This window comes from Triticum aestivum, chromosome 3D (genome assembly GCF_018294505.1).
Source record: "Triticum aestivum cultivar Chinese Spring chromosome 3D, IWGSC CS RefSeq v2.1, whole genome shotgun sequence".
In the NCBI taxonomy this organism is placed as follows: Eukaryota; Viridiplantae; Streptophyta; class Magnoliopsida; order Poales; family Poaceae; genus Triticum; species Triticum aestivum.
Genome location: NC_057802.1, coordinates 523,937,233 through 524,008,816, shown reverse-complemented (window position 1 = coordinate 524,008,816; position 71,584 = coordinate 523,937,233). Strand labels below are relative to the sequence as shown.

At 46.3% G+C, this 71,584-nt stretch overlaps 4 protein-coding genes and 1 pseudogene across 7 annotated transcripts; 2 read left to right on the top strand and 3 right to left on the bottom strand.

The window, feature by feature from the left end:
* Positions 1 to 30,149: 30,149 nt before the first annotated feature.
* On the bottom strand, positions 30,150 to 37,632 carry LOC123080193 (pentatricopeptide repeat-containing protein At2g36240). 2 transcript variants are annotated; one of them, XM_044503091.1, is made up of 3 exons: positions 36,085 to 37,632; positions 35,404 to 35,669; positions 30,150 to 30,536 (listed from the first exon to the last, which is right to left on the bottom strand). In XM_044503091.1, the coding sequence occupies exon 1, from the start codon at positions 37,587 to 37,589 to the stop codon at positions 36,684 to 36,686; it is 906 nt and encodes a 301-aa protein (XP_044359026.1). In that variant the 5' UTR covers positions 37,590 to 37,632; the 3' UTR covers positions 30,150 to 30,536; positions 35,404 to 35,669; positions 36,085 to 36,683. The 2 variants fall into 2 exon arrangements, with proteins under 2 accessions (XP_044359026.1, XP_044359027.1); XM_044503092.1 differs by lacking the exon at positions 35,404 to 35,669.
* Positions 30,792 to 31,675, bottom strand: LOC123080195 (receptor-like protein 46). Its single transcript, XM_044503094.1, has one exon. The coding sequence runs from the start codon at positions 31,600 to 31,602 to the stop codon at positions 30,997 to 30,999; it is 606 nt and encodes a 201-aa protein (XP_044359029.1). The 5' UTR covers positions 31,603 to 31,675; the 3' UTR covers positions 30,792 to 30,996.
* A 2,791-nt stretch (positions 37,633 to 40,423) lies between the features above and the next one.
* Positions 40,424 to 45,817, bottom strand: LOC123080191 (integrator complex subunit 9 homolog). Of its 3 annotated transcripts, none has more exons than XM_044503088.1 (11): positions 45,296 to 45,817; positions 44,395 to 44,609; positions 43,575 to 43,723; positions 43,397 to 43,478; positions 43,084 to 43,294; positions 42,562 to 42,654; positions 42,388 to 42,485; positions 41,831 to 41,948; positions 41,658 to 41,743; positions 41,505 to 41,556; positions 40,424 to 41,412 (listed from the first exon to the last, which is right to left on the bottom strand). In XM_044503088.1, exons 1-11 carry the CDS (start codon positions 45,614 to 45,616, stop codon positions 40,900 to 40,902), a joined length of 1,938 nt encoding a protein of 645 aa, XP_044359023.1. In that variant the 5' UTR covers positions 45,617 to 45,817; the 3' UTR covers positions 40,424 to 40,899. The 3 variants fall into 3 exon arrangements, with proteins under 3 accessions (XP_044359023.1, XP_044359024.1, XP_044359022.1); XM_044503089.1 differs by having other exon boundaries at positions 43,397 to 43,723; positions 45,296 to 45,584; positions 45,701 to 45,803; XM_044503087.1 differs by having other exon boundaries at positions 43,397 to 43,723; positions 45,296 to 45,816.
* A 3,012-nt stretch (positions 45,818 to 48,829) lies between these two features.
* Positions 48,830 to 51,010, top strand: LOC123080194 (uncharacterized). The gene is made up of 2 exons (XM_044503093.1): positions 48,830 to 49,477; positions 50,734 to 51,010. The coding sequence occupies exons 1-2, from the start codon at positions 48,934 to 48,936 to the stop codon at positions 50,808 to 50,810; spliced, it is 621 nt and encodes a 206-aa protein (XP_044359028.1). The 5' UTR covers positions 48,830 to 48,933; the 3' UTR covers positions 50,811 to 51,010.
* A 7,427-nt stretch (positions 51,011 to 58,437) lies between these two features.
* The window catches only part of LOC123080187 (uncharacterized), a 43,220-nt pseudogene continuing 30,073 nt past the window's right edge, over positions 58,438 to 71,584 (top strand).

Sequence of the window (71,584 nt, the reverse complement as noted above, 5' to 3'; positions counted from 1 at the left end):
CGATAGACAAAGGGAATTGAATACGGGATTGATTGAATCCCCGGCATCGTGGTTCATCCGATGAGATCATCGTGGAACATGTGGGAGCCAACATGGGTATCCAGATCCCGCTGTTGGTTATTGACCGGAGAGTCGTCTCGGTCATGTCTGCCTGTCTCCCGAACCCGTAGGGTCTACACACTTAAGGTTCGGTGATGCTAGGGTTATAGAGATATTAGTATGCGGTAACCCGAAAGTTGTTCGGAGTCCCGGATGAGATCCCGGACGTCACGAGGAGTTCCGGAATGGTCCGGAGGTAAAGATTTATATATGGGAAGTCTTATTTTGGTCGCCGGAAAAGTTTCGCACTTTATCGGTATTGTACCGGGAGTGCCGAAAGGGGTCCGGGGATCCACCAAGGGGGTCCACCAGCCCCGGGGGGCCACATGGTTTGTAGGGGGTGCGCCTTGGCCTATATGGGCCAAGGGAACCAGCCCCAAGAGGCCCATGTGCCAAGAGATAAAGAAAAGGGAGAGTCCTAAAGGGGGAAGGCACCTCCGAGGTGCCTTGGGGGGAAGGACTCCTCCCTGGCCGCACCCTTCCTTGGAGGAAGGGCCAAGGCTGCGCCCCCCCCCCTCTCCCTTGGCCCTATATATAGTGGGGGGAAGGGAGGGCAGCAATACACAAGCCCTGGCGCCTCCCTCTCCCTCCCGTGACACCTCTTCCTCCCCGCTTGCGCTTGACGAAGCCCTGCCGGGATCCCGCTACTTCCACCACCACGCCGTCGTGCTGCTGGATCTCCATCAACCTCTCCTCCCCCCTTGCTGGATCAAGAAGGAGGAGACGTCGCTGCTCCGTACGTGTGTTGAACGTGGAGGTGCCGTTCGTTCGGCGCTAGGATCATCGGTGATTTGGATCACGACGAATACGACTCCATCAACCCCGTTCTCTTGAACGCTTCCGCTTGCGATCTACAAGGGTATGTAGATGCACTCCTTCCATCTCGTTGCTAGTAAACTCCATAGATTGATCTTGGTGATGCGTAGAAAATTTTGAATTTCTGCTACGTTCCCCATCACCTGGTGATGTCGAGGGCGAGCGCCCCAGGAAGAAGATTCCTGCCAAGGTGATGTGGTATGCTCCTGTAATACCACGGTTGAAACGTTTGTTCCAAAACAAAGAGCCTGCCAAGGCGATGCAATGGCACAGAGAAGACCGTAAGAAAGACAGAAAGTTGAGAGTACCCGCTGACGGGTCGCAGTGGAGAAAAATCGAGAGAAAGTACAGGGAGGAGTTTGCAGGTGACGCAAGGAACGTATGGTTTGGTCTAAGCGCAGATGGCATTAATCCTTTTGGGGAGCAGAGCAGCAACCATAGCACCTGACCTGTGACTCTATGTTTGTATAACCTTCCTCCTTGGTTATGCATGAAGCGGAAGTTCATTATGATGCCAGTGCTCATCCAAGGCCCTAAGCAACCCGGCAACGACATTGATGTGTACCTAAGGCCATTAGTTGAAGAACTCTTATAGTTGTGGAATGGAACAGGTGTACGTGCGTGGGATGAGCACGCACAGGAAGAATTTGACCTAAAGGCGTTGCTGTTCGTGACCATCAATGATTGGCCTGCTCTCAGTAACCTTTCAGGACAGACAAACAAGGGATACCGCGCATGCACGCACTGTTTGGATGATACCGATAGTATATATATTTGGATAATTGTAGGAAGAATGTGTACCTACGACATCGTCGATTTCTTCCGAGAAGGCATCCCGTAAGAAAGAAAGGCAAGCATTTCAAAGGTGAGGCGGATCATCGGATGAAGCCTCGCCACCGTACTGGTGCTGATGTACATGATATGGTCAAGGATTTGAAGGTAGTCTTTGGAAAGGGTCCTGGCGGACAACCTGTTCCGAATGACGCCGACGGACGCGCACCCATGTGGAAGAACAAATCTATATTTTGGGACCTGCCCTATTGGAAAGACCTAGAGGTCCGCTCCGCAATCGACGTGATGCACGTGACGAAGAATCTTTGTGTGACCCTGCTTGGCTTCTTGGGCGTGTATGGGAAGACAAAAGATACACTTGAGGCACGGGAGGACCAGCAACGTATGCACGGAAAAGACGGTATACATCAGGGTCATGCCAGCTATGCTCTTACCAAAGAAGAGAAGGAAATCTTCTTTGAATGCCTGCTCAGTATTAAGGTACCGTCTGGCTTCTCATCGAATATAAAGGGAATAATAAATATGGCAGAGAAAAAGTTCCAGAACCTAAAGTCTCATGACTGCCACGTGATTATGATGCAACTGCTTCCGGTTGCATTGAGGGGGCTACTACCGGATGACGTTCGATTAGCCATTGTGAAGCTATGTGCATTCCTCAATGCAATCTCTCAGAAGGTAATCAATCCAGAAATCATACCAAGGTTAGAGAATGATTTGGTGCAATGTCTTGTCAGTTTCGAGTTGGTGTTCCCACCATCTTTCTTCAACATCATGACGCACGTCCTAGTTCACCTATGCGAAGAGATTAACATTTTGGGTCCTGTATTTCTACACAATATGTTCCCCTTTGAGAGGTTCATGGGAGTCTTAAAGAAATATGTTCATAACCGTGCTAGGCCAGAAGGAAGCATCTCCAAGGGCCATGAAAATGAGGAGGTCATTGAGTTTTGTATTGACTTTATTCCTGACCTTAAGCCGATTGGTGTTCCTGAATCACAGCATAAAGGCAGACTGGATGGAAAAGGCACGCTAGGAGGGAATCAAATAATATGTATGGATGGACATTCTCTCACTGAAGCACACTACACAGTTCTGCAGAATTCCGCCTTGGTGGCTCTGTATATGGACGAACACAAGAATTTTCTACGCTCCAAACACCCGGAGCGGTCTGACGACTGGATTACACGTGAACAAACGAGGACTTTCGCCGGCTAGTTGCAGACACGTGCCATGCAAGACGCCGCTATTGAAGATGACCTGTACTTGCTGTCCCAGTTACCATCTTCGAATATAATTACTTTCAAAGCGTACAAGATAAATGAGAATACATTTTACACGACCACCCAAGATAAGAAGAACACCAACCAAAACAGTGGTGTCCGCTTTGATGCAGCAACCAAGACAGGGAAAGAAACATATTATGGTTACATAGAGAACATATGGGAACTTGACTATGGACATGGTTTGAAGGTCCCTTTGTTTCGGTGCAAATGGGTGAATATGACACGAGGCGGGGTAATGGAAGACCCGCAGTACGGAATGACAACAGTGGATCTCAACAATCTTGCGTATGCAGATGAACCTTTCGTCCTAGCCAATGATGTGGCACATGTTTTCTATGTGAAGGACATGTCTACCAAGCCGAGAAAAAGAAAAGATAAGGAAGGGAATACATCATACGATGAGCCAAAGCGCCACATAGTTCTTTCTGGGAAAAGAAACATCATGGGAGTGGATGACAAGACAGACATGTCAGAAGATTATGAAAAGTTTGATGAAATTGCTCCATTCACAGTGAATATTGACCCGAGCATCTAGTTAAATTATGAAGATTTTCCATGGCTACGGCGCAAAGGGACACACGCGAAGAAAAAGTTTCACACCCAAAGATCTGGGATGTGATCGGCTTCACTATCATCACTTTCTTCTGTGTTTCACACCCAGGAGGGAATCTCTGTAGTAGTTAGGGTAGTTATGTGTTTTGGCATTTGAAACGCGAAGAAATTTTATGTGCAAACAAATTCTATCATGCATTACTGATTTTTTCAGCTAAATGACCCTGAAATTGAAAAGCACTTCAAATGAACTCCGAAAAAGTTGAAAGTTGGCATGGTGTCATAATTTCACCCACATAGCATGTGCAAAAAAGTAGAGAGGGTTACGACAAAAACTGGATGCACTTCGTGTACAAAATAAACAATCTCTTTCGAAGTATCAGGGTTTCGGACGAAAACTCATCTGTTACAAAGGCATTTCATTTTTTAAATAACCTAAGCATTACCAAATTGAATATAATGATAAAACACACTAATATTAAACATAAGAAAAAAGAATCACTGAAAAATGTATTTTTAAAGTTAAGTTATTCACAAACTAGTGATTCACACAAATTTCAAATAATTCAAAATTTAAACTATTCAAATTTGAAAAGTTTAAGCACTAACATAAAGTTTGTAATTTTTTGTACCTAAAAAAAATATTCACAAAGAAACTCTAAATACAGCAAAAAACAACTCAGAAATAAATGAAAGAAAATAAATAGAGCAAAAAAATAAAAAATAAAAAGCCCGCCTACTGGGCCACAGCAGCGTGCATACGACTAGAAACCCAAGCTGTTGTTGGACCAGGATGCAGGCCCGCAAGAACCAGTAGGCCCACAGGGTAGCACAGAACAGGTAGGCCCAGAAGGCATGCTTTGGAGAGGAGCTCGAAGTGTTGGGGAACGTAGTAATTTCAAAAATTTCCTACGCACACGCAAGATCATGGTGATGCATAGCAACGAGAGGGGAGAGTGTTGTCCACGTACCCTCGTAGACCGAAAGTGGAAGCGTTAGCACAACGCGGTTGATGTAGTCATACGTCTTCACGATCCGACCGATCAAGTACCGAACGCACGGCACCTCCGAGTTCAGCACACGTTCAGCCCGATGACGTCCCTCAAACTCTGATCCAGCCGAGTGTTGAGGGAGAGTTTCGTCAGAACGACGGCGTGGTGACGATGATGATGTTCTACCGATGCAGGGCTTCACCTAAGCACCGCCACGATATTATCGAGGTGGACTATGGTGGAGGGGGGCACCGCACACGGCTAAAAGATCAATGATCAATTGTTGTGTCTTTGGGGTGCCCCCTGCCCCCGTATATAAAGGAGCAAGGGGGGAGAGGCGGCCGGCCAGGAGGAGACGCGCCAGGAGGAGTCCTACTCCCACCGGGAGTAGGACTCCCTCCCTTCCATGTTGGATTAGGAGAAGGGGGGAAGGAGGAGGAGGAGAAGAAGGAAGGGGGCGCCGCCCCCCCTCCTTGTCCAATTCGGACTAGAGGGGGAGGGGGGCCGCGGCCTGCCCTGGCCGCCCCTCCTCTTCTCCACTAAGGCCCATGTAGGCCCATTAAACCCCCGGGGGGTTCCGGTAACCCCGGGTACTCCGGTATATATCCGATAACCCCCAGAACCATTCCGGTGTCCGAATATAGTCGTCCAATATATCAATCTTCATGTCTCGACCATTTCGAGACTCCTCGTCATGTCCGAGATCACATCCGGGACTCCGAACTACCTTTGGTACATCAAAACATATAAACTCATAACATAACTGTCATCGAAAGTTTAAGCGTGTGGACCCTACGGGTTCGAGAACTATGTAGACATGACTGAGACACGTCTCCGGTCAATAACCAATAGCGGAACCTGGAAGCTCATATTGGCTCCCACATATTCTACGAAGATCTTTATCGGTCAAACCGCATAACAACATACATTGGTCCCTTTGTCATCGGTATGTTACTTGCCCGAGATTCGATCGTCGGTACAATACCTAGTTCAATCTCGTTACTGGCAAGTCTCTTTACTCGTTCCGTAATACATCATCTCGCAACTAACTCATTAGTTGCAATGCTTGCAAGGCTTAAGTGATGTGTATTACCGAGTGGGCCCCGAGATACCTCTCTGACAATCGGAGTGACAAATCCTAATCTCGAAATACGCCAACCCAACAAGTACCTTTGGAGACACCTGTAGAGCACCTTTATAATCACCCAGTTACGTTGTGATGTTTGGTAGCACACAAAGTGTTCCTCCGGTAAACGGGAGTTGCATAATCTCATAGTCATAGGAACATGTATAAGTCATGAAGAAAGCAATAGCAGAATACTAAACGATCGTGTGCTAAGCTAACGGAATGGGTCAAGTCAATCACATCATTCCCCTAATGATGTGATCCCATTAATCCAATGACAACTCATGTCTATGGCTAGGAAACATAACCATCTTTGATCAAAAAGCTAGTCAAGTAGAGGCATACTAGTGACACTTTGTTTGTCTATGTATTCACACATGTATCATGTTTCCGGTTAATACAATTCTAGCATGGATAATAAACATTTATCATGATATAAGGAAATAAATAATAACTTTATTATTGCCTCTAGGGCATATTTCCTTCAGTCTCCCACTTGCACTAGAGTCAATAATCTAGATTACACAGTAATGATTCTAACACCCATGGAGCCTTGGTGCTGATCATGTTTTGCTCGTGGAAGAGGCTTAGTCAACGGGTCTCCAACATTCAGATCCGTATGTATCTTGCAAATTTCTATGTCTCCCACCTGGACTAGATCCCAGATGGAATTGAAGCGTCTCTTGATGTGCTTGGTTCTCTTGTGAAATCTGGATTCCTTCGCCAAGGCAATTGCACCAGTATTGTCACCAAAGATTTTCATTGGACCCGATGCACTAGGTATGACACCTAGATCGGATATGAACTCCTTCATCCAGACTCCTTCATTTGCTGCTTCCGGAGCAGCTATGTACTCCGCTTCACATGTAGATCCCGCCACAACGCTTTGTTTAGAACTGCACCAACTGACAGCTCCACCGTTCAATGTAAACACGTATCCGGTTTGCGATTTAGAATCGTCCGGATGAGTGTCAAAGCTTGCATCGACGTAACCATTTACGACTAGCTCTTTGTCACCTCCATATACGAGAAACATATCCTAAGTCCTTTTCAGGTATTTCAGGATGTTCTTGACCGTTGTCCAGTGATCCACTCGTGGATTACTTTGGTACCTCCCTGCTAAACTTATAGCAAGGCACGCATCAGGTCTGGTACACAGCATTTCATACATGATAGAGCCTATGGCTGAAGCATAGGGAACATCTTTCATCTTCTCTCTATCTTCTGCAGTGGTCGGGCATTGAGTCTTACTCAACTTCACACCTTGTAACACAAGCAAGAACCCTTTCTTTGCTTGATCCATTTTGAACTTCTTCAAAACTTTGTCAAGGTATGTGCTTTGTGAAAGTCCAATTAAGCGTCTTGATCTATCTCTATAGATCTCGATGCCCAATATATAAGTAGCTTCACCGAGATCCTTCATCGAAAAACTCTTATTCAAGTATCCTTTTATGCTATCCAGAAATTCTATATCATTTCCAATCAGTAATATGTCATCCACATATAATATCAGAAATGCTACAGAGCTCCCACTCACTTTCTTGTAAATACAGGCTTCTCCAAAAGTCTGTATAAAACCAAATGCTTTGATCACACTATCAAAGCGTTTATTCCAACTCCGAGAGGCTTGCACCAGTCCATAAATGGATCGCTGGAGCTTGCATACTTTGTTAGCTCCTTTTGGATCGACAAAACCTTCCGGTTGCATCATATACAACTCTTCTTCCAGAAATCAATTCAGGAATGCAGTTTTGACATCCATTCGCCAAATTTCATAATCATGAAATGCGGCAATTGCTAACATGATTCGGACAGACTTAAGCATCGCTACTGGTGAGAAAGTCTCATCGTAGTCAATCCCTTGAACTTGTCGAAAACCTTTTGCAACAAGTCGAGCTTTATAGACAGTAACATTACCGTCAGCGTCAGTCTTCTTCTTGAAGATCCATTTATTCTCAATGGCTTGCCGATCATCGGGCAAGTCAACCAAAGTCCACACTTTGTTCTCATACATGGATCCCATCTCAGATTTCATGGCCTCAAGCCATTTTGCGGAATCTGGGCTCAACATCGCTTCTTCATAGTTCGTAGGTTCATCATGGTCTAGTAACATGACTTCCAGAACATGATTACCATACCACTCTGGTGCGGATCTTACTCTGGTTGATCTACGAGGTTCAGTAACAACTTGATCTGAAGTTTCATGATCATCATCATTAACTTCCTCACTAATTGGTGTAGGTGTCACAGAAACCGGTTTCTGTGATGAACTACTTTCCAATAAGGGAGCAGGTACAGTTACCTCATCAAGTTCTACTTTCCTCCCACTCACTTCTTTCTAGAGAAACTCCTTCTCTAGAAATATTCCAAATTTAGCAACAAAAGTAATCTGTGATAGAAGGTGTACCCAACAGTCTCTTTTGGGTATCCTATGAAGACACATTTTTCCGATTTGGATTCGAGCTTATCAGGTTGAAGATTTTTCACATAAGCATCGCAGCCCCAAACTTTAAGAAACGACAACTTTGGTTTCTTGCCAAACCATAGTTCATAAGGCGTCGTCTCAACGGATTTCGATGGTGTCCTATTTAACGTGAATGCAGCCGTCTCTAAAGCATAACCCCAAAACGATAGCGGTAAATCAGTAAGAGACATCATAGATCGCACCATATCTAGTAAAGTACGATTACGATGTTCGGACACACCATTTCGCTGTGGTGTTCCGGGTGGCGTGAGTTGCGAAACTATTCCGCATTGTTTCAAATTTAGACCAAACTCGTAACTCAAATACTCTCCTCCACGATCAGATCGTAGAAACTTTATTTTCTTGTTACGATGATTTTCAACTTCACTCTGAAATTCTTTGAACTTTCCAAATGTTTCAGACTTATGTTTCATTAAGTAGATATACCCATATCTGCTTAAATCATCTGTGAAGGTGAGAAAATAACGATACCCGCCGCGAGCCTCAACGTTCATCGGACCACATACATCTGTATGTATGATTTCCAACAAATCTGTTGCTCGCTCCATAGTTCCGGAGAACGGCGTTTTAGTCATTTTGCCCATGAGGCACGGTTCGCAAGTACCAAGTGATTCATAATCAAGTGGTTCCAAAAGTCCATCAGTATGGAGTTTCTTCATGCGCTTTACACCGATATGACCTAAACGGCAGTGCCACAAATAAGTTGCACTATCATTATCAACTCTGCATCTTTTGGCTTCAATATTATGAATATGTGTATCACTACTATCGAGATTCAACAAAAATAGACCACTCTTCAAGGGTGCATGACCATAAAAGATATTACTCATATAAATAGAACAACCATTATTCTCTGATTTAAATGAATAACCGTCTCGCATCAAACAAGATCCAGATATAATGTTCATGCTCAACGCTGGCACCAAATAACAATTATTTAGGTCTAAAACTAATCCCGAAGGTAGATGTAGAGGTAGCGTGCCGACCGCGATCACATCGACTTTGGAACCATTTCCCACGCGCATCGTCACCTCGTCCTTAGCCAATCTTCGCTTAATCCGTAGTCCCTGTTTCGAGTTGCAAATATTAGCAACAGAACCAGTATCAAATACCCAGGTGCTACTGCGAGCATTAGTAAGGTACACATCAATAACATGTATATCACATATACCTTTGTTCACCTTGCCATCCTTCTTATCCGCCAAATACTTGGGGCAGTTCCGCTTCCAGTGACCAGTCTGTTTGCAGTAGAAGCACTCAGTCTCAGGCTTAGGTCCAGACTTGGGTTTCTTCTCCTGAGCAGCAACTTGTTTGCTGTTCTTCTTGAAGTTCCCCTTCTTCTTCCCTTTGCCCTTTTTCTTGAAACTGGTGGTCTTGTTGACCATCAACACTTGATGCTCCTTCTTGATTTCTACCTCCGCAGCCTTTAGCATTGCGAAGAGCTCGGGAATTGTCTTATCCATCCCTTGCATGTTATAGTTCATCACGAAGCTCTTGTAGCTTGGTGGCAGTGATTGAAGAATTCTGTCAATGACGCTATCATCCGGAAGATTAACTCCCAGTTGAATCAAGTGATTGTTATACCCAGACATTTTGAGTATATGCTCACTGACAGAACTATTCTCCTCCATCTTACAGCTGTAGAACTTATTGGAGACTTCATATCTCTCAATCCGGGCATTTGCTTGAAATATTAACTTCAACTCCTGGAACATCTCATATGCTCCATGACGTTCAAAACGTCGTTGAAGTCCCGGTTCTAGCCGTAAAGCATGGCACACTGAACTATCGAGTAGTCATCAGCTTTGCTCTGCCAGACGTTCATAACATCTGGTGTTGCTCCTGCAGCAGGTTTGGCACCTAGCGGTGCTTCCAGGACGTAATTCTTCTGTGCAGCAATGAGGATAATCCTCAAGTTACGGACCCAGTCCGTGTAATTGCTACCATCATCTTTCAACTTTGCTTTCTCAAGGAACGCATTAAAATTCAACGGAACAACAGCACGGGCCATCTATTTACAATCAACATAGACAAGCAAAATACTATCAAATACTAAGTTCATGATAAATTGAAGTTCAATTAATCATATTACTTAAGAACTCCCACTTAGATAGACATCCCTCTAATCCTCTAAGTGATCACGTGATCCATATCAACTAAACCATGTCCGATCATCACGTGAGATGGAGTAGTTTCAATGGTGAACATCACTATGTTGATCATATCTACTATATGATTCACGCTCGACCTTTCGGTCTCCGTGTTCCGAGGCCATATCTGTTATATGCTAGGCTCGTCAAGTTTAACCTGAGTATTCCGCGTGTGCAACTGTTTTGCACCCGTTGTATTTGAACGTAGAGCCTATCACACCCGATCATCATGTGGTGTCTCAGCACGAAGAACTTTCGCAACGGTGCATACTCAGGGAGAACACTTATACTTTGATAATTTAGTGAGAGATCATCTTATAATGCTACCGTCAATCAAAGCAAGATAAGATGCATAAAAGATAAACATCACATGCAATCAATATAAGTGATATGATATGGCCATCATCATCTTGTGCTTGTGATCTCCATCTCCGAAGCACCGTCATAATCACCATTGTCACCGGCGCGACACCTTGATCTCCATCGTAGCATCGTTGTCGTCTCGCCAATCTTATGCTTCTACGACTACCGCGGCCGCTTAGTGATAAAGTAAAGCATTACAGGGCGATTGCATTGCATACAATAAAGCGACAACCATATGGCTCCTGCCAGTTGCCGATAACTCGGTTACAAAACATGTTCATCTCATACAATAAAATTTAGCATCATGCCTTGACCATATCACATCACAACATGCCCTGCAAAAACAAGTTAGACGTCCTCTACTTTGTTGTTGCAAATTTTATGTGGCTGCTATGGGCTGAGCAAGAACCGTTCTTACCTACGCATCAAAACCACAACGATAGTTTGTCAAATTGGTGCTGTTTTAACCTTCGCAAGGACCGGCGTAGCCACACTCGGTTCAACTAAAGTTAGAGAAACTGACACCCGCCAGCCACCTGTGTGCTAAGCACGTCGGTAGAACCAGTCTCCTGTAAGCGTACGCGTAATGTCGGTCTGGGCCGCTTCATCCAACAATACCGCCGAACCAAAGTATGACATGCTGGTAAGCAGTATGACTTATATCGCCCACAACTCACTTGTGTTCTACTCGTGCATATGACATCTACGCATAAAACCAGGCTCGGATGCCACTGTTGGGGAACATAGTAATTTCAAAAAAATTCCTACGCACACGCAAGATCATGGTGATGCAAGCAACGAGAGGGGAGAGTGTTTTCCACGTACCCTCGTAGACCGAAAGCGGAAGCGTTAGCACAACGCGGTTGATGTAGTCGTACATCTTCACGATCCGACCGATCAAGTACTAAACGCATGGCACCTCCGAGTTCAGCACACGTTCAGCCCGATGACGTCCCTCGAACTCCGATCCAGCCGAGTGTTGAGGGAGAGTTTCGTCAGCATGACGGCGTGGTGACGATGATGATGTTCTACCGACGCAGGGCTTCACCTAAGCACCGCTACGATATTATCGAGGTGGACTATGGTGGAGGGGGGCACCGCACACGGCTAAAAGATCAATGATCAATTGTTGTGTCTTTGGTGTGCCCCCCTACCCCTGTATATAAAGGAGCAAGGGGGGAGAGGCGGCCGGCCAGGAGGAGACGCGCCGGGAGGAGTCCTACTCCCACCGGGAGTAGGACTCCCTCCCTTCCTTGTTGGATTAGGAGAAGGGGGGAAGGAGGAGGAGGAGAAGAAGGAAAGGGGGGCGCCGCCCCCCCTCCTTGTCCAATTCGGACTAGAGGGGGAGGGGGCGCGGCCTGCCCTGGCCGCCCCTCCTCTTCTCCACTAAGGCCCTTGTAGGCCCATTAAACCCCCGGGGGGTTCCGGTAATCCCCGGTACTCCGGTATATATCTGATAACCCCCGGAACCATTCCGGTGTCCGAATATAGTCGTCCAATATATCAATCTTCATGTCTCGACCATTTCGAGACTCCTCGTCATGTACGAGATCACATCCGGGACTCTGAACTACCTTCGGTACATCAAAACATATAAACTCATAACATAACTGTCATCGAAACTTTAAGCGTGTGGACCCTACGGGTTCGAGAACTACGTAGACATGACCGAGATACGTCTCCAGTCAATAACCAATAGCGGAACCTGGATGCTCATATTGGCTCCCACATATTCTACGAAGATCTTTATCGGTCGAACCACATAACAACATACGTTGTTCCCTTTGTCATCGGTATGTTACTTGCCCAAGATTCGATCGTTAGTATCTCAATACCTAGTTCAATCTTGTTACCGGCAAGTCTCTTTACTTGTTCCGTAATACATCATCTCGCAACTAACTCATTAGTTGCAATGCTTGCAAGGCTTAAGTGATGTGTATTACCGAGTGGGCCCCGAGATACCTCTCCGACAATCGGAGTGACAAATCCTAATCTCGAAATACGCCAACCCAACAAGTACCTTTGGAGACACCTGTAGAGCACCTTTATAATCACCCAGTTACGTTGTGACGTTTGGTAGCACACAAAGTGTTCCTCCGGTAAACGGGAGTTGCATAATCTCATAGTCATAGGAACATGTATAAGTCATGAAGAAAGCAATAGCAGAATACTAAACGATCGTGTGCTAAGCTAACGGAATGGGTCAAGTCAATCACATCATACTCCTAATGATGTGATCCTGTTAATCAAATGACAACTCATGTCTATGGCTAGGAAACATAACCATGTTTGATCAACAAGCTAGTCAAGTAGAGGCATACTAGTGACACTCTGTTTGTCTATGTATTCACACATGTATCATGTTTCCGGTTAATACAATTCTAGCATGAATAATAAACATTTATCATGATATAAGGAAATAAATAATAACTTTATTATTGCCTCTAGGGCATATTTCCTTCACGAAGGAGCAGCCGCGCCTGGGTTTATTACCAGTGCGGCTGCCCTTCGCTAGGCGAGGTGGGACTAAACTTTGCGCCCCTCGCCTGGCAACGCACCCCCGTTTAGTACCAGGTGGTGGCTCCAACCGGTACTAAAGGGGGGGGGTCTTTAGTACCGGTTGGAGCCACCACCCGGTACTAAAGGGGGTCACTTCCCGCCGCTTGGCCTGGCCAAATTTGACCTTTAGTACCGGTTGGTGGCTCCAACCGGTACTAAAGGCCCATCCTATATAAGCAGCACTTACAAATTTCATCAGCTTTCATCTGCTTCTTCTCCTCTGCCCCACCCGCCGCCCCCCGTCGACGCCCCGTCGCCACCCCTCGTCGACGCCCCCGTCGCCGCCCCGTCCCCGTCGTCGCCGCCCCGGCCATCCGGCCCCGTCCCCGTCGTTGTCGCCCGTCGCCGTCCCCGTCGCCCCCCCCCCCCCCGTCGCCTCGCCTCGCCGGTGAGCTCCTGCCCCGGCCGCCAAGTCCACACACACACACACACATTGTTAATTAGTTGTAAAATTGTTAGTATTTTTATGTTTTTTAGTTATAGAAATATTTATAGAAATGTTAGAAAATTTTCTGTTTTTTAGTTATAGAAATATTTATAGAAATGTTAGAAATTTTTCTGGTTTTTAGTTATAGATAGAAATGTTAGAAATTTTTCTGTTTTTTAGTTATATAAATATTAGAAATGTTAGTTATATAGAAATGTTAGAAATTTTAGAAATGTTAGTTTTAGCTAGATGAATTAGATTAATGTCAAATTGTTAGATGATGATCGATGTTTTTTTAGTTTCTTATAATTTTAGTTATAGAAAAATTTAGAATTTTCATATAGAATTTTAGTTATCACAATCCAATAATTTAAAATATGTTACTTTTTGCGGGCATATATCATTTGTTTTCGACGATGCCCGGCCCGCATCCTCGCCGTCGACCCGTTCGCGACGACATCCTGCTTCAGAGGACCCATGTCCGGGACTGGGCTCCGCCGGGCTGGCACTGGGAGGTGCTACCTTCAGGGGCGCGCCGCTTGGTGAGGAACCCGGCCCCGAGTCCCGTCGTCGTCCTTGATCTCCTTTGGTGGCGTTCGCGTGGGCCACATTCGGTGTAGAGGGAGCCGGCCCCGCCGGAGGTGGTGCGTCGCCGTGTCAGGGAGGAGGACGAGCACGTCCGTCGCTACATGGCTGCTATGGACGTCAGGTTCTCCAATACCTGGCAGGTTCTTTGGGCAGATGACCGGAGATATGATCTTGTGATGGTTCCTTCTCTTTGGGTGTCCACCGCCCGCGCCTCAGGAACCGCGAGTGGCCTAGATTCTTCTGTAGTATTCGATCTTTATTAGCTAGCTAGCTAGTGATGTATTTGATATATAATATTCGAGACGATGCATATTATGTACTATGATTCAGTTTTTCTTATTGATTGCATCCATGCATTGTAATTTGAATACTAAATTGTTTTATATTTCTTCTAGATTAGTTAAATAAAAGTTATGGCGGACAATACCGGCAGAGAGGGAGAAGAGACCCTGTTCGAGATCATACGCAGCCCTCGCGGGCCAGATGATCAGAATGAATACTATGACGGCTCCGAATATCTGAACAATACCGGGGAGGGTGATGATATGATATTCGATCGCGACGACCGAACTGATGAAGTCATGAACTATGATTATGATTATGATGACGCTGACAATGTTGATCTTGAAATAACAGAGACCGGCGAGGTATATTTATATAAGCAGGCATCTGGTGATCATCACATTTTTTTTATTTGAAGATATATTAAAGAATCAATCTTTCTTCTTTCAGCCCTCTGGATCGAGCAAATCTGCTTCTACAGACAACAGGACAAAGCGAGGCCCGGGCAAAAAGTTGATGGAGGATGTAAAGTACAACATCGATGCCATCAAAGCTAATGGCGATCCAAGCATGCCTAAGAACATTGCGAACAAGTTCATTCGTCAGTGCGGAGTTCTTGTGAGGGACCAACTCCCGATCTCCATTCAAGAATGGAAAGAGCCAAAAAAATAAACGTCCAGATGTTACTTGGGTCGACGACAGAGCAAAAAAAACGCTTTGGGAATCTCTCATGGAACATTTCACCCTACCAGATCATTTCACTGATGCAGACGTGCAGAAAGTCAAGGACGCTGCTCTTAGGAAGATGACAATTGCATTCAACACCCACAAGAAAACTGTATGGGCCAACTACGTCGAAGGAGGAAAGAAGACTCCAGAATTCAAGGGAACACTGGAGAAGCAAAGAGAACACTGGCCAGCTTTCGTGAAATTCAAGGAATCAGAATTATCTAAGGAACGGTCGAGAAAAAACAAGGCCAATGCCGCAAAAAAGACGTAGTTCCATAGGCTGGGGCTAGGTGGCTACTCGGTGGCAATGCCTAAGTGGGATAAGTCTGAGCAAGAGATGGTGGATGCAAGGGTCACTCCAGTTACTAGGAGCTGGCCCCCAGGTGCAGAACTTGGCTCTATGCGCATGGGGGGGCGTTGGACCCAAAGACAGTCCTAGTTTCGAAGAAGGCAAGTCTAAAAGGAGCCGAAGAAAAGTTACTTGAAGCAATAGAAGATGCTCGAAAGGGGGTGTTCACGCCCAACAGAGAGAACGACGAGCTTACGCGCGCCCTTGGAAATCCTGAACACCCAGGAAGAACACGAGGCAAGGGCGTTGTTCCGTGGTATGAGGGCTTTTCGGACTGGAACGCCGACTACATAAGCCGTGCAAGAAGGAAGATGGAGGAGGAGAAGAAGAGGAAGATGGAGGAGGAGCAGAGGAAGCAGGAAGCAGAACACCTTCTAGGCCTAGAATCAGCGCACGCGGACTTGGCACTCAAATTCCAGCGGCAGCAACGGCAGATCAACTCACTTAGCCAGGAAAGGGGGTCTCAGCAGCGGCAGTAGCTAGCGGATGATCCAGCATTGGATAGCACAGTCCCATCCATGCCGAGAAGTAGCGTTGGTTCCGCCCCGAGCGGCGCACTGCTGGATAGATACCCTGTGGATGACATCATGGAGAGCACTAACTGTGAGCTACACTTCAAAATGAAGAACATATCCATGAAGGTGGTGGACGCCATTGCTTATACAAATCCCCCCGATGCAACCTTCCATTGCAACCCGATTCCAGCGGGCTATGCTCGTGTCGTGGTTGATGAGGTGGTGGACCAATATTTGGGGCTAGAGCTTGACATTCCTGGAGGTGACGAGGAGCACACACTGGGAGAGGCCATACATCGCATCATCCTATGGAGAAAGGATTGCATCATCTTTCGAAGGCCACCGACACCGCGTCATCATCCGACTCCTCCTTGATGTAAGGCCACTCCTCCTCCTCCAAGTCTGGCCCAACAACAGGCCACTCCTCCTGCTTCAAGTCCGGCACAGCGTGAGGCCACTCCTCCCGCTTCAAGTCTGACACCACGTCAGGCCAGTCCTCCTGCTTCAAGTCCGGCACAACATGAGGCCACTCCTCCTGCTTCAAGTCCGACACCGCGTGAGGCCACTCCTCCTGCTTCAAGTCCGGCATAGCGTCAGACCACTCCTCCTGCTCCAACTAAGCCACGTCAGCCGTCTCCGCCGCCTCAGCAATCGCGGAAGAGAGCCGACGCAGCTATGGTGTGTAGCGGTACGAGTCAAGGTAGTATAGAAGGTACAGGCGGAGGCAAGCGATATAAATATGGTCCAAGCCTCGAGATCGACCCCATGTCTCCCCTCATGAAGGCACATCGAGCACGAGTATAGAAGGAGTCGAGCTCGAGCCAAGCAGCTGGCAAAAAATGTAGGAAAACCGTTCCCCAGTTGGGAGAACAGGCGGCGCAATCGATCCCCCCTTGCTTGTTGTGCCAACAACACATAAGAGTATTGGCGCCCTATATATATGTGGGCAAACCGTTAACGTTCCCCAGCTGGGCAATCTGGTAATAACCGAGGAGCATATAATGCAGGCTGAAATGCTCAAGATCACTATTGGACAACTCCTCGAGATCGAGCACATGTGTCCCCTTAGAGAGGAGGAAATAAAACAGAAATATGTCTGCGGCAAACCTTGTTGGGAATCGTAGCATAATTTTAAAATTTTCCTACGTTCACCAAGATGCATCTATGGAGTATACTAGCAACGAGGGGAAGGGAGTGCATCTACATACCCTTGTAGATCGCGAGCGGAAGCGTTCCAATGAACGTGGATGACGGAGTCGTACTCGCCGTGATCCAAATCACCGATGACCGAGTGCCGAACGGACGGCACCTCCGCGTTCAACACACGTATGGTGCAGCGACGTCTCCTCCTTCTTGATCCAGCAAGGGGGAAGGAGAGGTTGATGGAGATCCAGCAGCACGACGGCGTGGTGGTGGGTGTAGCGGGTCTCCGGCAGGGCTTCGCCGAGCTTCTGCGAGAGAGAGAGAGGTGTTGCAGGGGAGGAGGGAGGCGCCCAAGGCTGAGATGTTGCTGCCCTCCCTCCCCCCCACTATTTATAGGACCCCTGGGGGGGCGCCAGCCCTTGGGAGATCAGATCTCCAAGGGGGGCGGCGGCCAAGGGGGGGGAAGGGGTGCCTTGCCCCCCAAGGCAAGGGGGAAGCTCCCCCCCTAGGGTTCCCAACCCTAGGCGCATGGGGAAGGCCCAAGGGGGGCGCCCCAGCCCACTATGGGCTGGTTCCCTTCCACTTTCAGCCCACGGGGCCCTCCGGGATAGGTGGCCCCACCCGGTGGACCCCCGGGACCCTTCCGGTGGTCCCGGTACAATACCGGTAACCCCCGAAACTTTCCCGGTAGCCGAAACTTGACTTCCTATATATAATTCTTCACCTCCGGACCATTCCGGAACCTCTCGTGACGTCCGGGATCTCATCCGGGACTCCGAACAACTTTCGGGTTTCCGCATACATATATCTCTACAACCCTAGCGTCACCGAACCTTAAGTGTGTAGACCCTACGGGTTCGGGAGGCATGCAGACATGACCGAGACGCCTCTCCGGTCAATAACCAACAGCGGGATCTGGATACCCATGTTGGCTCCCACATGTTCCACGATGATCTCATCGGATGAACCACAGTGTCGAGGATTCAATCAATCCCGTATACAATTCCCTTTGTCAATCGGTATGTTACTTGCCCGAGATTCGATCGTCGGTATCCCAATACCTTGTTCAATCTCGTTACCGGCAAGTCTCTTTACTCGTACCGCAATGCATGATCCCGTGACTAACGCCTTAGTCACATTGAGCTCATTATGATGATGCATTACCGAGTGGGCCCAGAGATACCTCTCCGTCACACGGAGTGACAAATCCCAGTCTCGATTCGTGCCAACCCAACAGACACTTTCGGAGATACCCGTAGTGCACCTTTATAGTCACCCAGTTACGTTGTGACGTTTGGCACACCCAAAGCACTCCTACGGTATCCGGTAGTTGCACGATCTCATGGTCTAAGGAAAAGATACTTGACATTGGAAAAGCTCTAGCAAACGAAACTACACGATCTTTTATGCTATGCTTAGGATTGGGTCTTGTCCATCACATCATTCTCCTAATGATGTGATCCCGTTATCAATGACATCCAATGTCCATAGTCAGGAAACCATGACTATCTGTTGATCAACGAGCTAGTCAACTAGAGGCTTACTAGGGACACGTTGTGGTCTATGTATTCACACATGTATTACGATTTCCGGACAATACAATTATAGCATGAATAATAGACAATTACCATGAACAAAGAAATATAATAATAACAATTTATTATTGCCTCTAGGGCATATTTCCAACAGTCTCCCACTTGCACTAGAGTCAATAATCTAGTTACATTGTGATGAATCGAACACCCATTGCGTCCTGGTGTTGATCATGTTTTGCCCTAGGGAGAGGTTTAGTCAACGGATCTGCTACATTCAGGTCCGTATGTACTTTACAAATATCTATGTCTCCATTTTGAACACTTTCACGAATGGAGTTGAAGCGACGCTTGATATGCCTGGTCTTCCTGTGAAACCTAGGCTCCTTCGCAAGGGCAATAGCTCCAGTGTTGTCACAGAAGAGAGTCATCGGGCCCGACGCATTGGGAATCACCCCTAGGTCGGTAATGAACTCCTTCATCCAGACTGCTTCCTGTGCTGCCTCCGAGGCTGCCATGTACTCCGCTTCACATGTAGATCCCGCCACGACGCTTTGCTTGCAACTGCACCAGCTTACTGCTCCTCCATTCAATATATACACGTATCCGGTTTGTGACTTCGAGTCATCCAGATCTGTGTCGAAGCTAGCGTCGACGTAACCCTTTACGACGAGCTCTTCGTCACCTCCATAAACGAGAAACATATCCTTAGTCCTCTTCAGGTACTTCAAGATATTCTTGACCGTTGTCCAGTGTTCCATGCCGGGATTACTTTGGTATCTTCCTACCAAACTTACGGCAAGGTTTACATCAGGTCTGGTACACAGCATGGCATACATAATAGACCCTATGGCCGAGGCATAGGGGATGACACTCATCTTTTCTATATCTTCTGCCGTGGTCGGGCATTGAGCCGTGCTCAATTGCACACCTTGCAATACAGGCAAGAACCCCTTCTTGGACTGATCCATATTGAACTTCTTCAATATCTTGTCAAGGTATGTACTTTGTGAAAGACCAATGAGGCGTCTTGATATATCTCTATAGATCTTGATGCCTAATATATAAGCAGCTTCTCCAAGGTCCTTCATTGAAAAACACTTATTCAAATAGGCCTTTATACTTTCCAAGAATTCTATATCATTTCCCATCAATAGTATGTCATCCACATATAATATGAGAAATGCTACAGAGCTCCCACTCACTTTCTTGTAAACACAAGCTTCTCCATAAGTCTGTGTAAACCCAAACGCTTTGATCATCTCATCAAAGCGAATGTTCCAACTCCGAGATGCTTGCACCAGCCCATAAATTGAGCGCTGGAGCTTGCATACTTTGTTAGCATTCTTAGGATCGACAAAACCTTCCGGCTGCATCATATACAACTCTTCCTTAAGGAATGCCGTTTTGACGTCCATCTGCCATATCTCATAATCATAGTATGCGGCAATTGCTAACATGATTCGGACGGACTTCAGCTTCGCTACGGGTGAGAAAGTCTCATCGTAGTCAACCCCTTGAACTTGTCGATAACCCTTAGCGACAAGTCGAGCTTTGTAGATGGTCACATTACCATCTGCGTCCGTCTTCTTCTTAAAGATCCATTTGTTTTCTATGGCTCGCCGATCATCGGGCAAGTCAGTCAAAGTCCATACTTTGTTTTCATACATGGATTCTATCTCGGATTTCATGGCTTCTAGCCATTTGTCGAAATCCGTGCCCGCCATCGCTTCTTCATAGTTCGAAGGTTCACCGTTGTCTAACAACATGATTTCCAGGACAGGGTTGTTGTACCACTCTGGTGCGGAACGTGTCCTTGTGGACCTACGAAGTTCAGTAACTTGATCCGAAGCTTCATGATCATCATCATTAACTTCCTCCCAGTCGGTGTAGGCACCACAGGAACATTTTCCCGCGCTGTGCTACTTTCCGGTTCGGAAGGGGTGACTATCACCTCATCAAGTTCCACTTTCCTCCCACTCAATTCTTTCGAGAGAAACTCCTTCTCTAGAAAGGACCCGTTCTTGGCAACGAAGATCTTGCCTTCGGATCTGAGGTAGAAGGTATACCCAATAGTTTCCTTAGGGTATCCTATGAAGACGCATTTTTCCGACTTGGGTTCGAGCTTTTCAGGTTGAAGTTTCTTGACATAAGCATCGCATCCCCAAACTTTTAGAAACGACAGCTTAGGTTTCTTCCCAAACCATAATTCATACGGTGTCGTCTCAACGGATTTCGACGGAGCCCTATTTAAAGTGAATGCGGCAGTCTCTAAAGCATAGCCCCAAAATGAGAGCGGTAAATCGGTAAGAGACGTCATAGATCGCACCATATCCAATAGAGTGCGATTACGACGTTCAGACACACCATTTCTCTGAGGTGTTCCAGGCGGCGTGAGTTGTGAAACTATTCCATATTTCCTTAAGTGTGTACCAAATTCGTGACTTAAATATTCTCCACCACGATCTGATCGTAAGAATTTTATTTTCCTGTCACGTTGATTCTCAACTTCACTCTGAAATTCCTTGAACTTTTCAAAGGTTTCAAACTTGTGTTTCATTAGGTAGACATACCCATATCTACTTAAATCATCAGTGAGAGTGAGAACATAACGATATCCTCCGCGAGCCTCAACACTCATTGGACCGCACACATCGGTATGTATGATTTCCAATAAGTTGGTTGCTCGCTCCATTGTTCCGGAGAACGGAGTCTTGGTCATCTTACCCATGAGGCATGGTTCGCACGTGTCAAATGATTCGTAATCAAGAGACTCCAAAAGTCCATCTGCATGGAGCTTCTTCATGCGCTTGACACCAATGTGACCAAGGCGGCAGTGCCACAAGTATGTGGGACTATCGTTATCAACTTTACATCTTTTGGTATTCACACTATGAACATGTGTAATATCACGTTCGAGATTCATCAAAAATAAACCATTGACCAGCGGGGCATGACCATAAAACATATCTCTCAAATAAACAGAACAACCATTATTCTCGGATTTAAATGAGTAGCCATCTCGAATTAAACGAGATCCAGATACAATGTTCATGCTTAAAGCTGGCACTAAATAACAATTATTGAGGTTTAAAACTAATCCCGTGGGTAGATGCAGAGGTAGCGTGCCGACGGCGATCACATCGACCTTGGAACCATTCCCGACACGCATCGTCACCTCGTCCTTCGCCAGTCTCCGTTTATTCCGTAGTTCCTGCTTTGAGTTACAAATATGAGCAACCGCACCGGTATCAAATACCCAGGAGCTACTACGAGTACTGGTAAGGTACACATCAATTACATGTATATCACATATACCTTTGGTGTTGCCGGCCTTCTTCTTGTCCGCTAAGTATTTGGGGCAGTTCCGCTTCCAGACACGCAGGTCATGCAAAATAATAAAGACAACTCCTATGGCTCCTGCCGGTTGTCATACTCATCGACATGCAAGTCGTGATTCCTATTACAAGAATATGATCAATCTCATACATCACATATATCATTCATCACATCTTCTGGCCATATCACATCACATAGCACTTGTTGCAAAAACAAGTTAGACGTCCTCTAATTGTTGTTGCAAGTTTTTACGTGGTTTGTAGGTTTCTAGCAAGAACGTTTTCTTACCTACGTATGACCACAACGTGATTTGCCAATTTCTATTTACCCTTCATAAGGACCCTTTTCATCGAATCCGTTCCGACTAAAGTAGGAGAGACAGACACCCGCTAGCCACCTTATGCAACTAGTGCATGTCAGTCGGTGGAACCAGTCTCACGTAAGCGTACGTGTAAGGTCGGTCCGGGCCGCTTCATCCTACAATGCCGCCGAAACAAGGAACGACTAGTAGCGGCAAGAAGAATTGGCAAACTCAACGCCCACAACTGCTTTGTGTTCTACTCGTGCATAGTAACTACGCATAGGCCTGGCTCATGATGCCACTGTTGGGAATCGTAGCATAATTTTAAAATTTTCCTACGTTCACCAAGATGCATCTATGGAGTATACTAGCAACGAGGGGAAGGGAGTGCATCTACATACCCTTGTAGATCGCGAGCGGAAGCGTTCCAATGAACGTGGATGACGGAGTCGTACTCGCCGTGATCCAAATCACCGATGACCGAGTGCCGAACGGACGGCACCTCCGCGTTCAACACACGTACGATGCAGCGACGTCTCCTCCTTCTTGATCCAGCAAGGGGGAAGGAGAGGTTGATGGAGATCCAGCAGCATGACGGCGTGGTGGTGGATGTAGCGGGTCTCCGGCAGGGCTTCGCCGAGCTTCTGCGAGAGAGAGAGAGGTGTTGCAGGGGAGGAGGGAGGCGCCCAAGGCTGAGATGTTGCTGCCCTCCCTCCCCCCACTATTTATAGGACCCCTGGGGGGGCCAGCCCTTGGGAGATCAGATCTCCAAGGGGGGCGGCGGCCAAGGGGGGGGGAAGGGGTGCCTTGCCCCCCAAGGCAAGGGGGAAGCTCCCCCCCAGGGTTCCCAACCCTAGGCGCATGGGGAAGGCCCAAGGGGGCCGCCCCAGCCCACTATGGGCTGGTTCCCTTCCACTTTCAGCCCACGGGGCCCTCCGGGATAGGTGGCCCCAACCGGTGGACCCCCGGGACCCTTCCATTGGTCCCGGTACAATACCGGTAACCCCCGAAACTTTCCCGGTAGCCGAAACTTGACTTCCTATATATAATTCTTCACCTCTGGACCATTCCAGAACCTCTCGTGACGTCCGGGATCTCATCCGGGACTCCGAACAACTTTCGGGTTTCCGCATACATATATCTCTACAACCCTAGCGTCACCGAACCTTAAGTGTGTAGACCCTACGGGTTTGGGAGGCATGCAGACATGACCGAGACACCTCTCTGGTCAATAACCAACAGCGGGATCTGGATACCCATGTTGGCTCCCACATGTTCCACGATGATCTCATCGGATGAACCACGGTGTCGAGGATTCAATCAATCCCGTATACAATTCCCTTTGTCAATCGGTATGTTACTTGCCCGAGATTCGATCGTCGGTATCCCAGTACCTTGTTCAATCTCGTTACCGGCAAGTCTCTTTACTCGTAACGCAATGCATGATCCCGTGACTAACGCCTTAGTCACATTGAGCTCATTATGATGATGCATTACCGAGTGGGCCCAGAGATACCTCTCCGTCACACGGAGTGACGTCCCAGTCTCGATCCGTGCCAACCCAACAGACACTTTCGGAGATACCCGTAGTGCACCTTTATAGTCACCCAGTTATGTTGTGACGTTTGGCACACCCAAAGCACTCCTACGGTATCCAGGAGTTGCACGATCTCATGTTCTAAGGAAAAGATACTTGACATTGGAAAAGCTCTAGCAAACAAAACTACACGATCTTTTATGATATGCTTAGGATTGGGTCTTGTCCATCACATCATTCTCCTAATGATGTGATCCCGTTATCAATGACATCCAATGTCCATAGTTAGGAAACCATGACTATCTGTTGATCAACGAGCTAGTCAACTAGAGGCTTACTAGGGACACGTTGTGGTCTATGTATTCACACATGTATTACGATTTCCGGACAATACAATTATAGCATGAATAATAGACAATTACCATGAACAAAGAAATATAATAATAACCATTTATTATTGCCTCTAGGGCATATTTCCAACAAACCTTTGGTCGAGCCCGAGGAGGTCAAGAACCTCCCAACGAGAATGTATGAATTGCATGATTGGTACATGAAAATTACCAAGAGTTCCAATCGAGAGTCCCTCATGGTGCCAGTCAAGGAAGAGCATTACTTCCATAAGAAAGCTCTGTCCGTTAAGTATTCAGAACTATTTCAGTTATTCAATCAAGATGCACTCGACAAATCTATCGTTAGTTGCTATTGTCTGTAAGTGATTTTTTTCTGTAATTTAAGTCTCAAGCTAGCTGTAGTGCTCATTGATTGATCATTAATTACCTGTAATTATATATCCTCACTATATATTCTTTTCTGTGGTATTATGCAGGATGAAGATGTATGAAATGAAAAAAGCTGGACGCTATGGCATTGGGTTCATTGACCCAAATACCATTAATGAACACACATGTAAATTGGAATGGTGTAAAGCAGATGTAGAGAAAAACATGCTAGAATTCTTAAAGCGCCTCAATACCAATGAAGATATACTACTTCCTTACAACTTCCTGTGAGTCACACTGTCTTGTACTACAAATTCTGTTTTTGCTTATACTAGCTAGCTAGATGTTGATTAGTGTTATGCACATGCCCGCTTAATTAAGACATGCAAACGTGTGCGCATGCAGTTAACACTGGATCTTGTTAGTCATTAAAGTTGAAGAAGGAACAGTTGAAGTACTGGACTCACTACTTAAAAAAGAAAGTGACTTCACCATCTTGAAGGGGATAGTCAACAGGTAATTTCAATCATTATTAACTATATCTCGGCCTATTTAGTTCGTCATTTTCCTGATATCAACTATTTAATAACCCTTATTCATTTTCTTTGCCGGCGGGCAGGGCTTGGGCAAAGTTCATCAAGGTGACTCCAGGCAAATGGCGACAAAAGTTGTTTTGGTATCGACCCAAGGTAAGTAATTAAGTAGTACTAGCTAGCTACCATCTTTTTAATTCTTGTTTCAATGCCATTAATTAACATGCTTGATTAATTATTACCTGATTAAATTCAATTCTCGTAAAGGCCCTGAAGCAGGCGCCGGGGACTGATGTGTGTGCATTCTACGTTTGCGAGAACATTCGCATGATGGCGTCCGAAATGGGCAAATCTGATAGACAACAATGGGTACGTTTGACAGAACACTATTCATAATTTTTACATGATTATCGATATCTAGTCACACAACTAATATACACATGCATGCATATTGATCTCCTTCTTAACAGTTCAAAGACGTGTGGAGAAGCTCCTACCAACGGAGCGCATACGAGCACTTCAAGAGGAAATAGCGGGATTTTTGCTCGACCAGGTCATAGATCCCAAAGGAGAATACTATTACCCGCTACCGCCCCCATGAACCACTCTCAATTGTCATCGTGCTCCGAAGGCACTAAGGCAACATGTAGGAGAAATTGTATATATACCTAATTTTATATATATATATATATATATATATATATATATATATATATATGTAGTATCGTAAAATACCAGCAAACGAAAAAGAATTAAACGGAAAACACAAAATTAAAGAAAAAGAATTCATGAATCCAAAACCCTCCCCCAACATTTTAGTACCGGTTGGTGTTACCAACCGGTACTAAAGTGCTCCCCGCCCCCGGCGCTGGCTCGTGCCACGTGGTGGCCCTTTAGTGACGGTTCGTGCAGAACCGGTACTAAAGGGGGGGACCTTTAGTCCCCACTCTTTAGTGCCGGTTACAGAACCGGCACAAAGGCCCTTACGAACCGGTGCTATAGCCCGGTTTTGCACTAGTATTCCCCTCGCGATTCCCCGGCTCGGGCGGTGGTCTCCGGCGATGGTGCGCCTAGGCGGGCGGTGCCCCGGTGTTGATCGGGCGCAGGCGTGGTGGCAGTGGCGGCTGGCGGTGGGGGTTGGCCGGCGGAGCCCTGCAGGCCTAGATCTGGGCCCGATCCGTGTCAGGGCGGGTTGGTCTGGTCTCCGGCGGGTCGCCTCCGGCTGGGCTAGCGACCTACGGACGTTGGGAACGGCGGCTACTGTGCTCCGTCGGCTGCAGCGCGGCAGCGGGAGCTTAGCGGGCCCGATCTGGGCCTGGCTGGGCAGGGGGTCCGGTGTGCTCCTGCTCCTGCGTGGTCAGCTATTGCTTGTGCCAGTGGAGGTTGTCCCCTCCCACGTGGCTGCGGTACTGCCGGTCCCTTTCGTCGGTGGCCTCGGTTGGTTCGGCCGGCCTCGCAGCGTCTGCGGTGGAGAGATGACGGTGGTGTCCTCGTGACTATGGTGGCGCATGTTGGTGGGCGGTTGGCATGGTGGAGCTGTCGGTTGGTCCTGTGATATGGGTATGAGGGGTAGGGCGAAATCCCTCTCGGGTCTGCCCGGCACTGACGCGGTGACGCCTGCGGGCGCCACCAACCTTCTTGAAGGGCGTCGGAAGTACCTCTCCTTCGCTTCCCTCCGTGTACCGGGAGAAATCCTAGGATTCGTCCGGGCAGCAGCGTCGTCGTCGTCGCAGTCCTTCTTGAAGGTGTTGCTTGGTACGCGGCGACTCAGTGGCATTGGAGCGTGGTGGATGTATCCAGTGGGCGCAGCGGTTGCGGGATACTACAACTTTCGTTGATCCAGTGCTGCTGGCATTTCTTTCTCTTGTTTTTCTTTTGGTCGTGATTGTGCTATTTGGCCCAGCGTTGCACTTCTTGTTGTATCGGGTGGTTGCTATATTAATATAGCGGGGCGAAAGCCTATTTTAGCAAAAAAAAATAGCGTTTGTTTATTTTCATTTTCGGTTTTTGTGGTTTTGTAATGGTCAAACAACAGACATATGGAGGGACAACTGGATTCCAAGGGATTATATATGAGGCCAATCACTCATCTCACCCTACACCGCAATTTCTAAGTGACCTTATCTAGCAAAACACGACAGATTGGAACAGGGAATTAGTCCGCAACACCTTCATCCACATCGACGCCGAGGCCATTCTGTTTGTTTCACTTTGCATCAGGACAGCTCAAGATTTTTGGGCTTGGAACTTTGAAAGGGCATTTTTTTCGATGAGATCTGCTTACTGAATGATTATCTCAATAAAGCACCGCGCGTGAAGCGTGGCTAGAGGACCGAGCTAATTCATCAAGAGCGAGCGTGGTGGAAACTATGGAAAGTGCAGGTGCCGTCAAAGAATAGAGTTTTCCCTCGGCGTCTTGCACAACAGCCTATCCCATCTACAGACTTGCTCCACCACCACTGCATGGCGGTTTCCAGCAACTGCACTCTTCGTGGGGCGGAGGATTCATGGAGACATTTGATCCTAGAATGTACAATGTCACGCTGCGTGTGGGCTCTTGCCGTTCATGACCTAGTGGAAACTATGAAACAAACAAGGGACATGATGCCAAAGCATTGGATAGTTTCTCTGCTAGAATCACTTCCGCATTCAGACTTCATCCTACTGCTCGTTACCCTCTGGGGCTCTGGGCTATATGACATGCTCGCCGGGAAGCAATTCCAAAGCCCCAACAACACACACGAGTTTATGGAGCGTTTCCTTGGAGAGATCAAAGGACCGTCCGCCCCCGCATCAGGCGAACATTCGCCAGGGCGCTGCTCCTCGATGGATACCCCCTCCCGTGGGTAATGAGAAACTAAAGGTGGATGGAGTTGTATCCCAAACGTCAAACGTGGGCTGGATCAGTGCTATGCGTAGAGACATCAATGAAGCATGCCTGGTAGTTTCAGTCCTGGTGTTGGCAAGAGTCGTCAACCCTGCTTCCTTCGAGGCTTTGGCATGTCAAGAAGCCATGACCTTGCTCTCATGCAAACTCATATCTTCATCGCCTCGGATTGCAAAGAAATGATTAAGAACATCAAAGAGGGAACTGGTGGGATGCATGGACACATCATCCCATAAATCAAGTTATATGTCTTTTGACTTTCAAGCTTGCTCTTTTCTTTCTTAAGGAAGAGCTTCAAATATTGTGGCGCACAACATTTCTAAACACACGTTAGGTTTTTCTGAAGGATGCCGAACTAAATTGCACTCCTCTAGACATTATTGAGCAATACAGTGGAGCGTGAGTTTAGCCTAAAAAGGTAATGGTTCTTTAGTATTGTCTTTTCCTTTTTATTTTTCAACCGATTTAAATAAAATATTAAAAAAATGTTCACACAAATAAAAAACTATTTAAGAATTTTTTAAGAAACTAAAAATATTGGGAATTTATAGAATGTTTGCAAATTTTTAAAAAGATTCATGTACTTTAGAAACAAATCTAGAAAATGTTCATGCATTTACAAAATGTTCACGGAGTTTGAAAAATGATATTGAATTTAAAAAATGATCGTACATTTTAAAAGTTTTTTGAATTTTTAGAAAAAAATTGCATTTTAAAAATCGTCCATATTTGTAAAATGTTCATGAATCTTTTTAGGATAATGTTCATGAATTATCAATAGGCATAAAGTAGTAGAAGAAAAAAAGGAATTTCAAAATATAAAAGTAGAGGAAACTATAAAACAAAAACCCAAAGAAGACCGGAGGAAAATAAATATAAGAAAGCAAAAAAGTCAGATGAAACACGTGTGAAAAAAAACAAGAAATCCATTCGTTTTATGGCTGAACTTGGGCTGGCTCATCGCCACGCTTACTCTGTGAGTGTGTGTGCTCGCTAGATCGCCACAGCGAGCGGCGAATAGGATCCACCCTATACACTACAACATCTGCCCAAAGCTACTCGATTTCTATTAAAAAAAACTACTCAATTTTCACCTCAAAAACAAAAACAAAACTATTCATTTTTCATTTTATTTTATTGATAAAAAAACAGTAGGAAAGGGTTCTACCGTGATTTCTTTAATTGGAATAAAATATAATGAAACGATGTACTCCCTCCATTCCACAATGTAGTACGTATAAATATTTTGAGAAGCCAAACTTTTCTAACTTTGACTTATAGAGAAAAACATATACATCTAGAATATCAAATACATTTCATTAGATACATCACAAGACGTACTTTCATATTGTATACATTTTGGTGTTGTAGATATAAATAGTTTTCTATATAAATTTGGTCAAAGTTTGCAAATTTTGACTTTTCAAAAAATCTATATGCACTACATTATGAAACGGAGGGAGTAGGTGTTTCATCTTTATTCTATCAGCAGCTACAGTCAAATCTTCTTTGATATTCCTTAGCCACCTTCCTATGATATGATGGGATCTTCATAATTGAAAATTATTCCATTTCTTCTAGTAGCATCCAAGGATGATGGTATCCATGATAAAAGGCTTTTTGATCACTTGCCTTACCAGCTCCACGTATGTAAAAAAGGAAATCCATTTGAACTTGTTGGGAGCAATGCTACTCGGTTTTTCTCTTCCAAAAAAATATATTTTTTCAAACACCGAACGCAAAAGCATACATGCACTCGCACCACCACCACATGGGCACATACACAAATTGCCTACTGAAGACTAGAGTCATTGAGCTTCAAGCCCCTCGTACTAATGACATAGAACTACTTAATGACATAGAACCACTCACCTTACCATCCACCCAGGTTGATTCTCTTTCTAAAATACATTTTAACTATCGGAATTAGATGTTTATTTATTATTCAACTTTAGGTGGTTTTGCATTTTCAAATACCGCTGTAGAAGTCTATCAACTTGGAACCTTCCGCAGCAATTTTTTTTTAAATAACAGAAAACAAAGGCGGACAATTCAACATACGTGCTCTCTATTTTCTTTTCTTTCAGATTCGTTCACAATTTTCTCTAGCAACATAAATGTGCCTGGTTGCTTTAATGCTTTTGCATCATCACAGCAGATCACTGTAACCACCCTGCTGCCTATGGATGATATTCATTCAGAAACAGAAGAGGAAACAGATTCTGACAGAGTTGTAATCTGAATATGGAGACGCTTCTTGAGACATAGAAAAAATAACTGAAGAAAAGTTCCATCTCACTTTTATTACTCCTGTATTTTCTTCATCTGTGTATCTTCTCTCACGCCATGGAAGCCAACAGGGTTATTACAATCATAGTATTTTCAGATGCCATCTTCACCGGTGCTTCTACCGGACCAGTGCTTCATCTGCAGGAACGCTGACAGCAGATGGTTGATCAGATTGATGAGCAGCCAGCAAATTTGACATATTACTCTTCAGTTTTTTTAACCAAATTCATAATTGATGACCGTCTGCTTGGTATTGATCCGTGCGTTGGGAGCTAAAAACAATAGCATTCATATGTTTCCAGAAACTCAACAAAATGGTTGCACAAGAAGTGCTCAAAACAGCATGCCTAGTGTTACTAACCAAAAAACAAGCTACAGATTCAGAATTATGACTACGTAACTGATTTCAAAGAACTCATTCACTTCACTCCAAATAGCCTTAGGTACCAAACAATCGAATCTGGAACCAGTAGGTTTCAGCGCCACAAAACTCGAATAACATCAAATTACAACAAACCGTCCAACTAACAGAGGAAGGGAAATATTACAGACATGCTCGATATAGGACGCGATACACCATTACTTCAGCACACCACGTGACACTCTTCATCATTCAGCGCCGTTGACCTGAAAGTGCGACATGCAGCTATATATCTTCTTGGTTACCATGGCTTGCATGTTGTCCACATACTGATAGAACGCAAATCTCCATGTCTCGCTGCGAAACATGAACATGCCCCAGTACAGCCAGAACCCAAAGCTGAACCCAGCAGCCACAAAGCAACACAACCACAATGTCTCTCTATCTTCAGCCTGCCTCTCTTCGATTTGCGTAGGTGTCGACGAGTTTACACAGTCTTCCAACGGAAACCCGCACAGCCCAGGATTATTGCTGTATATTGAAGGATCTACGAGTGTCTGCAACTGATTGCCCGTAGGTATCCTCCCTGATAAACTGTTGCTCGAGAGGTTCAGGACGCTTATGGTCTTCAAATCTGCAAAGCTTGGAGGAATTTCCCCTGATAGTTGGTTCCGAGAAAGGTCCAAGGATTCCAGCAGTACCAGATTGCCAATGTCTTTGGGAATACGACCTGACAAATGATTTCCTGATAAGTTCAGGTACCTGATTCCAAGAAGCGTTGTGAGCCCATGTGGGATCTCTTGTGAAAGAAAGTTGCCAGATAAGTCGATACCCGCCATGCCTGCTATCACCATAACGTAAACATGATCTACATTCTTCCAAACTATTTGGATTTGCTGTGCATGCACGCCGTAGCAGTATATACATAGTCAATTTGTTCCTGTTCATGTGCCATGCCAGTAAAATTTGAAAAATCATCTGGAACGGGTCCTGTGAGCTTGTTTTTTGACAAGTCCAACAATTGGAGCTTGTGAAAGTGTAATACCTGAAGAGGTATGACACCTTCGAATGTGTTTGATGACAGACGAAGAAACTTTGAGTCCAGGTAAGCTCTTGCTTATCCAAGATGGTATCGTACCTGAGAAATTATTGCCTCCAAGATCTAGAGTGATCAGGTTTTTACATTTCTTAAGACCCAACGGGAAGGCTCCTATGAAATGGTTATTGGCTAGGTGTAGATAGTTCAGATCATCACTACATGTCCTCGAGAATGGAACCAGGCCACTGAAGGAGTTGCTCGATAGATCCATGAACATCAAGCTTGCCATGTCCCAGAAACACTGGGAGAGACCTCCATGTAAGGAATTATTTGATAGGTCTAGGAAGTCTAAAAGGGTATAATTACAAAGGAATACCTCGCCCCAATCTGTCAGAACCGTGCCATAGAACTGGTTTTCACTGAAATCCATTGCCTGAAGCTGTCCAAGATGCTCATGAAAACAGTCCCTTAACTCTGCAACAATGTTGTTTGCCGTGAAGTCAACATTGTGCAAGGATGTGCAGTTTTTAAAGGTCTGATGGTGAATGCCAGTAAATCCATTATATCCAGCAATGAGAAATTTCAGTGCACCTCCTGCGCAAATGGATGGCGGGAACACCCCAAAGAAGTTATTCTTTGCAATCTCGACCTCATCCAGGAGACTGCTATTCCCAAGCTCTGGGAAGATGTGGCCTCCAAGTTGGTTTTCTGACAGATACAAATACCTGAGTTTTCTCAGATGAGTGATGGTACCTGGCAGCTGCCCTTCCAAATGGTTACCATCCAGCTCTATGGACTGCAGTTCTGTCATGTTTCCAATCTCCAGCGGGATTCTCCCTGTCAGCTTATTGTTTCGCAGGATAAGCTTCCGGAGCTTCACGAGCAACCCAATTGTTGGTGGGATTGACCCGGTCAAAGTAACCAACAGATCGAGCTCGTCCAAGCTCGTCAGGTTACCAATCTCTTCAGGTAGCGTGCTATCAAGTTTCAAATATCTCAATCGCAGTAAACCAAGGTGCATCAGCTGGCCAATGCTGCGAGGAATGGCGCCTCTCAAATATGGGTTTCTGCTGAGGTCCAACACAACCAAACTCGTGAGGTTGCCAATCCCCGCTGGAATTGTGCCATATAGACCAACGTCGTACAGGATGAGTTTCTCCATGTGGGGAAAGGCGGGGAAGTCGAAGTCATCAAGTGTGCCATTCAGACTTGTCTCGATAAGCATGAGCTGTCTGATGTGCCCAGCCAAGTCGCAAGTGACGTGCCACCAGTTGCAAAGGCTTGTGGAGTTGGCCATCGACCATGTACTAAGGGACCCATCGGCATCGACCAAGCTAGCCTTCCACTTCACAAGTGCTTCAGCTTCACCCCGGATGTTGGCACTCGCCGGCGCGGCGACGTATAATAGGAGACAAGTGTAAGAGAGTAAGAGAAAGCATACAGAATGGAGATGCTTCATGATGGCTTGGTAGGAGCTTCACTTGCTGCGGAGGATATGTCTCTGGATGAGCCAGCCGGCCAGCCGGCCGTTCCTAACAGGGTGGTCTGGTGGAGTATTGTAGTTTACATTAAGGGCAAGCGCTACATGCTAGTCTTATTAGTAGTCTATACTACAGAGGGCTGCCCATAATAAGAATAATAAATATGTCGTTATCAGGATGATACTTGGAAGTCATGGCACAATATGCTTAATCAACTCTGATACTGGACCATATCAACCAATATATTGTTGATATCCAACATGCTGGAGACAAAAGGACAATACGCTACCAATGCTGAAGACATAGAACCTTGGTCCTGCCTCCTAGAGCAGCAGTTCAGGCTTCAATGGCAAAGGCTTGCGCCCACAAAAAAAAAGGCACACAAAAAGAAGAGAAACATAGGCAAATAAAACAGAAGCACATTTGACAAACATAATTATCAGGGTGTCCACTCTAATAGTGAAATGTATCACTATCACCCTGGTTGATATCTAATATGCTCTTTGCCACAAAAAACCTAATATGTTGAAGAACATAAGCTACCAACCCGATATTCATGATTTAGATGCTGAAGACTTTGGGTACTGTAGTTACCAAAACCAACTGATATGTTGATTAGCACTGTTAGTACTTTCACTATATATATTTTGTAGATTACAAATGGCAAGATGTATGCATGTGTCGTTATCCAAAAAACATTTCAACTCTGATACAGGAATGTATCACCTGAAATATTTAATCGATATCTAATATGCTGAAGATAATAAGCTACCAAGCCAACATTCATGGTTTAGAAGCATGCTCCCAGAGGAGCAATTCAGGCCTCAATGGCAGGTATCTAAGCCCGGAAGAAAGCATAAAGAGAGAAAATTAGCTAAAAATACATTTTAGAATATATATTTCTAGTTCGTGCTTCATTTAGTGTTCAGACCAAAAATGCATGCATCCGGCACTAAGTCATAAAATTCTCTAAAAAATATAGAGAAAGTTACAAAAACAAAGAAAAAAGTGAATCAATTTAGTAAGAAAGTATCCTATCAGATTCAAACCAGTGATTTACGTCTTAGCACGAGATTACTCTACTATGAATTTAATGTGCGGAAAATAATGGGTGTGGCTAGCTCTCATCTAGATGAGAGTTCATCTAAGTGACATTAGCATGGAAAAATAAAAAGAAAAAAAAACTGCATGAATCTCCGCATAAAATCAAATGGCATAGGAGTTAGATGAGACTATTCTCATGAGAATTAGCAAATCCGAAAAATAATTTACTATTGCAAAATGATGTCAAAGAAACTAGTAATGATTCTGTATCCCAACTTACTCGCCTCCTTTTACCTACAAAATTCACAAGCTCCCTTCCAATACATTTGGCCACCCTAACGGATGGAGCCTGCAGTATACTTACTAGTACACTTTTGCAATGAGTTCACTTGTTTCAGTTTCGAAATCCTTGATTATCTGGTTTTTTTCGTTTTTATTAGAATGGGAATATATGTTGTGCAGGGTGACATGAATAAGCACTATATCATGGCAGCAAATGAGTAGCAACTGGTAAATGGGTGTTGTATATGGCAGATTTTATTCAGTATTGTTACCAAGAAAACTTTTATCATGGTTCATATATTTTCTAGATAACTCTTATGGGTTTCACTTCTAGCCAACCCAACTTGTTTGGGACTAAAGGCTTGCAGCATGTTGCTGTTGCTATTGCTGTTGTTGTTGTAATGTAGGACGTTTTTTGACACTAAAAAAACGTCTTACATTATGAGACGGAGGGAGTATTTCTCTAGATAGTCTATTTCAGTCAGCCAATCTGGAAGGGTAATTCAATAACAATGTGGGACTGTGGGTATTGTCACTACTGAAATCAACTGATATGTTTGAGAAACACTGCGAGTACTGCCACTTTACATATTCATAAGATGAAGTTTATAAAAAAGGTACTTAGCTCATATTACTACAAATTCTCCTGGTCAGCGTCCATGAAATATAATGAAGTAGATGGCCAATAGTAACTGATTATTGGGGAACAAGATCAGCAGAAGCACAAATTGATGGTGAGTGCAATTTTAGCTTGTTAGGTCCCCGGGGTGTCAGCCATTTCTCATAGTATTTAAACCAGGATGACTAACCTTGTCAACATTCCAAATCCAAACATAAATCTGTTGATGGAAGGGAAATATCCAATCACGTTCTGCAACCAGCTGAGAGGCTTATCTTCTAGCATTCTGGTCAGGCCCGGCAAATTATCTTGGTGTTTCTCGAACATATCACAAATGCCTCAAGCAGAATAGCAGATGCAGGGGTGATATGCTAGATGCACAGTGTTGGCTTCCAGTTCTTGCTTGGGTGCGTGCAGTCAATACCCATGTGTGCTGTTCATTGGATTTCCCAAACGCTGTTTCGTAGAAGCATTTTTAGTCCAAACAAAGAATTGCACAAACTGGTTCTAATAAAAAACTAACTAAAATGCATTTTCCTAAAATCTCTCCTAAAACTTGTTTTCTGATAACCCAGTTTAATTTCTTCCAATCCAAACAACCACTAAGTTGACTTTAAATATAGTTATATATCTATTCCAAAAAATGGTATAGCTATATGCAGGCTTGGCGGGTTGGCTGTTTGCATCGTTGACGAACAAAGTAAATATAGATCCCGTAGGAGGACGAACAAATCAGTGAATCACATAACTATTTACAGATACCATGAGTCCAAGACAATGGCCAATGGTGCTTTAACTAAGAAGCAACAATGTGTGCAGACAACAAAATCAAGACTAATGTTCAAACTAAAGGGCATAATCAAAACAATACCTCATTCGAATCATTGGAATTTCGCAACTTCTGTCAGTGCAATTATGACCACCGCTCGTCTCAACTGCCATCTATCTGACTATCCCTTGTTTTGTTTTATGTTCCTCCAAAAGTCTTTGCACATGAATTCTAAGCTCCAACTCTCTGACATCTTGCAGTTTGATGCTTCCATGTGGCCAACAAATGTTTGGAGCATACACATGCCTAGAGGAGTTCACTTGTTATTGCAAAGATCTCCGCACGTGTAAGCTATCAAGAAGCCTATTGTAAGCCACAATGTTAGGTATAAACCCTAAATCAAGCATTTCATCCAACACAGCCTCGCCTTCCGTCACCCTTCCCTGCCTACCAAACCCCTGCACCAGCATGCTATAAGTCACACCATCAGCCTGAAAACCCTTCTCCTTAGCCAGAATCCTCAGCTTGTTTGCATCAGAAGTCCGCCCAGCTTCACAAAGTGCCTCCAAGATAGAGTTACAAGATATGGTATCTGGTACAATCCCCTCCTCAACCATCCTTCCCATCAACCGGCACACATCATCCAGCTTCCCTGCCTTCATCAAGCAATCCAGAACCGTTATGCCAGCAGGGACACTCAATCAAGCAACCGACAGGCCGACCCCAAGCTGCAACATCTCATGAGCAACCTTAAGCCCTTCCTTGTGCCTTCCTTCTCTGAAGAACCCGCGCATAAGAGTATTGAAGCTCACACCAGTCGGTGCACAGCTCCGGCGTTGCATCTCCTCGAACCACCCCATGGCGGCATCAACGCCTTCCACGCGGCAGGAGCTGTTGATGAGTATGTTGAAGGTGTAGGCATCCGGTGCGACGCGGTGGACACTGGTCATCTCGCCGTAGAAGCGGATGGCGTCGTCGTGGCGGTGGAGACGGGCGAGAGCGTGGAGAATGATGTTGTAGAACTCGGCGGGGAGGGGCGAGTCCGCGGCGCGGCGGAGGGACGCGAGGGCTTCGGACGCCGCGGGGATGTCGCCGGAGGTGGCGAAGGCGAGGATGGCCTTGCGGAAGGTCGGGAGGAGATCGGGGCAGGCGAAGATGGAGTCGTCGGCGCAGGGGCAGGGGCGGGAGAGGACGAGCTGGAGGAGGCGCCGCAGCGAGGGGAGGCGGCGGGAGGCTGCGAGGCGCGCGGCGAGGAGGCTCGTGAGGCGGTGGTCGGGGCGGAAGGCCGAGGAGGCGTCGGCGGCCGCGAGGAGGAGATGGAGGTCGAGCGCCGCGAGGCGCGGGTGGTGCCGCGCGCGGTGCAGGAGGCGGAGGAGCGCCTCCGGGGAGGAGGCGTGCGCGGAGGGGAGAGCCGGGACGGGGCTCGGCGGCGAGAGGTGGGAGACGGCGAGCGGGAGGAGCGGCAGGGAGGGGTCGAGGGGGATGGAGGCGGGGGAGGTGGAGATTTCGGGGGTCTCCTCTAGGGTTTCGATCTCCGGCGAGATGAGGCGCTGGTGCTTGGAGATTATGGAGGGGAGCTTCCGCGCCAGGCGGCGGGAGGCGGCCATCGCCGGCCGCGGGAGGGAAGGGGGGTCGGAGGAGAGGTGTGTGTGGCTGGGGCAGTCGGATGGGCTTGGCCCACACGCAGAAATGTATTCGACGAATCCATGGGACATGGGCTACATGATACTAGATCCACTGGCGAAGCCCAGAATATAGTACGAGCACTATTCAATATTTCCCTCTATTTCTAAAAAAAATATTTCTCTCTTTTTCTCAAAAAAAAACAATTTTTCCCTCTGGAAAATATATTTTCACTTAAAAAATTCCATTGTGAGCTGTTCCAAAAAATATTCAAAATATATATTAATTGAGAAAAATATTAAAAATTTCCCTGTGTCCTAAAGAAGTTACATTATTTACATTCATATTTCTACTTTGGATGATCTCTCATTTCACAAAGACCATCCCAAATTTCAAGGTGGATACTAAATGCAGAACTCTAGCAGATTGGAACCTTCCTGGGCAGAAACACTACTACTGTGAACATTAGACTTGTTTATGTGTAAATTTCCAACTCCTAAGAGCATCTTCAACCGGGGGCCTCAAATCCTCCCCATTATGTTGGACGGACAATCTGAATAGGAGAAGACTATCAACCAAACCGCTCATACATCGGGCTGTCGGGGAACCTCCAAATTCAGTCCATATGTGGGGGAGGGCGTCCAGACGTGTCCGGATAGCCCGCCACTTCAGATCCCGGACCACATTGGACCATCTTTTTTCTTCTCTCTCTCTCTCTCTCTCTCTCCACACCAATCATACACATGTGTTCGGATAATTTGAGGGGCGCAACTACGTGCATGGACTGTTCGAATGCATCCGCGCACATATAGGAGGTCAGGTTAGGCATCTGGTTGGAGGTGCTCTCATGCCTTGAGAACCATCACGCAACCAAGAACCTAGAGGCTATGACACCAATTGACAGACCCGACTAATATTCAAACCAAATCGACACTTATTCTATGGAAGAACACTTTAGCAAGGGTTTAACCCTAGATAGTAATTCTTGTCCATATTGATGGGAGTGGATGGCTTTATAGCCATTATACGACAAAGTGGAGATGGAGATGAACAGTAAAAGGGGTGAACCGTTGGCTATCGCTGCGGGGTTAACAAGGTGTATATAAATTTTGTTTCCCCGCAAAAAAAAATATAAGTTTTGTTGATAAAATTTTCATTTCATCAACCAACAAGCTATCATACAACCACTCCAATGAATTATCTGATATTCATTAGGTGAGCAATAAATGTGATTGCTCCTATTTCACATTGGAGCTTGTGTAAGGGTTGTTGATTAATCTACATACTTTGCTCTCTTTCATTTATTACATGCCAGGTGATCACTATGTCCTACTCCCTCCGTCCGGGTTTATTAGGCCTAAAGACAATTTCTATTAGACCAAGACACATAGTAATTTGCTCACATTAATTCTTCCATTCCACTCCCAATGCACTCTCTCACATGCATGCACCCAATAAAAAAGCACGCATGAAGTGTATTAATTTTCCAGCCATGGCATCAACAACAATGGGCTTTCAATGCAACCAATGAAATGGTTGCATGCATGCACCTTTCCAAAACGAGGCCTTATAAAAAGGGACATGTTTGTGATATTAAGAGGCCTAATAAACCCGGACGGAGGGAGTAGGTGACAAGTTTACTACTCTCTTTGAAATCCAAATTAATTGATGCAACCTCTATAAAATGTCATTTTGGACATCGCATGAGGTTACGTCAATTATCCGGATTGGAGGAGTAACACTTATCTTATAACTGTTGGAGATGCCGATGCCCTAACAATGACATTTTTTAAGCTTGTGGACCATGACCATCCAGTCACCAATCAACGATAACAAGTGTTAGTAATCGACACAAGCCGGCATCAAGCATTGCGGGGCGTTCGATCTGTGATGAGGGTCCATTTTCGGGCGTTCGATCTGTGATGAGCGTCGACACGGCCGTTGGCGAAACGGTAACTAAGAGGGATGAACTGTGAAACTGCCTCGTTTCTGAAGCTTGACACAGAAGCCCCCTCCCGGTCGCCGGCAGAGCGGGAGGACAGGACGCGGTGATGGAGCTCGCTGAGGGAGGCCGCGAGAGAGGAAGGTGGAACATGGAGCACTAGAAAAGGAAGGGAGCTTTCGGTTCGGCTGATGCACGACCCTTTCATTGTACTACACCACAAGTCGTGCACATGCATTTTCTTTGCTCCCTCCAATAACTGATATACTCCCTCCAATCCTAAATATAAGTTGTTGGGAAAGTGTAAACTAAACTTCCCCACCGACTTATACTATTTCGGAACAGAGGTAATACTTGTACTCTTTTGTTGTGCAGTGTCGCATTGTGCCGACAGAAAGGCACATCATATACAGGATATTAACACGTTCAGTGAAGTAATTTTGCAATGGATGGGATAAACTCCAAATAAGAGCTGGCGGGTGACGATTGCTCCTAGTAATCGGTCGCACCTGCACATGGAGACGACAACGAGTGCAGCAATCAACGCAAATAAAGCTGCAAGTGGAAGGTTCTGCTTCTGCATCACAAGGGGTGGCCGCAGGCTGCAGTACAATCTGTACTGCCGTGCCGTGCCGGGGGAGGAACGCTGGCTCTGGCTGCAGTACAACGAGCTGTACTCGCTCCCTCCCTCCCTCCCTCCGGCTATCTCGGACATGGACGCACCGAGAATAGTAGTACTACTAGTACGTACTACTTCACCTGTGCCTGCCAGGAAAATGCAGTGCAGTAGTACAACACCAATCTCCGTCCGTCACAACCCTTTCTCCCCGAGTGGCATCAAAAAGCTATAAGTAGAATTGATCGACACAACTTAACTGAAGAAGAGGAGATACAGCCATAGATTTCCGTCAGCGTAGCAGGAGTGACGTTATGCTGAACAAGGACAGGACACGCGAGGAAATTCCTGTGGGGTCGAGCTGGGAACACATGAGATATGAACCGCTTGATTGACGAGCGTCTCTTATCAACTCATGTGTTCTCAGGTCGCCCCCGCTGGAGCCTCCTCGCCACAGATGGACTGCTTGATGCATGCTCAGTCATCGGCGAGGCGTGTTCAGAGGGTAAACTGTGTTTCACTTCTTCATTTTCGTCCTCTTGGTTTCGTCAGAGATCAAACTGGTAAATGTGCAACTAATTCTCTTCTCTTGATACCAATGTGGCTCCTAAACCCACCTACTCCAACATTCCACGGCGAAAACCAAGTTGTGCAATTCCACATTCATCATCTGACACTCTTTCCTTTCAGATTACGTCCCCATGAACCCTACCATTAACTGTGCAGTAGCATGTAACTAGATCCCATTACAAACACTGCTGAGAGCATCATAGATCTGCTTGGTTGTACTCTCATCGTCGCAGTAGATAACGGTCCTGTCAGGCGCCATCTTCACCAGAGCTTCTCCCGGACTGGTAATCAAAATCGAGCGCTCACAACCCGCCGAGCCATCATCGTTGTCTGCAGGAAAAGCGCATTCGATCCCCTTCTCTTGCAAGGCTGACAACAGGCGGCCTGCATCGACAGCTCCCCAGTGTAGCAACTGCCGGTTCGATTCATCGGACTGATCCTTCGGAGCAACCAGCACGTACTGCCCCTTGCTGAGATGGAGCTTTGCCCTCAGCCTCGCGATGGCGATGGCCTTGTCCAACTGCCTAGGCTGCAACCCAAAGGCGACATCGGTTGGAAGCCCCACCACGAAGTCTTCTCGTATGTTTGGGATCTCGATAGTTTTTCCCTTGGAGTAGTACAGGTATGACCATGGAGCGTCCTCCTTCGATGGACACCACGACTTCAGTTCTTCAGGGAACTGCAGGGTAAAGTAGAGTGTGAGGAGATGATCGCTTGCTTCAAGAAAATCAGCTCCACCGGAAGGATGTGGGAAAATAAGTAATGGCATACCAGAACGAGCTTCGGTTTAAGAACTGCCAGTAATGGATTGACTTTCCGCACCCTGTCAATATTCAAGAAACTCAGAGCCTTTAGTCGACATATTCTGCTTTGTTACTATGAAGTAGTGAAACATAAACATGAGCTTTTGAAGTTTCAACATACTTTATTCCAGAAAGAAAAGAACATTCAAGAACTTGGATTGCCGCAGGCGTGAAAGGCTTAAGAGTCAGCTCAGTATCAACTCCTTGCTGCACGTGAAATAATCATGTATTTAGCATCACCAACAGCAGTTAAGATTATGCCACGTCCAGTGAAAAGATTTGAAACCTGTTTACCTCCAAAACAAGAAGATTCCGTTTATCTGCATGCCACCGACGAAGCAAATGGACTGCTGTGCTGTGCCTAAGGCTCCAGTCTAGACAAAATACAATGCAGGGCTCCTTCCACGCTGCCCTGGCAGGATTCTAGCGTTATTACACAGCAGAAAATGCAGGAAACAACATTAAAGAAGTAACTGAAATCCAACTGTTCAAGTGAGCTCACATGAATAAAAAGCAGGATAAGTCATAGTATAAATTATGCTAAAGGTAGCAACCAGATATTGTTGGACCTCCGTAAATTAACAAACAACCAAAACCAAAATAAGAAACAACCAGTACCGAGCTTTCTACTCCCTCCGTTCGGAATTACTTGTCACCAAAATGGATGTATCTAGAACTAAAATACATCTAGATACATCCATTTCAATGACAAGTATTTCCGAACAGAGGGAGTATAAGGAGAGTAAAAGAGATCGAAGTTAGTGATCCTAAACTAAACAATATTAAGGTTACCTATCATGTATTGTCGTAAAAAGTAATAACTAGCAACAAAATTTTGATAAACTTCTTACAGCAGGCCCTTTGAGTATAGATGAGGAAACAGAAATAGTCTGCCTTCCTTCAGAAGCTCCACATGGCCAAATAATGCCTCCTCCTCCCTCGAGAATAGCTGCAGGATAAATAGTGTTGCAGTAAGACCATGATAAGTTCATATGTCAAAACAACCATAGTGAGAAGGGAATGACCTTTTCTTGGCGTGGCTTGCATAGCCATTCTGGCACGGCATTCGTAAAGGATATTATTTTTTCTGCTGCATCAGAAATCATAAATATGGGTACCTGGCTCAAAACAGGGGGAAAATGTCAGCCCAAAACAACAGATGCAAAACATGTGAGAAGACAAATGAGTAATTCAGAGAAAATATAGTGATTTGGAATGGGCATAATATTTCATATAATAGAACTAAAGGAGCTTGATATTTTAAATGACTACAGTGTAGAACTAAAACACCCTTTGTACCACATGCATCTTTAAACACTCTTTAAAGCTAATCATCTTACAGCCTGTTGACTGCAAGTCAGGCATTGTCAACTTCACATTTCACCATTAGCAAAACCATGCATATCCTAAGTAAAAGTATGCTGGTATTATTAACAACGTTACTACAAAGCCTGACTTACACAAAGCACAATGAAAATATATTTTAACATTAATATTAACAAGAGTCCACTATACAATAACAAGGGGTCAAGAACTACTACAATTACCTTCATGTTGGAAGAAAGTAACGTTTCTGATATGTGTTCCAAAATTAAAAGAATAACCCCAAGTCGTCCTATTGGTATTAAAACAGAACCTCCAGATTTGATTGCATCTGATATACATGAGCATATGAAACTGATTCTCTCTATCTCCTCTGCAATATCATCATTCTTAGACAGGCATTGGACATATTCATCCTCATCAACACCATCAGCCCTTGGAGATTTTAAGTAACATTCCATGCAACAAGAAATGCAGAAGGTTATTTTTAACACATAAGCAAGTCATACAAAACTGAACTGCGACACACTAGCATACCTCAACAGTGAGTCATCACAAACCATTGCATTCTCACCCAGATTCTCATTATTCTCATCCATGACATTCAAGGACGAGAAATCTGAAAACAAAATGATATCATTTTCCTTCAGAGAGTTATAGTCGCAATCTAAGGCATGGGCTGACACAAACAAGGTGCTTGGCAAGTAGGTAATACTTGCTCTTGGACCCTTTATTGACCAGACACAATTGCCAAGCTCCAGGCCAGAGCTAGAGGCTTTCAGCATCAACATGCCATTGAAGCAAACCTCCTCCCCGTATTTCACAGTCTGGGTTTTTCGCATGCATTCTTCTAAGTTTGGGGCACTGCAATAGGTGTAATCCAATTAAGAAAAGAAAGCAGGATGATAGAGCAGCGTTGATATCATTATTAAGTAGTGAATCTCCTATGCAGTCATAAAATTGAATGGCAACCATATGGTCCAATCTCACATATTTCCTTGCAAGACTAAAATCTAGTCAGCTCTATTTGCATGTAACTGAGATACTAAGCATATGGAAACATTTAGATCTTTTACTCAAATGGCCTTTTCAGTTGTCACCAACAACACTGGCCTAACACCAAGCCAGGTTACTAGGGATGTAAACAGGTGCCGTATCAGATGTGTACATGAAATTACAGAGTCAAGTATGTATTTCAAGTAACTCAAGGTTAAAAAAAACTATCATAGATTACAAACTTACCATATATTCATGAATGAAAAGTTGGTATCTATTAAACTTCGTAATTTGCTACTTGACTAGTAAAATATTAGAATTTGGCTGTTGTCAATTTATGGATTTGGTTGGATACTGTTTGCTCCTAGCACACCCCCTAAGATTATCAAATTTAAATGAACCAGCGGAAACCATTTCTAAAGGTCAAGGATAAATATGGGAAACTGGTATATTTGTAAGCTTTCAGATGTAAATTTCTCTATAGTAAATGGGTAACACATGCAATTTAGCAAGTAAATGGGCTATTAAATAATGTGTACCTGTAGAGAGGCATCAAAGGAGCTAAATCCATTCCCTCATCTTCAATCACTATATTCTGCAATGACGACAGGAGTTTATGGAGTTTCTCCCCTTGCATCCACTTGGGTGACCCATCCGTATCTAGCCCATAGTATCTTACAAACTCAGAGTGCATCTCCATGAGCTCCCCCATCATTAGCTTTCCAATCCTTGCAGCTAACTCTGTAACATAAACCTATTCAAAGTTTCATACAGTCAACAATCGCGCTATATATTTCATTGTATGCACTAGCACCTACCTATGGAGGTGAAGTTTTGTTTAACAGAAGATTTTACAGCCAATATAATATAATATATTTCAATCCCTTGGTAATTGTATATGACCTTTAAGAAAAAACATGCCCAGACGTTTCAGCCCCTAAGTTCCACTTTGTAGTAAAGCGACCTAAGGATGTTAATTGTCTGTCATCGAGAACAAAAAGCCAATGAGCTTGCCTTGGGATTCATACAGGAGCGGACCTGTTTTCATCATTTTCTTAAAATAGAACATCAACTCCAATTGTTCTGCCCCTGCTTCCCCCCATTTTTGTACACCTCAGTGCTAACCTACAGAAGTTAATTATCCGCAAACTAAAGAAAAGACAATTAGCTAACTCATCTGTCCTTCAGACTATTGGATCTCACATTCAGCAAGCTTGTTCTTTTAGATAATCTGAATAGTGCAAAATCATGCGCTAACATGTTAACTACATTCCCCTAAAAAAAAAACATGTTAACTACAGTTTCAAACATGTAACCCAACTCTTCACTAGGACAAAAAACAACAAATCGTTCAAATTCCCAACAGAAGTTCCAGCCTAAACAAGCACAGTTCGAAATTTAGGGTGCTATGCACCAAAGAGTGGCAGGGATGGGAGTCACCTTGGTGTTTGCGAAGCTTGGGAGCCGCGTGAGGAAGGGGAGCCCAAGCATCCCCGTTGCGGACGAAACGAGCACGGCATCCACGCCACCTGCTTTCGCGGCTGCGGCCGCCGCCGGCGACCAGTAATAGGGAACCGCGCGGATGAGGTCCCCCGCGTCACCGCAGTCCGCGCCGAGTGGCACCGGGGCGAATGCTGCGAGGGCCGAGAGGTCGACGGGGCAGTCTAGGAGGAGGCGGACGCCCTCCACCTCCAGTAAGTGGCTCGCCGGCGTGTGGTAGTCGCCGCCGCTGCCGGGGGTGGCCACGCAGGTCAGTTTCATGGCGGCAGTGGCGGATCTAGCACTGGGCGAGCTCGGGCGGTCGCCCGAGTCCCCGACGGCGGAGCAAGCGCCCCTCCTCCTTACCTATTCTTCCTCCTCCAGGTTCGAGCAGGCAGCAACGCGAGCGGTTGATACCGGCGGCGGCGGCGCTGCGTTTCTTTCTGGGTCGAAGGGGTGGGCACGAGATTTTCTTTTCTTTTTTCTTTTTTGAGGGAGAAGAAAGAGTTGGTGGATTGGGCCGCTCCGTACCAAATGTATAGGCCCAATTATTTTACTACTCGTCCCGCTACAAATCGAAGTATATTTCGTTCCTCTCGCTTCTCATTTCTCGATCATTCATTTCCAATCCTAGCTTCTCAGGCGCAACAGGAGCAGTTTTGCGTGATGATAGGGGACGCTTCATAGCTGCACAGTGCTAATATATTCAGAATGCATCATTCATTTCCAATCCTAGCTTCTCAAGGCGCAACAGGAGCAGTTTTGCGTGATGATAGGGGATGCTTCATAGCTGCACAGTGCTAATATATTCAGAACGCAGCGGATGTGATGACTGTTGAAGCGATGGCCATGAGGGATGGTTTATCTTTTTGCAAACTCCATGGGTTTCAACAGAATTGAGGCTGAATCGGATTTGATAAATGTGGTGAATTATTGTCAAGGGCAAAACCAATGGTGGGATGCAGCAGCAGCAATTTTTGCGGATTGCATTTTTTTGCCCCTTCTCAGCTGCTGTCCTTACTCCGGATAAATTAATTGAGAAGGTCATCTTCAATCACTGTCTTCGTGATGAGAATTACGTAGCACATGAGCTAGCTTAATTTAGCTTTTGTAATAAACGTAATGACAGTTGGACTAATGAACCTCCTGGATTCTTAATTAGCCAACTGGTGAACGATGTAATTATTCTTTGATTTTCAATAAAGCTAGCCATAATGCCCCCCCCCCCCCCCCTAAAAAAATCCTAGCTTCTCTCCAAAAAAAATCCAATCCTAGCACCGGTAGCCCCGCCGGTCCGTATAGTGCCACCCGCCGCCCTCACCCACCCCCCCGGTCTGTGTGGCCGTGCCGCTTCTACCTGCTCCACCGTACACAAGAACGTAGGGATATGTACCACGTCCCATTAAGTTTTCATGAAGAAATACTTTGTGGTTCAAGCTAAAAAATCATATATTTCTAGCACAGGTACTATTCGATGTAAAAGTCTATGATTTTTTTTATACAGCTCACACCACAACATACTTAATCATGAAACTTTAAGGAAATATAGTTTACATCTCATTGTTCAGATGTATATTTCAGATTCTTTTAAAATTTTAAAATATGATTTTTGATTTTTCAAAAACAAAAGCTGGGGAGCAAGAAATCTACTCTCGGTAGCACCTACCATAGATATGTACTACTTTCTCCGTGCCATAATATAAGACGTTTCTGCAAGTTAACATAGCTTAAAAATCATCTTACATTATAGAACAGAGAGAGTACACTTATTTTTTAAGAAAAAGCCGTCATAGATAACTTTATTGATTTAAACAGGAATTATCATCCACCAGTTTGAAGGCAAGACAGCTGGGAGGCTGGTCCGTCCAACTACAAGTAATCTTATATTACAATACAAGAGTAGTTAGCTAGCACATACGCCGCTTCATTACATGAAAGATAGCAATGTCTAAATTCAACATTCCCAGTTGAAGAAGAAATATCCACACATTTTGCGAAAATTATTGAATTTGCATCCCACCCTGTTGTCTGTCCCATACACTCATCAATGACAGTCAGAGTGCGATTCCGCTTCCACCCGAGGCATACCTAAGGAGTTAGCAAACGCCAGTCCATCACGCATTGCCATTGCCTCCGCGTTAATCACATCAGCTACATAGGGAATGAATTTGCATTGTGCGGCTAGAAACTTTCCTTCAGCATCCCATATCACCGCTGAAAAAAACAAATGTACCCCGCCAACCATTGGTATGTTAGGGCATCTCCAATGCCGGCCCTCAAACCATCCATATACGTTCGGACCGCGCTGTACAGATGTGTTGTGTCATCCAACGTGGCCCTGTATCGGTTCGCTCGGTAGTCCGGACGTGTTTTTCCCCGCAAACCGGAGACAAAGTGAGGGGGAGGGAGGCTTTGCGGGCGTCCGCACCACTGCCACGACCACTCCTGACTACCCTAGCCCACCAAAAACCCTCCTCCCTCGCCCGCATGTGTTCCCGCCCGACGCCAGCTGTCCGCATTCATACCGCTGTAGAGCGGCCTCTCTGCATTGACGCCGGCCCAAAGCAGACACAACCTCTTATTGACACCAGCATTGAAGCGGCGCTTCAACCCAGCTCGAATAGGAGTGGCCAGTTGCTCCACGCCGGCACGCGGGGGAGCATGGTGGCACGGGCATCGTGGCTGCAGTGGACGCTGCTGTGTCGTCACACTTCTCCCACGCCTGCGGCCGTGCTAGCCGTCGCAGATGTTGGCGTAACCGCGCCCTGCCGGCGAGACACGGTCTACACGTCCGCGACCGCCGCTGACACCGAGAAAAAGTGGACCATGGGAGGCAGCCACCGCTTGGGTCCCACGATGGCCACCACCACCACGTCGCCGGCATACACAACCGGTGTCTTGCCCAGTTCAGCGCAGGTCATCGTCGACCCCAGCCTCGGCTTCACGAAAGCGGACGAGCCACTCTTCTCCTCCGGCTGAAGCATGGCCACTCCGATGAGCGGCGCAGCTGGACATGAGGAAGATATGGTGGAAGCGGAGGCCACAGAGGCGAAATTATACCTCCAGAGTTGGACCGGCTTCGGTTTTAGTTGAAGTATGTCCGAAGTGTGATGAATCTTGTCTGGTTTATATGAATACGTCGTTTTTGCATGAATTTTATCCGGTTAGTTCAAACAGTGGTTGAAATGTATGCGGCCATGTTGGATGGCCTACTCACGCATGAGTGTCTGCTGACTAGTCGCGTTGAAGATGCCCTTAAGAGTTCGGTAGTGCAAACCATTGGTAGTGCCACTGGTCAGAAGTCAAAGATTAGCGCCGGGTCATGTGTGCCAACGTATCTTCAGATTCCGTATAAAACTACTTTACGTAGTGATGAATAGTGGGCAACTCAGAACATGTTACTTGAGAGCCAATCTACCAATAATTTTCAGCTGGTAGATGTTGACTCCTCGACAGACGGTAGCTCGAAGTCAACGGTCGACAACCAATCTTAGTTAAGAGTTTAGCTAATCCACAATATATACACTGACTAACCTCACAGATCAGAGCGCCAACCTCCCGTTAATCGAACCCAAATACTTACTTGTCTTTCTCCGGCCATGGCCACCGCCGCGGTCCTCATCCTGCTCGCATCGCTCTTCCCGGCGCTAGCCGCCGGAACCGATTGCTGCTCGCCCGCCGCTGACTACGGCTTGGCCCTCACGCCCAGTCACAAGTGCGGCGTCGTCCTGCCCGTCGCCGTGGGCACGTACGACATGGGCACGTACGCTCCGGGGAGCGCGTACGAGGCCTCCCTGCGCCATCTCGTCGCCACCATTCCCGCCATGGCGAATGCCGAATCCAGCGGCTCCTCTTATTACAGGGAGGCCTGCCGCGACGGTGCCGGCGCGTGCGGGCGCTCATACGTCGACGACGCCGGCGAGAGCCCCAATCGGATTGTGGCCTCCGGCTACTGCTCCTGGCACAGGGACGTCAAGTCGCCGGACTGCGGCGCTTGCATCGCGCTGGCCTTCGAGGAGGCGCAGAGACTGTGCCCGTTCCAGAGGATGGCTGAGGCCGCGGTTGACGGCGGCGCGTGCAAGTGCAGCGCACACTTCCACGACTACGACATCATGGAGCAGTTCCAGCACGGCGACCCCAGTAGTAAGCTCCTCTCTCTCTCTCTCGCACACAGTAGATCTAGAGCAAAGAACAAAACTATTTAAAAAATCGTACATCACTCTGAGAGCCAGATTTGCTACATTACAACTGGCAAAAGAACATTGATTAGGTAGCTATACTATATATATATATATACAGTAATAGAGAGTAGTAGAAAGCATGGACATGTGATGCAAAAAATATTTTCTTCACTATTTGATATACATCACAGTCACTATAGTGCAATCACTATTTTTGTTTTAATATGTATCATTATTAATCTTTAGTTCTCATATAGAACCAGCTATATTACTGAACACCCATCTAAGATCCTTCCTCTGCCACTGCTCTAACCGTCCCTTTTCACCCGGCCGCGCCCCCTCTAGATCAGGGGTGGACACAGACCAAAATTGTAAGGGATCTTAACATTTTCTACGCTAAGAAGTTCAAGTGTCTCATGCATAAAATTGGCAAGTTAAATCTACACAAAAAGGAATTTGTTAGTTGGTTCTATATGAAGAGTTGAACACAAATAGAGAATGGAGCATATCCCGAAATGAAACTCCCTGAGCTTTTCGGGTTGACGTGTGCCCTCATTAGTGTGTGGAGTATACTAAGTATTGCTTATTCTTGAAAAATCTGTCACTATTCTTTTGGACATGTTGCAGATCCAGAGGATTGTGATAAAATTAGAGAGCAGTTTTTCTTTTCTTTTGGTGAGGGAGTAGTTTTAACATGATCCCTTTTACCTCCTCTTTTCACACAAGAGATAAAAATATATAATGGATCTGGGCCGTTGATCTCATTAAGTAGTGGGTCCGAGTAACTCTTACCTTCAATATGAAAAGAGGAGGTAAGAGGACTCATGTTAAAGTTGAAAAAGAGAAGGTGAGAGCGACCATTTTAAAACCGCTCATGCAAAATACCTTTGAGGATTAAGATCTTTTATTAGGTATGGTGGTTATTTTGACAAAATATAATCTAGTAAAGTGTACTAAATGGTAAGGGAGCACTCTTTGTTGTACTTATGACAATAATGAACTAGCCAACATTTATTTGTAGATTGCTAGTTTGGACAACCGTACATGTAGCTTTTGGTCTTGTCCTCCCTTTAATTTACCTCACATATGTAAAGGTAGATTCACTAATGTTAACCCACGAATGAGAACCCAAGTTCTGGTTGGGGCACCTGCCTTATATTGGGCTATTTGGCTAACTAAAATGATATTGTTTCTAAATGGACAAATTCATATATGTAGGTGATCCTCGGTGGAACACACCGGACCAGGTCATGGGCGTTGTTGCAGAAAATGAGGAGAACATGAGAAGGAGATGAGCATACCGCATCTTGGAGACAACAATCATGGAGATCTTAGCAAACCTTGGATGGATGTCTAATAGAAGAATTTGTGCCTAGTTTTCTTTCCATGCTCATGAACAATGTGTGTTCTATTTGGGCCATTTATTGGTTCTTTTAAATCAGCCACAGGCTGGACTGTGTAATAACGGAAGGTTGAGCATATGCATTATGGAGAATACATTCCCATTTCTTAAAAAAGCTTGAAGGTGCAAAAATTGGGAATGGGGGAGAACGTCGAACTCTAGGATTCAACGTTTGCTAAGCTGGGCTATATATGGAGGCACGTTGCTTGGGTGGTTCATTGTGTATACGCGTAAATTGGCTAATTAGCCCGCCAAATGGCCTAGTTGTGACCTCCCTCCTTCCAGTTGCGGCCCATCTATTTGTTAGCACATTTCATGGATACTTCGTCTGCTACCTCGATACATGGCAGCAGTGCCATCTTATTTCTTCCCTGGCCTAAAAATGGACGGGCCCGAAGAGGGATCCATGGTGCGTCGCGTAGTTGAGAGCGGGGAGTCCTGGAGCAGCCTGCTGCCCTGTTAAATCCGCCGTTGCTCAAGATAGGTCATTTTTGTTGGAGAATGTCCATCTTGATGTCTTTGTCGTGATCTTGTTTCATAAAACTGGGCTCGATTGTGTCATGTTCCTTTTCATCTAGGAATGGTGCGCCAGGGGTATAGGCCCAGCCATCACTAGGTATCTGTTGGGCAACGTAGCATGCAATTTCAAAAAAAATCATACGCTCACGCAAGATCGAGATGCATAGCAACGAGAGGGGAAGAGTGTGTCCAGCGTTAGGTTAACGCGGTTGATGTAGTCAAATGTCTTCGCGATCCAACCGATCAAGTACCTAACGTACGGCACCTCCGAGTTCTGCACACGTTCAGCTCGATGATGTCCCTCGAACTCTTGATCCAGCAAAGTGTCGAGGGAGAGTTCCGTCAGCACAACGGCGTGGTGACGGTGATGGTGATGTGATCCGCGCAGGGCTTCGCCTAAGCACTACGTGAATATGACCGGAGGAGTAAACCGTGGAGGGAGACGCCGCATACGGCTTGGAACAATTGGTGTGTCTCCAATGGGTGCCCTGCCCACGTATATAAAGGAGGGAGAGGGAGGAGGCCGGCCCTAGAGGGCGCGCCATAAGGGGGGAGTCCTACTAGGACTCCTAGTACAAGTAGGATTCTCCCCCCTTCTTTTCCTTCTCATGGAGGGGGAAAGGAGAGGGAGTAGGAGAAGGAAAGGGGGGTGGCGCCCCCTTCCCTAATCCAATTCGGCCTCCTCCCTTGTGGGTGGCGCACCAGCCCTTGTGGGCTGGTTAGCCTCCCTCCTATGGCCCATTTGGCCCTTATCTTTCCCCGGGGGGTTCCGGTAACCCCTCCGGTACTCTGGTATGTACCCGATACACTCTGGAACCTTTCCGGTGTCCGAATACTACTTTCCAATATATCAATCTTTACCTCTCGACCATTTCGAGACTCCTCGTCATGTCCGTGATCTCATCCGGGACTCCGAACAAACTTCGGTCACCAAAACACATAACTCATAATACAAATCGTCATCGAACGTTAAGCGTGCGGACCCTACGGGTTCGAGAACTAGGTAGACATGACCGAGACATATCTCCGGTCAATAACTAATAGCGGAACTTGGATGCTCATATTGGTTCCTACATACTCTACGAAGATCTTTATCGGTCAAACCGCAATAAAAACATAAGTTATTCCCTTTGTCATCGGTATGTTACTTGCCCGAGATTCGATCGTTGGTATCATCATACCTAGTTCAATCTCGTTATCGGAAAGTCTCTTTACTAGTTCTGTAATGCATCATCCTGCAACTAACTCATTAGTCACATTGCTTGCAAGGCTTATAGTGATGTGCATTACCGAGAGGGCCCAGAGATACCTCTCCGATACTCGGAGTGACAAATCCTAATCTCGATCTATGCTAACCCAACAAACACCTTCGGAGACACCTGTATAGCATCTTTATAATCACCCAGTTACGTTGTGACGTTTGATAGCACACAAGGTGTTACTCCGGTATTCGGGATTTGCATAATCTCATAGTCAGAGGAATATGTATAAGTCATGAAGAAAGCAATAGCAATAAAACTTAACGATCATTATGCTAAGCTAACGGATGGGTCTTGTCCATCACATCATTCTCTAATGATGTGATCCCGTTCATCAAATGACAACACATGTCTATGGTTAGGAAACTTAACCATCTTTGATTAACGAGCTAGTCAAGTAGAGTCATATTAGGGACACTCTGTTTTGTCTATGTATTCACACATGTATTAAGTTTCCGGTTAATACAATTCTAGCATGAATAATAAGCATTTATCGTGATATAAGAAAATATAAATAACAACTTTATTATTGCCTCTAGGGCATATTTCCTTCAGTATCAATGTTAGCTTACTCAAACATGTAATGTTAAAACAAACAGATTGTTGACACAATTTGAGTTTTATCTCAAGCACATCGTGTTATTGCACAGACATAATGTTGTGGAGGCCACATCTTGTGTACTTAATGAGCAATTGTGGTCTCACTTCATTGTGCCACTTGTGAGGGAGGACGCTCATTCCACTGCCGACTATAGACTTACTTATTGTTTTTAATATAATCAGCAACTCTCCTGACTAGTTTGTTAAAATAATCCAAATACCCACGGATCAATGTACGTAATACCAGCTGCGTTTGAGAAACCCGACTGCGTAATTGACTGAATGGTAAATAAGCGGTCTCCTGCCATTTGTGTCCACTATATTTCCATTGACTACAAGTCGTAGATTTTGTAAGTCGAGTCACTTGTTAGATTATTCCACTACGAAGGACTGGGCTACAATTGTTTTCTATAAGAAAAATAAGATAATAAGCAGTTTGCCATTCTTTAATCAAGAATGTAAAATTGTGATTCTTTACTCCCCAACTTATTTAAATTGGGCCGGTTCACCTCTTGTATTTTGTATATCTCCTAGTAATGTCCATAGCCGCATCATACCCTATGTGCCATTCTTCAATCAACAATGCAAAATTTGACTCATTTATTCCCCACTATTTGACTTTTGAGGGTTCATAGCTGACATCATACTCTATGTGACAATATTATATCATGTTCATTATTGTTTTCACAAGGTCAACTAGTTTATAACATAGAATACGATGGTCTTGTTCCTAAGGTCCACTTTGCAGTAAAGGGACTTAAGGATGTTAATTCCTGCAATCCAGATAAGGAAGACCAATGAGCACGCTTTTGGGATTCATATAGGAGTGGAATAGTTTTCAATGTTTTCTTAAAATAAAACATAAAGTCCAAAAGTTATGCCCCTGTTTTCCCATTTTATACATCTTAGTGCTATCCCGAGGAGTTTAATTATCCCCAAAGAAAAAGAAAAAGAGAGGACCGCATATTCCCTAGTCTAATTTACAACCCTGAACATCAATGCCATCTACATTACGACCCCAAACTCTTAAAACCGGTGATTCAACCCTCGCCTCCCCGTTGACCGGTTTTGACCCATTCACCATCCAATCAACAAGCCATGTAAAAAAATCAATTTTCCAAAAAAATAAAAATCTGTAAAATGTCCATCCAGAAAAATAAGCAATAATTTTTTTGAAAAAAATTCAAAAACTCTAGAAATTGAAATTTGACGATAATTTTCATTATTTTAAGAAAACATTTTGAAATTTGACAATAATTTAATGCTTGACAAAATTGAAAAAAGGCCGAATATGAAATTTGAAAAAAAATTCCATTATTTTAAGCAAAAAATTTGAAACTTCCCCAAAACATTTAGTATTATTTTCTTGATTTGATAGAAATTTTTCATTTTTCTGGATTTTTTGAAAAAAATTGGCAATAAATTCGGCAGAAAGTGAAATTTGATGCTAATTTTTTTATTATTTTACACAAAAAATTGAAACTTTTCGAGAATGATAAGTATAGTTTTCCCGGTTTTACAATATTTCTATTTTTCTAGAATTTTTCATTTTTTGGAAATTTTAGTTTTTTAAGAAGTACAGTATTTTTCCTGGTTTTTTTATTTTACAATTTTTTAGTTTTTTCCTCACGTGGCCTGCTGACTGGATGGTCAACTGGGTCAGAACGAGTCAACGGGGGAGGTAGGGTTGAATCCTGGCTGATTTTAAGAGTTCACGGTTCTAATGTAGAGGGTATTGGAGTTCAGGGTTGTAAATTAGACTACAACATGAGTTCGGAGTTGAAATGCACACTTCTCTCAAAGAAAAACATTGATCTAGCTCATCTACCTTTCAGACTATCAGATTTTTCATGCAATAGGCTTCTTATTCCAGATGATTTGGATAGCTATCGACTATTGAATAGCCCAAAATCATGCACTAACATGTCAAACATGTAAAAGCCCTCTTCACTAGGAAAAAAACCAAATAATCGTTCAAATTCCTAACACAAGTTGCAGCCTAAACGATACTTTTGCAATCTAGGGTGCTATGCATCAAAGGGTAGCAAGGATGTGAGAGTCGGCTTGGTGTTTGCGAAGCTTGGGAGCCAGATGAGGACGAGGATCCAGGCATCCCCGTGGTGGACGATACGAGCATGACATCCACACCTTCTTTGGCAATGGCGACAATAGTAGAACACCACGCAAATGAGCTCCCCTGCGTCACCGGAATCCGTGTCGAGTGGCACAGGGGCGAATGTTGTGAGGTCCGAGAGTTTGACGGAGCAGTCGAGGAGGAGGCAGACCCCCTCCAACTCCAGTAAGTAGGTCGCCGACGAGTGGTAGGCACTACCGCTGCCGGGGGTGGTCATACTTGTCAGTTTCATGGCTGATCGGGGCGTAGGAAAGAAGGCCGAGAAACAGTAACCCCTCCTCCTAAGGCAACCGCCTATTCCATACCACGGGAGACCGGCTCGGCAGTGGCTGCTCATCGCACAAGACCTTATATGGTGGCTGGATTCATCATCAGATGTAGGATTTGAAAATAGGGTGGTCCTCCTCAAAAAGTTTGCAACTAATATGGCATGTGAATGTTTGTAACTAATTAATATGGTCAATATGGTCTTACTAATATACTGCCTCTATTCACAATTATAAGTTTTGTTCTAACTTTTTCTGAATCGGATGTATATAGACGCGCTTTGGTGTGTTTGTTCACTCCTTTCAGTTTGTACGTAGTCCATATTCATATATCCAAAACATATTATAATTTTGAACAGAGGAGTACTAAAAATCTAAAATACACATATATGATTTTTTTGCCATCTCCATTAACAGTAGCATTCCCATGGCATCATGTAGCAGAGACTAGGGAAGATGCAAAGAGAGCTCACCTCAGCATTTGACATGGGGGATCACAAGATGAGGCGGACTCCGGCGAGGTGAGCACGGATGTCAATGGCGTCGGGGCTGGGGCCATGTCCTGCCGGTGCGGATGGTGCATCGGTCCTGATCTTGGGGATGCATCCTTCGGGCTGCGTCACCGGATCCGGCGGGGATGGGCCTGGAACAACTTAATCTGCCATGGGTTGGAGCTGTGTCCGGGGGCGAAGTGGTGGCGTGCATGGCAGCGAGGGTCGCGATGGTGTGTAGGGTTAGCTACTCGGGAGGAGTAGGGGAGATGTCGAGAGGGAGGCCTGGTCCCAATCCAAGGGCTGGGATCGTGTAGCAATAGGATTTTTTAGGGAGAGGAGAACAAATCGTTATGTTTGGCGTTGGCACCTCTGTTGTAATTCGGGCAAACTCTAGATTTTTGTTCCGGTGGAGCTGGGCTGACCTCGCTCCAAGTTTTTGCACTGCTCTCGAGCTCAGCTTCGAGAATCCAGCTTCTTGGAGCCCAATTGTTCGGGACAATTTGTACGGCGGATTTGGTCGAGTTAGAAGCTAGATAACAGGGCTTGAATCATCAAACAAATAGGATGAGGAATAGAATTGGAGGCGGCTTTGGAATGTTAATGTTCCAACAAATCTGAGGGTGCTTGCATGGAGACTTGCGTGCTCATCCTACTTTTGGTAAGTAGTTTATATCTCAATTGCGGCTCAAAGGAGGAATGTATTCAAAAAAGAATGTGGCCGAAAGTCTAGGTGTGTGGGGGCAGATGAGGGAGGAGACTAGGGCCCAGGGGCAAATGTGGGTAAATTCGCTTGTTTTCTAAAGAATATTTTGGTGTTTTGGGCGACGAAAAATAAAAATAAAGCTAGGCTAAACCACATTCCGGGTTCTTAAAAAACTAGCAATCGTGTACATGCAATGCATTTTATTATTAAGCAAGATATTGTATACAATGTTGTCAGAATCGCGATTATGAATTGGGTCGGAGTTTCGATGGTAGGATCGCATATCGTAGAATGTTAACTATAACAGTTATAGAAATGTGGGTTCTACTAACTAAAACTGTAGAACTAGGGGGTTAGTTTGGATCGTAAAATTGTAGAATCCTACAATAAAATCGCGATTCTGACAACCTTGATTGTATTACACATTAATACATTAGGGATATGTAATTTGCTTGTTATTATGAGGTAGGATATAGTTACTTGGTTAATGCTAATTAACATTGATATTAGACACGATATTAATTAGTGGAGAGTGCTAAACATCTTTAATGGTAAACACTGGAGCGACTTAGACCGCTGGATAGATCCGGCTAAACGAGTGAGATTTGTTGAATCTCCATAACTAGCTCTTTTTATATCTTAAATAAAATAAAATAAAATATGGGGTATTTGACCATTGGAATCTTACATAAAAACTTGTCGGTTTGGATTCAATCAGTTTCCAAAGCCAATTTTGAAAAACTGGAGGGAGCCAAACAGCGCCTTAAGCTAGCACCGCCTATTGGTTGCGTCATGTTTCAGACAGTGTCTCTAGTTTTGTATTAGCAGACTGTAACACTATTTCAGATTTGCCGCAAAAGAAAACACTATTTCAGATGAATAAATTCAATATTCTCTCAAAAAAACTTCAAACTCTCAGTTCCGTGCAATCTTCACATGGACAAGGCAAATCAGTGGTCTGAAGTCAAAGATTCGTGTCGGGCCATGTGTGCCAACGTATATTCAGTTCCGTATTATAAACTTTTTTTTTACATGATAATATGTGGCTCATTTATAAAATAAAGATCTGGTTACAAGGCACGTAAGCACTAACATTACAAGACTGAAAAGATAGGATAATTCTATATAAAATACCAGCGCATGTTCCTCCTCCGGCACCACCGAAGCGGCCACCAAAGGGAAAGAAAACATATCACCTCTTCATCAAAGCTCGACGCGGCTCCATCACTGATCAACAGCTTTACAGACCTTGAAAGTAGTTTGTCAAAAGCAAAACCATTGCCGTTAAAAGAATTAGACCGGCGGCTAGGGTAGGGAAGACGTGCTGAATAGTGGGCAACAAAGAACATGTTACTTGGGAGCCAATTTACCAATATTTTGTAGCTGGCAGACGTTGACTCCTCAATAGACGGTAGCTCGTAGTCAACGGTCGACAAGAGCTCCGCTCAGCTAATCCACAAAATACAGTACAGTACTGTTTAACCTCACCAGATTAGAGAACCATCCTTCCGTTAATCAAACCCAAATACCTGTCTTTCTCCGGCCATGGCCACCGCCGCGGTCCTCATCCTGCTCGCAAAGCTCCTCCCGGCGCTAGCCGCCGCAACCGATAGCCGCTGGCCCGCCGCTGACACAGCTTGGCCCTCACGCCCAATCACTCGTGCGGCGACATGGGCAGTACCCTCCGGGCAGGGCGTACGAGGCCAACCTACGGCATCTCGTTGCCACTATTCCTGCCAAGGCGAATGCGGAATCCTCCAGGTATGGGGAATCCTGCAAGGGCTCTTTCGGCAACTTCGCCGGCGAGAGCCCCAACCTGGTTGCGGCGGACGCCTACTGCTGCTGGCCTTCCGGGAGGCGCAGAGGCTGTGCCCGTACCAGAGGAGGGCTGAGGCCGCGGTTGACGTCGACGGCGGCACTTGCAAGGCTTACTTCCACGACTACGACATCATGGAGCAGTTCGTTCACGGCGGCCCCCGCAGTAAATTCTCTATCTATCTCTCCCAATAGTTGTCTTGCTCCGGCCATGGCATGGCCCCTGCCGCGGTTCTCATGATCTCATCCTGCTGGCAGCGCCGGAGCTCCTTCCGGCGCTAGTTGCTGCTGTTGGAACCGCCACTCCCTTGCCCTAGCTCTTCTCTCCCTTTCACTCTGCTCACCCTCAGCAGCCGTGGTTCACACTGAAGAAAGAGGAAGAAGAAGATAGAGGGAGCAGTGGACACAGGTGTTTTGCTGGCGCACGAACGCCCCTTGTTTACCTCGAGCAAGAACTCGACTGTGTCTCTCTGTTACAACGCCACCGGATGGCTTTATACCCCGAGCCAGCGCACCGGGCACTCACCCACACCTCCATTTGCCCCTGATCTTCCTCATGCTCTACGCGCTCTGACCGCGCCCATGCTGTGCCCCGACGCCCGCGTCACACGGCCAACGGCTCGCGCCCGATCAGGCCACCTACTACGCCAACAGACACACACGCACACTACCCTGGTGCACGGACACGCCCATGCACCCAACGCACGCACACACGCACGCCCTAGTCCTCGGACCCGACGCGCCCAGCAAGTCCAGCGCGCGCCCATACCCGCACTCGACGTGCCCGGCTTCGTCACCGTGGCTTATTCGCCCATCAGCTGCGGCCGACGGCTGGCCCGCCTCCGACGACAGCATGGCCCTGACGCCCAGTCACATGTGCGGCGACATGGGCACGTACGCTCCGGGCAGCGCGTACGAGGCCACCCTGCGCCATCTCACCGCCACCATTGCCGCCAAGCTGAATGCGAAATCCAGCGACAGCGCGGGCGAGAGCCCCAACCGGATCGTGGTGTCGGCCTACTGCTCCTGGCACCCGGACGCTGAGTCGGCGGACTGCAGCGCTTGCATCGCGCTGGCCTTCCGGGAGGCGCAGAGGCTGTGCCCGTACCAGAGGCAGGCTGAGGCCGTGGTTGACGGTGGCGCGTGCGAATTCTACTTCCACGACTACGACATCATGGAGCAGTACCAGCACGGCGACCCCAGTAGTAAACTCTCTCTCTCTCTCTCACACACACACAGCCCATTGCTCGCGCGCGCGCACACACACAAGATCTCAAAGAACAAAAACTGTATAAAAATCGTACATCACTCTGAGAGCCAGATTTGCTACGTTACAACCGAGTGCTGCGACCGAATTTCGAGTAACATTACGGTTGTCAGTCCCAAATTCAGTTCAACACCCATGATCTTTGGCAAAAGAACATTGATTAGGGGAAATACCCAATGGTTCCCGGGGACATCTATCCCCGGAATCTCACCATTCATTGTGTTACGGCTCAGCCTACAGCCCCTACCGCACTAGCCCACACCAGCGGTCAGGCCCAAGAGAAGAACGGACGAGCCCGCAAGCCCAGCAAGCGGTACGGAGGTCCAGAATGGACGACCTAGCTACTTAAGCCAGCGGGGGGACCGGACAGAGGCAGGCAGAAACGAGACACTGGCGGCGGCGGCTCTCACTCCCGATCCCTTTCTTCCTTGTATCCCATGAACCCTAGATCGAAAAACCTCCAATTCCTCTGTACTCCGCCTGTGATTGAGTTAAATTACCTAGTGGGAGCGTAACATTTGGTATCAGCAGCCTTTCCACCCACCACCTCAACCCTGGCCGGTCGATTTCCTTCGATCATCCAAACCCGTCGCGGCAAGACCATCGCCATGGAGGAGACCAACAAGGCCCTGGCCGATCTGACGGCGGCGATCAGCGGCATATCGTCCCAGATCGGCGAGATCCACCCCATCGTCCTCGAGCTCCAGGGGTGGCGACCAGCCGTCGAGCGCTCGGTAGAGGACCTGCGTTCGGAGGTGGGCGAACTGTGACAGCTGCTCAAGGAGGTGCGGCCGGAAACCGCGCCGGTGCTTGATCCGGCACCAGCGGCGGCTACGGAGCTGGCGCATCCGATTCGTCTCACGGATCTGCCTCCACTCCTTCCGTCGACAACCGCACCGCCGCTCAAGCTTTCCCCGATCGCGGACGCGCGTCTTCCTCACACCAGCGAGCGCCTCTTGCCTCGCAGTGGTGACGTCCACGGGCCCGTTGGCCATAGCAGGACTCAAGATCACCGGGGGTTGTCGCCGGGGGAACGGACCCCGCGGGCACCTCCGGTCACGGGTATGGCCAATTTCCACCCTTTTGCTGCAGAGAGTTCGTTTATGGGAGAGCGTCAGTTCGGATTCAGCCGATTTCCACCTCCCCCACGTTTTGAATTTCCTCTGTTCGATGGCGATGGTACACGAGCATGGCGTCTGAAGTGTGAGGCGTATTTCAGAGTCTGTACGCTTAGTCCTAACACTTGGGTGAGTTGTGCCGCGATGTATTTCATTGATGGGGCATTGTCTTGGTTGCAGTCCACCAGGGCGCACCTGATCTATACAGATTGGGGTGCATTTGCAGAGGCAGTGTGTGCACAGTTTGGGAGAGAGGAATTCCAGTCTCTGTTGCGACAATTCAATCGTCTGCAGCAGAGTGGTTCCGTGACTGAATATGCAGAGAAGTTCACCCAGCTCATGCACAATTTAGTGGCCCATCATGAATCGTGGGAGCCATCTTATTTCATTACGCATTTTATTGATGGGTTACAGAAAGATATACGTGCTGCTGTAGTTTTACATCGTCCCAAGACTCTCGATACTGCCGTCGATCTTGCTTGTTTACAGGAGGAAGTGCTGGAAGCTATGCGCAAAGAAGATAGGAGGGAGGATCGTCGGCACTCGGCACCGGCTACGTTCCGAGGAGTGCCACGCACAGCCCTTCCTCTGCCACCGCCACCAGCAGCTGCGCCGACCAAGTCAGCGCTACCAATGGAGGGGCGCAGCGCGGATCGTCGCGCACCGGAAGCGGCGCACCCTCAACCAACAGAAGACAAGATTGCAGCCCTCCGTGCGTACCGACGCGCCCGCGGGCTCTGTTTCACCTGTGGCGAGCGTTGGGGGCGCGATCATCGCTGTGGGCCGACCGTCCAACTGCACGTGGTTGAGGAGCTTCTCGCCATGATGCACAGCGAATCGGTGGACATCAGTGAACCAAGCGCGCGTGACGACGCAGTCAGCGATCGGAGCGCGGACTGCTGCGTCATCTCCAAGGAGGCACTCGACGGAGGGGAATCCCCCACCACCATGCGTCTCCATGGCTGGGTGCAAGGGCGCGAGGTTTTGATGCTCGTCGACTCTGGCTCGTCCCACAGTTTCATCTGTGAGTCGCTCGCCACACACTGCAAGGCGTGGTCAAGGCCAAGCATCCTCTGACGGTGCGCGTGGCCAACGGAGGCGTCATGCGATGCGACCAGGAGCTGCCGGCGTGCCCATGGCAAACCCACGGGGTCACCTTCGACACCAACCTTAAGGTGCTTCCGTTGGGTTGCTACGACGTCATCCTTGGCATCGACTGGCTTGCACAGCATAGCCCAATGAAGGTGCATTGGCTCGAGAAGATGATGGACTTTGACTACAAGGGTGACACGGTCCACCTCCAAGGTGCTCGAGCGAATATCAGCCAGTGCCACCAGCTATCAAGCGACGAGCTCACTGAGTTGTTGCAGCGCTCGGGTGTCGCGCGCATGGTTCAGTTGTACGCTGCAGAGCAAGGGGAGCCAATCATCACCGAAGTGCCGGTGCCTGCTGAAGTTGAGGCCCTGATCAGCGAGTTTGGACACCTGTTTGAGGAACCTAAAGGACTACCACCACAGCGCTCTTTCGATCACACAATTCCTCTCCTGCCCGGGGCGAAACCTGTCAACGTGCGCCCATATCGATACAGCCCGGCCCAGAAAGATGAGATTGAGAAACAGGTTGCAGACATGCTTGCCCAAGGTATCATCACGCCCAGCTCCAGCCCCTTTGCTTCACCAGTGCTGCTCGTTCAGAAGAAGGATTTGTCTTGGCGTTTCTGCGTGGACTACCGACAACTCAATGCGGTGACAGTTAAGAACCGCTATCCTCTGCCTGTCATCGACGAGCTACTGGACGAGCTGGCTGGTTCCACGCTGTTCACCAGTCTAGATCTCCGGGCCGGATATCATCAGATTCGTATGAAGCCTGAGGATGAACACAAGACCGCTTTCAAGACCCACCATGGCCACTTTGAGTTCAAGGTTTTGGCGTACGGCCTTACGGGGGGACCGGCGACTTTCCAAGGAGGAATGAACATAGTGTTGGCTCCAGTGAACCGCAAGGGGGTACTGGTCTTTATTGACGACATCCTAGTGCATAGCGCCACATTGAAGCAACACTGTGAGCGGCTGAGAGAAGTGTTCCAGCTACTCGACAAGCACCAGCTGAAGATCAAGATGAGCAAGTGCACCTTTGCCAGGCCCAGTCTGCTGTACTTGGGGCATGAAATCAGTGGAGATGGAGTCCGCACTGACCATAAAAACGTTGCTGCAGTAGCAAAATGGCCAACACCAACCACCGTCAAGGAGGTACGCGGTTTCCTCGGTCTCGCGGGGTATTATCGCAAGTTCGTGAGGAACTTTGGCATCACCAGCCGCCCACTAACAGACCTGCTCAAGAAGAACACAGTATTTCGATGGACTGAGTTGGAGGAAACAGCTTTCCAGGAACTTAAAAGAGCACTGATAACTGCTCCAGTGTTAGCACTGCCAAATTTCAAGGTCCAATTCGAACTGGAAACAGATGCGTCGGACAAAGGCATCGGTGCCGTCCTGAAACAAGGCAAACACCCGGTGGCTTTCTTGAGCAAGGCTTTGGGTCCACGTAACAGCGCCTTGTCCACATATGAGAAGGAAGGGCTGGCGATCCTCTTGGCGGTCGAGCATTGGCGGCAGTACTTGCAGAACGACGAGTTCCTGATCCATACTGACCAGCGAAGCTTAGTGCACCTTGAAGACCAACGGTTGGCGACACCTTGGCAGCAAAAGATCATGTCCAAGCTCCTCGGCCTGCGCTACCGCATAGTCTACAAAAGAGGTGTGGACAATCGCGTGGCAGATGCTTTATCCCGACGCCCGGGACCCCCACAAGGAGATCTTGCATCGATCACGGTGACGGTGCCGGCTTGGTTAGACTCAGTTCAGCAGGGTTACAATGAAGACCCTATGGCACAAAGGTGGCTGGCTCGTCTAGCTACAGGGGCAACCAACAAGGACGGCTTTACTTTGGACTCAGGTATCATCAAGCAGCATGGACGGGTATGGTTAGGTAACAATGTGACTGTTCAGAAACAAGTGTTGTCAGCCTTGCATGCGAGTGCGATTGGAGGGCACTCTGGGTTCAACGTCACATACAAGCGAGTGCGGCGGCTGTTCACTTGGCCAGGGATGAAACAACACGTCAGACTGTTTGTTGAAGACTGCCAGATTTGCAAGCAAGCCAAGCCGGAACGAGTCAGGTACCCGGGGCTCCTAGAACCCTTACCCGTGCCTACACAAGCCTGGGAGGTCATCACTATGGATTTTGTTGAAGGTTTGCCGCAATCAGCCAGATACAACAGCATATTAGTGGTGGTAGACAAGTTCTCGCGACTAGCCCATTTCATTCCATTGTCGCACCCGTTCACTGCATTCCAAGTGGCTCAGGCTTTCGTCAACAACATCTACAAGCTCCACGAATTGCCAGCAGCGATTGTATCCGACCGAGACCCTATCTTCACAAGCATCATGTGGAAGGAGCTCTTCCGTCTGACGCACACTGAACTACGCATGAGCACGGCTCGCCACCCGCAGACGGATGGGCAGTCAGAGCGAGTAAACCAGTGTCTGGAGACTTACTTGAGGTGTTTTGTCCATGCATGCCCAACCAAGTGGTCCCAATGGCTGCCTCTAGCTGAGTTCTGGTACAATACCTCACCACACTCTGCCTTGGGGACGTCCCCTTTCGAGGCTCTGTACGGGCACGCGCCAAGGTTCTTTGGCATCGATGACCCACTGTCCTGCGCTGCACCGGATCTAGAGGATTGGCTGCAAGACCGAGCGCAGATGGAGGCCTTGCTTCGTCAGCACCTGCTTCGAGCGCGGCAACAGATGAAAGACTCTGCAGACAAGAAAAGATCAGTGCGCGTGTTCGCGGTGGATGATTGGGTGTTTCTGAAGATCCAACCCTACATCCAACGGTCGCTGGCCACGAGAGCTAACCAAAAACTTTCCTTCAAATATTTTGGTCCGTTTCAGGTGGTGCAACGGGTCGGCCAAGTCGCCTACAAGCTTCAACTTCCCGCCTCGTGCAGCATTCATCCAGTTTTCCATGTATCTCAACTGCGGCGAGCACTTCCTCCGTCAGAACAGGCGCTGGAGGAGCTACCAGCTGAAGCAGCATCCAGTCCCGAGCTAGTGGAAGTTCTGGGCACTCGTCTCCACCGCCGTGGCAAGAACCAAGTCCCGCAAGTTCTCATCCGCTGGACTGATCAACCAGCGTCCCTGGCGACATGGGAGGACCGTGACAAGTTGCAACACCATTATCCAGAAGCTCCAGCTTGGGGACAAGCTGGTTCTCAAGAAGGGGAGACTGTTACGGCCCAACCTACAGCCCCTACCGCACCAGCCCACACCAGCGGTCAGGCCCAAGAGAAGAACGGACGAGCCCGCAAGCCCAGCAAGCGGTACGGAGGCCCAGAATGGACGACCTAGCTACTTAAGCCAGCGGGGGGGACCGGACAGAGGCAGGCAGAAGCGAGACACTGGCGGCGGCGGCTCTCACTCCCGATCCCTTTCTTCCTTGTATCCCATGAACCCTAGATCGAAAAACCTCCAATTCCTCTGTACTCCGCCTGTGATTGAGTTAAATTACCTAGTGGGAGCGTAACACATTGTGACGTGATCTGCCCCCCTGCTATATGTATTTTGACATTTTCCTCTGTATAGCTTCCTACGTTTAATGGGCCTCTCCATCGCACTGAACGCGTCTGCTAGTTGCTAACTGCCCAAGCGTCTTACACACTCCACCTGCGCCGTACCCTTTCGGCCTCTGCTCGTTCTAGCTCCAGGTTTACGGTCCTGTCCTCTACTTACTGAACATGGTTTATCCAGTCCATCAATGCCAATTACCCATTAGGGACTGCGCGTATTACATGTCTCGATTAGTGGCTTAACTACAACATGCACGCTCACTCAACTCGCTAAGCAGCCAAGTCTTATTACCACTCCTGTTTTGTAGACATTATTGCCCGACTTAATTCATGGATGTGTTACATGACTGGATTAGTGGCATAACATAATTTAAGAACTCGATCATGCCTGGCGATGCTCTTTGTTCTTCCCCTCCCAAGCAAAACTTGATGGGGACACCACGAAAGGGACGGCACTGTTAAAAAACGCCTTATTTTAAATATTTTTATTCGGATATTTGAATATTTATTCTTCAGAATATATATATTAAAAATATTTTGGGATAACAAAATATTTTTGGTGGAATAACTTTCATGATATTCTTGGTGGAACAAAATTCGATGGGAGATTTTCCTTCGCGAAACTTTTTATACGAGTACAAAAGAAGGTCAAGTTTATTTCAAAAAAAGTTTCAGATTTTTTTGACTTTTTCCGTAGTTACTAAAAAAAAATTCCCATATCAGGTGTATATACAATTTTAATATATATATATCAAAAAAATTGGGATAACAAAATAATGTTTGCGGAATAACTTTCATGATATTTTTGGCAGAACGAAACAAAATCAACTCTATACAAGTTACTACTCACACTTTTTGTCCTTTTTTTGCACTGAAGTCAACGGTAGTTTTTTCCTTCATGAGACTATTTATATGAGCACGAAAGAAGGTCAAGTTTATTTCAAAAAAAGTTTCAGTTTTTTTACGTTTTTCATAATTACTACTTTCTCTGTCCCATAATATAAGATGCTTTCACAAGCTAGCATAGCTTGCAAAAACGTCTTACATTAAGGAACGGAGGGAGTACAAACGTGTCCCATATAAGATGTATATATACTTTTGAATATTTATTTTTCCTTTTTGTGAAGGGAATATTTATTTTTCAGAATATATATATTCAAAAACTTTAGGATAAAAAATAATTTTGGTGAAATAACTTCTATAATATTTTTGGTGGAACAAAATAAAACCAAGTGTAGCTGCGTCAATTAATTTTGATCGGAGGGAGTACTTGTGCTTAACCAAGCCAAGAATACCATGCGTGCGACTAAGATCGTTTCATAAAAAAACAGCATAATCTAGCCACCGAAACACAGCATAATCTAGTCCAGTCATCCACATTGCAACGACAGGTTCTGACACGAGCTACCTTTGAACAGAATAAGGCGTGTTTCAGTAGAGTGACATTTATCCGGTGTCAGAATGGACCGCGTCAATAACTCAATACACCGCTGAAGATCCTGTTCCAGCCTGTACCGATGTCTGTATCGCACTGTTGTAGCAGCATATAACTGCTTTACCATCCCAGCTAGCTCACCATATATCCATATTCGTTACTTTAGCTACTGATCACGAGGCACCTGCGCACGCTGTGGATACCGGGGACATATGTCCCCATAGACCAAACGTCCGCCTCCATTGATTAGGATGCTATACTGTGTACTCCCTCCGACTTTATGGAGGAAGGGGTGGCTTGGACCAAGGCGGGACTGCTCGGCAAGCTTGCGTAGGAGGAAGCGGTAGACAGGTGGACTTCCCGTGAGTAGTAGTTATAGTCTCTTGTCGGTAGTGTCAGAAAATCCGGCATGTAAATAACCTCTGTACATACAAAAAGTCCATTCTGCACCCGAGCTCATATGCTCCTGCATGAACAGTAAAATCGAAAAAAAATAAAAAAAAATTCAAAAAATTCCAAATTTTGTGAGAGAAACATTGACAAAAGTTCTAAGTGCCTGCAAAAATTCATCATGAAATCACATTCCTGTAAGGCGTGGCAAAAAAAAACAAATTCTGTGCTTCAAAATGCGTTTGAAAGTAGCTTTTTCAGAGTACTGTTTTTGTTTTTTTTTGCCACGCCTTCTAGGAATGTGATTTCATGACGAATTTTTGCAGGCACTTAGAACTTTTGTCAATTTCTCTCAAAAAAATTTTGGAATTTTTTGAATTTTTTACGATTTTTTTACGATTTTACTGTTCACCCGAGCTCATTTGAGCTCGGGTGCAGATTAGCCGCGTCCCTGTACATATGACTTTTGAGAGTCTTTCCTTTCTTCTTCAATGAATGATACGCGTACTTGTGTGTATTCAAGAAAAAATGTACTTCCTCCAACTTTAGTAATCTAAACACTCTTATATTAGTTTACAGAGGGAGTATATACAGTAATAAAGAGTATAAAGTATGCATATGTGATGCAAAATTTATTTTCTAGCTCCTATAGTGTAATTATTACTACTTTTGTTTTAATGTTTATCATTACGGGATTGCTAAATCTCAGTCGACTGAGATTTAACCAAGTTTCAGTCGATGCTATATTCGCGGGATCTTACGTGGAGATCCGTGTAAAATTTTCTTTTTGTTTAGTTACATGTTATGTCACTTGACTTAGACATGGTTAAGTCTCAGTTGACTGAGACGTAGCCACACCCTTATCATTATTAATCTTTAGCTCTCATATAGAACCAGCTATATGTTGATTACTGTAAACACCCATCTTTAAGATCTTGTCTTCACTACTCTCTTTTTTTGCGTGGAAAACTTTCAATCTATCCATCTTCAATCATGGTTGTACAAATAACACCTACTATTAACAGTCCCTTTTCACCCGGCCGGCTCTAGTTCAGCGGCGAACACAAACCAAAATTATAAGGGGCCTGAACATTTTCTACACGAAGAAGTTCACATGTTTCATGCTTAGGTTTGCTAGTTCGATCTATACAAAAAGGAATTAGTTAGCTCTAGTTCTATATGAACAGTTGAAGACAAATAGAGAATGTAGCATTAGGCTAACATTAAACGACGAATGAGAACCCAAGTTCCTGGTTGGGGCACGTACCTTATACTATTGGGCTATTTGGCTAACTTTTTTTTTGCGAAATAAATTCTTGCATTACTCAAGAAACAGAAATTACATCTCATCCCACAAGTGCCAAAACATCTTCCGGACCAGAGCCTAGCCAAACCATAGTTCGGCGTTGTAACCTACCAAAATTTGCCAAGGCATGACTAACTTTATTACAGTTCCGGCGAGCATGAGCAATGCAAGAATTCCTCTCCCCAAACTACTAATGGTCTCTCTAATAATGAAAGCATATTTAGATTTGTTGCTGATACCTCCCTTAATCATATTGACCGCCTCCAAGCAATCAGACTCCACATCTATTGGTAAATTACTCCATTGTAGGGCCAAAGAAATTCCTTCCCTTATTGCTAGCAGCTCCGCCTCCAAAACATCATCACATGCATATAGAAATCTGCAAGCACTGGAAACTATGCCTCCCACCTGGTCCCTTAAGATCATTTCGGCTCCTGCAGTAGAACCCAGGACCGAAGCATCCGAGTTAAGTTTGACTCTGCCTTCAGCTGGAACAGACCAAGAGCAGGCCTCTTCTTCAATTCTGCATGTGACCTGAGCCGTTCTCTGAAAACTTACAGCTGCTATTTTCCCTTTCACAAGAGCATCATTTGAGCACACGTGAAGGAAGATTAAGGAGGACAAATAGCTGTCGTTGCAGATTACCGGCGTTCACGAAGGAGAGTCAGAGAGAGAGATGGAAGACAGAGACTTGCGCTGCGAACTGCCACTGCAGCTTTTCGGGATTTCTGTTATTAAGCAAACTCTGATGCGAGCTGCTGGAAAAGAGGAGGAAATGGTCACCCACGAACGAGCCTACAGATCGCGCCATCCCACGATGCTCGTCGTGCTTGAACCCTACAAGCTCGCCACGACCTGCGTGATCCATGCCATCCCATGGTGTTGCATCGGACGAGCTACAAAGTCGCTAACTACTTAACTGAAAAACTACCGCATCTGTACGTGCACACACACGCTGACAGACTGAACTTTATTCAGCTAACTAACTGAACTAACTGAAACTTTCTGAACTTGTTGGTGCAGCTGATTATCTGACAAATCACCCCCTAATCTGCTGCACCTGCATGATCCCAAGCCTGCTTCGTAGCTCACTGAACTGAGTCCTGCCCAGTGACTTGGTGAGAATATCAGCGATCTGATCACCTGTTCTCACATGCTCAACATCCACTCTGCCCAGCTCAACACACTCTTCAATATAGTGATACCTGAGATCAATGTGTTTGCTTCGCTCATGATGGACTGGGTTTTTGCTGAGCTTAATAGCTGACTTGTTGTCGATCTTCAGCTTAACTTTCTGAACTCCTTCACCGAGCATCTACGCAAGCAGTCTGCTCAACCACACAGCCTGTGTAGCTGCTGTTGCTCCTGCTATGTATTCTGCCTCACAAGATGACAGTGCCACAATCTTTTGTTTCTGAGATGTCCAAGTGATCACTCCCGATCCAAGGAAGAAAACAACTCCAGTGGTGCTCTTGCGATCGTTGAGATCACCAGCATGGTCACTGTCACTGTAACCTGTCAACACATCCTTCTCCCCTTTCCTGAAGAAACAACCGAAGCCGGGTGTACCTTTTATGTAACGCGGAAGTTGCTTCACAGCAATCCAGTGTTCCTTCCCAGGTGATTCCATGAACCTGCTGAGAATCCCTACCGCATATGATATGTCAGGCCTAGTATTTACCAGATATCTCAGGCTCCCAATCAAGCTGCGATACTCTGTTGAGTCTACTGTCTGACCAGTGTTTTTCTTCAGTTTCAGACGGTTTTCCATCGGCGTGCAGCTCGAGTTGCAGTCGCTCATACCTGCATCCTCCAGAATCTTTGCCGCATAGCTTGACTGGCACACCGTGATCCCATCATTCTCTTGCTTCACCTCAATTCCTAGGTAATAGCTGAGGAGACCCAGATCAGTCATCTGAAAGAGCTCTTGCATCTGTTTCTTGAAGTGTTCAATAGCTTCTGTCTCTGTTCCAGTGATTATCAGATCATCCACATACACTCCAACCAGCAAAAATCCATCTTTGTCCTCCCACCTGTACAGCGCATGATCGAGCTGGCAGCGCTTGAAACCAAGTGCATGAAGTGTGGTGTCCAGCTTTGCATTCCATGCACGAGGGGCCTGACGAAGACCATACAGAGCTTTCTGAAGCTTGAGCACGCAGTGTGTGTTGTTGCTGTCGACAAAACCTGCGGGCTGGTGAACATACACCTCTTCCTGGAGATCTCCATTGAGAAACGCGGAGCGCACATCCATGTGATGTACACCCCAGCTCCGGTGAGCCGCCACGGCCAGCAGTAGCCGCACCGTCTCCAGACGAGCGACAGGCGCAAAGACCTCATCAAAATCCACTCCCTGCCGCTGTGCATATCCCTTCGCGACCAAACGGGCCTTGTGCTTTATGATCTTGCCGTCCGGATCACGTTTGACCTTGAAAACCCACTTCAGTCCAATGGCGCGGTGGCCGGCGGGCAGCATGGCCGGGACCCAGGTGTCGTTGGAGCGAATCGACTCCATCTCAGCCTCCATTGCGCTCCGCCAGGCAGGTTCATCTAGTGCCTCCTGGACAGACGCGGGCTCCTCTGCTACTGAGAGACAGAGCCAGCTGTACTCCAGAGTGCTTGCCGGCGCGTGGTCGATGACGTATTCCATCGACTTGAAGCGGACGGGCACCCCCTCGCTGTCGAAATCCTCGCAGGTGGGCGGCGTCACCCACCCGTCGTCTGAGTCGTA

Excerpts from the sequence above, each read along its gene's own strand:
- LOC123080193 (XM_044503091.1), bottom strand. The coding sequence starts at position 37,589 with ATGGCCGCCTCCCGCCGCCTGGCGCGGAAGCTCCCCTCCATAATCTCC.
- LOC123080191 (XM_044503087.1), bottom strand. The coding sequence starts at position 45,616 with ATGAAACTGACCTGCGTGGCCACCCCCGGCAGCGGCGGCGACTACCAC. Across the intron at positions 42,655-43,083 it reads TACTTTCTTCCAACATGAAG|GTACCCATATTTATGATTTC; the intron begins GTAATTGTAGTA and ends GTTTTGAGCCAG. Across the intron at positions 41,949-42,387 it reads CTATACTCAAAGGGCCTGCT|GGCAGCGTGGAAGGAGCCCT; the intron begins GTAAGAAGTTTA and ends GAATCCTGCCAG.
- LOC123080195 (XM_044503094.1), bottom strand. The coding sequence starts at position 31,602 with ATGGTGATAGCAGGCATGGCGGGTATCGACTTATCTGGCAACTTTCTT.
- LOC123080194 (XM_044503093.1), top strand. The coding sequence starts at position 48,934 with ATGGCCACCGCCGCGGTCCTCATCCTGCTCGCATCGCTCTTCCCGGCG. Across the intron at positions 49,478-50,733 it reads CCAGCACGGCGACCCCAGTA|GTGATCCTCGGTGGAACACA; the intron begins GTAAGCTCCTCT and ends TCATATATGTAG.